The 72,089-nt window shown below is 38.6% G+C and overlaps 1 protein-coding gene and 1 long non-coding RNA gene across 11 annotated transcripts; one reads left to right on the top strand and one right to left on the bottom strand.

The window, feature by feature from the left end:
* Positions 1-3,284: 3,284 nt before the first annotated feature.
* Positions 3,285-6,941, bottom strand: LOC127411795 (uncharacterized). The gene is made up of 3 exons (XR_007892344.1): positions 6,615-6,941; positions 3,772-3,836; positions 3,285-3,501 (listed from the first exon to the last, which is right to left on the bottom strand). It is a non-coding gene; the product is annotated as an uncharacterized LOC127411795 (long non-coding RNA).
* Positions 6,942-27,511: 20,570 nt separating this feature from the next.
* Positions 27,512-56,858, top strand: LOC127411791 (paired box protein Pax-2a). Of its 10 annotated transcripts, none has more exons than XM_051647558.1 (12): positions 27,512-28,073; positions 29,618-29,795; positions 30,060-30,080; positions 30,547-30,744; positions 34,247-34,329; positions 34,476-34,595; positions 35,457-35,501; positions 41,553-41,728; positions 44,606-44,726; positions 51,830-51,931; positions 54,560-54,646; positions 55,086-56,858. In XM_051647558.1, exons 1-12 carry the CDS (start codon positions 28,031-28,033, stop codon positions 55,205-55,207), a joined length of 1,296 nt encoding a protein of 431 aa, XP_051503518.1. In that variant the 5' UTR covers positions 27,512-28,030; the 3' UTR covers positions 55,208-56,858. The 10 variants fall into 10 exon arrangements, with proteins under 10 accessions (XP_051503518.1, XP_051503519.1, XP_051503521.1 ...); XM_051647559.1 differs by having other exon boundaries at positions 27,513-28,073; positions 29,630-29,795; XM_051647561.1 differs by lacking the exon at positions 30,060-30,080 and having other exon boundaries at positions 27,513-28,073; positions 29,630-29,795.
* The last annotated feature ends 15,231 nt before the right edge of the window (positions 56,859-72,089 follow it).

Here is a 72,089-nt window from a genome sequence, read left to right as displayed (position 1 = left end):
AGGTTAATAAGCGATTTTATCACACTTAAATCATTTTACCACGTATATTGTTTATTTCTTGTGGCTATAGTTTTGATAAAGTGAGTATTTTAAGGTTTACGGATTGGCTCCATTCACTTCCATTGTAAGTGCCTCACTGTAACTTGTATTGAATCCGGAATATCCCTTAAAGATCCTGTATTAGAGATAGAATTTTAGCTGCAATTTTAAAACATGGACAAGGACGTCACAAACTGTGTCTGACATTTACTATATATTAGCTTCAGTTGCATATGAAAACCACCCCAGTCAGTTTTTAATTTTTCCACTGGGTTATTTGACACTGTGAAATGGATATCATTACATATAACACTGCTTCCATACAAATAACAAGTAATGTCCTTGAAGACTAAATAAAAAATGGTTCATCATTGGTGAACAAATGGCAAGAGAAATTTATGGCCGCTGATCTCCCTCATCATTATTGCAAAGTACTCACTAAAATTTCATCATAACTTTCAGGGAAATAAATAAATTTGGCCCCCTGACCTTGAGGAAAAACGCCAGAGCAGCAATGATGGCCCCTCTCTCTTTCCATCACCATCTCTCATTCGCGCATTGTTTCCAAACATACAGGCAGGCTAAAGATATTCCACCTTGAATCGCTCTACACATGACCCCCAGAGAGTGCCGGTCCCTGTGCTGAGGCGCCCTGTGCGGCCCAATCTCAGGCTCTGGCAGAGGAAATGAAATGACAGCACAGGAATATGCAGTGAGCCTCACTTTAAATCAAGATAAAAGACAGAAATGGAAAATAATGGGACGAACAAACCCCCAGACGGCTCAGTCCCCTAATGGAAACACATGGCTGAAGGCTGAGGTGTTGTCAGCAGCCCACGCCATGACATTCCTTTTTGATAATCTGGCCTGCCATAAAATTAGAATAGCAAATACCTCCTGACAAAGATGCATGTTCCCCCTCCATTGTGCCATCATAAAAAACTCTGCTGGTGACTCAGAACGGCACAAACTTCAATTTAAATTTACAGTGCCGCAAAAGAAGAAGTGATATGCACTCAAAAATTTTAATAACCTATTAAGTTACGACTTCAATTTCATTTTATGAATATTTTCCTTGGGGAGCACAGCTATCACCAGAGAAAGATAGAAATTTAAAAAAGATAAATAGTGCCATTAATCTACAACATTTCTCTTCCATTATCCTTGAGATGAGGAGATATTTTTGCTCAGGTCCTCACATAATTAGCTCCTTAGACTTGATTCACAAGCCAGAAAATGACCATGTTCAAAAAATTACAAATATGTCATTAAGAGGAATTTAACATAATACCATTTATCTTTATATATTCCCCAGCTGACAAGTGTCTGCAATGGAAGTTGATCAGGCTGCAGTGGCAAAGGCTTCTTTGAAACAAATATCTCAAAACAAAAGGGGGAAGAGCAGCTCTCTTATTCAAATGTCAAAAGGATATAATGAGCCTCTACAAAATGTGCACATATATAAGAAAAATATGAAAATATACTAGCTATTTAAATGGGGCTGCATAGCATTCAATTTATATAATTTTTAAGAAGCACAATTCCTAATTATGCACTATATTAAGAAAAAAATCTCAACATGTCACATAAAGTGTTGGGGTTTAATTCTCAGATATTTAGGTGTTTATTTTATTTTTATTGTTTCATTGTTTTTTATTTATTTATTTATTTTTAAGTAGCTTCTCTGAACAACCATATCGATAATATCTAAAAATTAAGTCAAGTCACTCACCACAAAACTTGATAGACTTTCAGATGAGAGATAATGTTGGGAAGTTTTTAAAATCCAGTTATTGTTTGTCTCTTGGGCATTAAACACAAATTTGGTAAGATCATGACTATGGAGCTCACAGCAGGCTACCCCATAATATCTAATGGGTCATCAAAGAGAATTGTTGGTGGAGAGCGACCATTTACTCAAATAGTTATGGAAAGCCCCATGAGGTGTCACATGACTCATTACCGCCAAGCTCTTTACTTAGTTATCAGACTCATATGGCTATTAGAATGGCAGGTTAAAACAGACAGGCATTTGGCACTCTTCTTATTCTATTAAAAAGCTCAAGCTAATGCTGATTGTAATGAACTGCTGTAATGCACATGATCATAACCATAAAATATACTGCCAGCGTAGCTATAAATACAAAGACCTTATTATCCGTGAGTAAATTGGAACCTCTATATTCTTTGCAATTATGATTTATGACTGCCAAGCAAAATCATGGCAATGGAGATTACAACATAAATATAAAAAATAAAAAAATAAGAAAACAGAAGTTTCTGGAACTGGCTTGGTGGTCTACGATTGACCTGCCTGTTTATCTGAGAGAACAACAAGCTGTGACTGCTGCTCATTGAGAGTCCCAAGTGTTCATTCTAAATACAAATCACAAGCTGAAATTCTTCTGTAGTTCAGGCCTGTTTTATTTCCACGGTCACCAGAGCCCTTGCCAAATTAAACAGGTGGTAGTTCCAAAATAAGGCTTTCTTGCCTTTTACACAAAGCCATCATAAAGCCAGGCTCTCTTGATCCACACTTGCCTCCCTGAAAATTGCATGAAAGGTCTAAAACAGTGGTGCATAACCAGTAGATTTAAAGATAATAAACTAATTTCATAATAATATGTGTGACTATGCTGGCAATCAATCATGATGGGAAGTTTGCGCTCTCTTGATGTTGAATTGAGCCGTTGACCCCAATCAGTCCACGTGGCAAATATTTGGATTTACAGCGGGGAATTGATTAATTTTACATAAACTTTGTTTCAAAGGAGGGAAATGTATTGTGGCTACGCAAAAGATCTGACTTCAAAACAGATAATTGCTCAGCCAGATTTAGTGTGGGTGAGCTTTCTGAAGACTGGAGATGGTAGGCTCTCAGTCATATTCCAAGAGCAGTTTTCATGTTTTGTTTCTCAATATGTGGAGCATTTTGTCCACAAATAAAAACAATTCCAGGAGACCACTGCCAACTCCTAAAACCATCATAGAGTTTATTCTGTGATGCAAGAGTAGATGGACCTCTAACCAGCCCTTTTTCTCTAACAATCACAAAGACTGATGGGGTGACATATAAATAAAGACATATAATAAATAATTATAGACAAATAATATAATAAAGACAAATAAATAAATATCTAATAACAATGATTAGTTTATTTATTAGAAGTTAAACCTCTTGTAGAAAAAAAAAACAAAAAAACACACACAACACAAGTAGGAATGGCATGCCTGTAGATTGAGCATCATGGGGTTGTTCATAAGACGTTGTCCCCCAAGCTTTCACACCTGCCTTCACAAGCCTTGCTGCCTGTGGCCTAAGAGTGCTCAGACAGGCTGGAGAGATGAATGGAACATCCACCATTTGGTCCTCATTACATTTGGCCACAGAAAATGGATTTTGATTTTTGTCACAGCTGCGAACCTCCTTGGGCCCATTTCAGGGAGACTTGAGAAAACCTGCTTCATGACAGGAGACATTTGAAAACATACTGTATATCAGATTCATGAAAATAACCAAAAGACGATATTCAAATATGAAATATTCAACAACAAAATTAGGTATTTTGGGGAAATAATTCATATTCGATCATAGAATCATTTTTGTTCAATATGTTGTATTAAAAAACAAATATGTCACAGCCCACTCTCTCTCTCTCTATCACACCTACACACACTAAAATACACCCGCACACACACAAAACAACAGTGCGCTGCTTACATGCTACTCACATCGATTCAGCTCCCGGGGGCCCAAACCAATTTCTCTTGTTTTCAGCCCGTCTCCCTGCCTGAACCTGCAACAGCCATCAGACCCATTAATCCTTCCACCCAAGATGACTATGACTGATTTGGCCGCCAAACAATCCATTTGTATCTCTCTCACTCCTTCACTCATTCCTTCTCTTTTGTGGATGTAAAGAATATCATGAAAAAGTGTCAGCGGTAACAGTTTCACAACAGTGGAGTAATAGAGTAATAAGGCAATCAGCATTTGACCTTGGAAGACAACTATTCATCTGCCCATCTATCTTAATTATTTGACTTTTCAAACCACAGTGAAAGAGAAACTGTATAAATCTGAAGCAGACACATCCCTTGTCCCATGTTGATTTTGTTCTCTATTGTTTTATGTTTTGCAGGACAGACCAAAGAGAGATGTTTAATCGACCTCAGGTACCTCTTAAGTGTAGGAGGTCCAGAAAGAAGTACATAAATGTATATCACGCAATTTGAAAAAGGCTGACATAGTGTCAACTAATCTGGGGACATTTATAGAAAATTCTTATCTTCAGTCTTAAGTTAAAGGGATAGTTCACCCAAAAATGAAAATTCTGTTTATTTTCTCACAATCATGTCGTTCCAAACCCGTATGACTTTCTTATTTCTGTGGAACACACACACACACACACACACACACACACACACACAAAATGTGATTAATTTCCCTTTGGCTGAATTCAATACAATGGCAGTACATAGAGCAAATCAAGTCCATAAACAGCAATCAAAGCATAACATCAAACCTCATTGGTTCTTGCATATATTGTGACCAAACATCATGATATCATGTCGCTATTTATGGACTTTATTAATGATTTGACTTGAGAGTATATAACAACTTAAAATACAGTCTGTTCATCAAACAAAGTGATGGTATGCCTTCAGAAGACTTGGTATATGACACACGAGTTGCATGGACTACTTTAATAACACTTTTGGGTGAGTTACTGTGTACCGTCATTGTATTAAACTCAGACAACAGGACATTTATAAAATCAATTCCTTTTATGTTCTGCAGAAGAAAGCAAGTCATACGGCTATGGAACGAGATTATGGTGAGTAAATGATGACAGAATTTTCATTTTTGGGTGAACTTTTTCTTTAAGATCTGATCAATTCAGCCATGGTTAATAAGACAGGATTAAAGAGTTACAGTAGGATGTTTCTGTAATAAGGCCCCAGAAGCCTATGTTGAATACAACACTTTGTGCACTTCTGCTAATTAGTGGCTCTTGTTTGTTTCATAAGATGACATTTTCTTTTGTTCTCTCTCAATGGCATTCTTAGAGTCTGCTTTGACACACTAGACAAACATTACGCTGTAAACTGACAACATCCCTCCACAATGGTAATGATTCGATCCTTTCACAACACTGTGTATTTAAGTAGCGTTCTCAATGGCTACCATTGCAAATTAGCATGCTCATCTTGAGAGAGGAACATGAGGCCAGAACCCCCCTCTGAATGGCGAGGAGCAGAAGGTAGGGTCGGCTATGTCTGGGAAAAGCTACAGAGGAACATTTGTCAGGAGACAGTGACAAAAAGGGGGTGGGAGGGTGGGGAGGCAGAGCTCCACACTATTCAGAGACAATTTGTAAGCGCGGCTGTTGAAGTCAGGCCAAAGACGGGTGAACAGCTGGAGCGCCACCATGATTGATAAATGTGGGCCCCAAGAACTTCATTTCGATGTGAATGAAGACAAAAGCCCGACAATGTTCAGCGAGTGTGTAATGTTAGCGTCATTAAGTGTCAGCTCTGGACATGCCCTGGCTCTCAGATGGGGGACTGAGAGATGCCATGAGGGAGGTCAGGACCCATGCTAATTACCATTTTTAGGACAAAACACTCTTTTGTAGCTCTGCAATTATTGATTTACCTCTGAAGGGAAGTCATCAAAAAGTAATTTTTGCTGTGCACAACAAAGGTTATAACATGCACACATGCAGAGATTACATTCTGGGAAATGGTCATGTTGTGAAGTAGTGGAGACCGGGGCTAGTTGTCACAAGGGCCAACTATAAGGTCACAAGTCAAATCACACAAATTCTTTATTTTCTGCAGCAGTGGTTTTGTATGTTGGTGTCAAACACATAACAGAATAATTGTTGTGGATTCTACCCTCCTAACTACAGTTACAACATTATCATATTTTTGAATAAACTGTGGAACATAATAAAAAAACACTATTAAGTATATATTAAGACAAGGGTCAACTATATAAGGGTACATCTAAATTGAAAGGTTGAACTATAATCTAAGAACAAGGGTACAGTGTGTTGCATAAATATCTATTCAGAGCAGGTTGTCAAATATTTGTTGAAATCTTATAACTTTATGTAATTCATTTACAGTACTGGAAGTTCTGTTGGCCAAAATAATGGTGCGATATTTTCATACAGTATATTAACTATTTCATTTTTGCTTTTTCATTAATTGTTTTGTGTTTTGAAATTGCTTTACTGTTTAAACTTTCAGCTGAAAAGCCTATAATAAGCTTTTTAATTGCAGGTTCCCACTGTGACCTCATATAGTGTGAGCTACGGTATAGGGGCATGTTGTCACCAAAGGTCACTGTGTGTGTGAATGAACTTTATATTTATTTTCCTGGGTAATAACTGCCGTGTTGATTTATTAATACATATCAAACTGAAAGTAAAGTAATATTCACTTGAGATTGAACTTATATTTTCATTATCATTTGCATACGGCCCAGCAATAATATTATTTTCACAAGAATTACAATCTCTGTGTAAAAGAAACAAATGGAGCAGGAAATTTTTTTAAATGTATACCTCAAGATTTTCTCGCCTTGAGTAGGTATTCCACTAATGGTTCAACAATGTACGTCATAACCATCATCAACATTAGTGTTTGGCTCTTCGTTTGGTTAGAAGTGTTGTCAGAGAGATGTACTGATTGAGATCCACAGCTGCTTGAGATATAAACAAAGAAGCAAATAGTTGATTCATGTTTCTTGAAAAGTGTAGTTCTACTTTCATTATTATTATTATTATTATTTTTTTTTTAATTCTGTGGCAAAACAAAAGGTTAGGTCATGTAAAAAATAGTCCTTATTTTAAAGTTACATTCTTAGCATGCACATTGCAACTGCTAAAAGGTTTCACAAACTTCAGTTTAACAACAATAATTTAAGACTCTCTACTACAGACAAAAGTTTTATTGGCCTATATGGTGTGAGACACCTGAGATATATTCCGTTTTTTTTTTTTTTTTTTTTTTTTTTTTTTTGATTAATGCCTAAATTCTTCAGCAGTAGTTTCCTTCCCCATTTTATTTGAAAACCATTTCCAAGTGTTAAAAAAGCAATAACATTTTGGCAAACTCACAAGTGCTTTTTCTCTCTGAGTCAGAAAGCAGAACAAAGCAGATACATCTATTCTTGACCTATTAAATGGCTGGGTACTCTTATGGACTTACAGAGCAAATTGAAAAGTTTTCTGTCACTGCGTAAAATATATAGATGAGCCTGAAGGCCATAAAAATTGTGTGTTGTTCTGTTTTAATCCTAAAACACAATTGCAGACATCTTTATGGCAACAAAGTGGATCTCTGGGTCATCCATTCAGCAATACTAGGCCAGATTTCAGCTGCCATGGCTCACGATGAATGAGTGAATATTGATGAACATGGAAGATGTACAGCAGCAATCTTTTTTCTCCTTTTTGGCGGAGCGAGGAGGAGAGAGGAGCCTTGGTGGTCCCAAGGGAGGAGTGCACCTCTCTCAATATTCAGAATATTCTGGTTGAAGTTCAGAGAGAGATATCAATCTCACTTTGAAGCGCCAGGCCTTCATTTGTTTGTGAGAGATGTGAGGTGTTCGCCAGATGACTGTGCCAATTCTTCAAAAGCCACTTATAGTAGAGACACTGTAGTGTTTGGTTTTGTTGCCTGGGCTTAGATGACTCTCAAACCCAATAGTGAAGCCTTGATTGAACCAGTGCACCCAATTAAGGAGAATGCACAACTTTTGTATGACAGAGTGATGCTGAATGCATCTGTCTTACTTGCTTCTGTCAAGTAATAATGCAAAAAACACTAGTTTGTGAGGGGTGTAACGTGAATTATTATTTACTCAGAACATTTTGTTTTTAATTCATTCATTAAAAGAAAACAAGTGACAGTTAGCCACTCAAATGCTTTAAGCACTTTAATTGTTTGTTCTTTTAAACAATTAGACTTCCTTTTTTATTAGACTTACAGGAATGCTAATACACATTTGTGCAAATATTTTAAGTGTCATCAAAATAGCAAGAAATAGGAAACTATAAGCCATTTTGAGGAGGATATGTAGGTGAATCACACTATTCAGGTATTCTAATGTGAGATATGTTATTCATCTAGCTGTAAACATATTCCATTGCTGTCCATGTCCAAACCACCGGCTTCTTACTGCTCCACAGTAATACCACCCACCAGTATTTATAAACCCATTCACATGGCTGTCAATTTGCATCTATTTTTGTCACTTTAGAGAAGATTTCATCACCTGAAGGCTCTCAACTTACCACAGAGGTGCTGTTATTTTTCTTTTTCATCAACACTTGTTTTCAGAGTGGTGGCATGTGTTGAGTGTGTGTGTTAGGTTGCATTTTAGCAAAGCAATGGGCCATGCCGTCCTCTCTGTGAGTGTGTTTATAAGGGGAGTCTTCATGGCCACTCAGTTGAGCCTGGTTTACCAACACTATTGATTGCAGGTGATGTTCTGGACAGAGTCCATCTGACCTCTTAGGGGACTTAAATACATCATTGTCCAAGAGTGGTACCTCTAGAGAACTCATGATCATACCCGAACACACACACACATGCAACCACAGTGATATTGTTGGGGAAATAAAATCATCTTCACTTAGAGAATATACAGATTTTCATGATATTGATTCAAATTTAGAAAACTTGGGAGAAAGGTCTAATGACATGTGCTCTTTGGGACAAAAGATGGTACTCAAACAATGGGTAAATACATTTTTTTTTTTTTTTTTTTTTTTTTAAACAGACATTATAGGATCTTTCCTCTTAGATGCATTATCTTAACGACATTCTGCTCTTTTCTTTTCATTCCCTTGAATACTAAATAGATTTCTTAATATGCAATCATGTTAACATTCAGGCTAATTTGCGTATCATGCATCTTTGTTTTCAAAACACACCTTTGAGCAATTGATGGAAATCCAATGAGACGTAGGCTTACCTGCCATGAAACAACCACGTCTGCTGCCGACACAAAGCAGGGACTGGGGGAAGTACGTTTTAAATTAATTACCATCAGGCCCCTTGTAACTGTTCACTTACATAAACAAACATTCTAATATGCTGTAATTAATTAAATCTGCCAGTCTTTCCCTCTCCTCTCACTAATCTTTCTTGGTTTTAGTTTCTAAATCGAGTCAAGGTGTTTTTCATTGGTTATCAAGTGCCAGGTGGTAGTCTCATTTAAAAATATGGTCTTCCTTTTCCTTCCAAACGTTAATGTCCAAATTCTTTCCAAGGACCTTCTAGCATTTCACAGTGGTATGTTGGAGATATGTGCTGCACCCAGCATCTTCATTAAAGCTTCAGGAACTTCCTTTGCCATGGTGTAGAACTGGTCTTTAAGGCTTTGGAGAATAGAGCCTGTTGGTTTTGACAGGATCTGAGAGCTTAGGGGCCTCCACTGCTTTTGACCAAATCACCAGGAGCCCTGGGCAGGCATGACTGCTTCTCATCATGAAGAATAATGTTTGGCCTGGCAGACCATTAGGGATGCTAATTTTTGTTGGCTTTGTGATGTCACTTCTGATATCCTGGCAATCTGGCTGGGATTACCCGACGCGGACGTATAAATTGGTTTGCCAGGTTCTATTCCTTGTCCCGGCCCCAGCCGAAGCACTAACACCACCTGCCTGCTAATGAGCACTGGCGTTGGGGATGCCCATGTGGACTCTGTGGCAGGAATAAATACACCACCATTACCTAAAGCTCTATGTGAGCGATTATTGCACACGGCGTGACAGATGTTGTGGAGTGAAGGGACTATCATAGGGAGATCAAAGGCACAGATCCAAACAAACCCCTGTATGATTCACCTCTGGCTCAGAAGCATCCATTCAGAACAGAAATTATCAGAAGTCTTCTCACTCCTTCCTAAAATAGCTTGTACAAATAGAAATAGTTTTACAGAACATCCTAATTGAGACTTTCTTTATTTCAGAGAGAATTAATTTAGGACATTCTCCAATCTACTCATACAGGAAAGGACTTTCTATCAGGAAGCCTCTCAGACTTGAGTTAAATTTAAGATGACATTTATTTGATGAATATAAAACAGAAATGTAATGTCTCTCTTTGGTGTAAGCCCCGTCTAGCGGTCCGAAGAAGTTGTACTCGGAACCGTCATGTCCTGCCGGAGATAGGAGGCAGGGGCGAGGAGCCTACCCCTGTGCAGGACGGGACTCAACTGGTGGTGGTGGGGTGGAGGTTGCCATGTTAGCACACTGAAACAACAATGTGATAGATTGTGAGCAGACTTATAAAGCAATGGCTTACATGTGATTGGCTAAGAGTTACCTAGCTAATGGTGCGATGATGTACAACTGCTAGTCTTCCTGTTAGAACTACGCTGTGCTTACATTTCTTGCTTAAGTTTAACAGCTCAAGAATGCTATTCAACTACTATTGAAACATTTTCATTTACTTAATTGGAAAAGCATGGATTTAAGAGAGCTTGAAATCTCATTTACCCCAAATATGCATCTGCTAGCAGTTTTGGTGATTGCTTGCTTGTCTAAGTGAACATGTTTAAGAGCAGTGTTTTACAAAGTATCCAGTATTCATACTTGAGCAAAAGTGAAGGTAACTTTATGGCATGTGACTCAAGTAAAAGTAACCCAAGAGAAAAATACTCATGTAAATGTACTAAAGAGATTTATTTGAGTTACATTGACACACCTAGTAAACCTTTAAATATTACTGAAACTAAAAGGAAAAGATCCCACAAACTTTTTCTCAGCCTCAGATTCGCTTGAAGATCAGAAATTGCGTGCTTTTATCACCACGTAATTTAAAACATGATTTAATATAGTCAATTTTGACTTTCCGTAGTTCAGCTGTGCTTTGAGTTCGTTTAGATTTTTAGAATATAGATTTTTAGAATGGCTGTAAATAGGCTAAATGCAAGGTTTATTGCATTGTGTAAAAAAAATGTGACATGTCCTGGCTCTTGACTTAAAGTTTGCAAATTCCTCATACACATCTGTATATATTACTCTGTTTTCAGTTTTAGATATCTAAATATTTGGTACTTACTGCATATGAATGGACCAACTCAACACAGTTTCCAATATCTCACCAAGACAGGAATATTGACCAGACACACAGCCGCAATCGCATGTCGCGAGCCCTCTTCTTGCATGTTCACACATACATGAGTGCTGGAAATTAGCCACCATCAAGACAGCACGTGTACTGAATTGAGTCTGTATTCGGTGTTATCTATACTTTTAAAAGACAGGTATCGTTAATTTATACATATTACGTAATATTAAAATATATTGTTAAAATATAATATTTTTTTAAATGAACTTGAAGCACTGGTACTTCTGGCATCACTACAAGATGCTAAAAAACATTTGGTACCTTACGGAAACATTTGTGGTTTAAGACCCGATAGCCCACCCCTAGCGCTGCCCGTGGTCGAAAGTACAAATGAGTGGCATTAATAATGGCAAATCTGATTAAAGTCATGGCAAGTTGAGTGGCATGGGTGCTAGATGGTATGCCTATGTTTGTAATAAAATATGAGTGTACTGCTTATGGTGCATTACATTGCATACTTTCTATTATTTTAAATAATTAATATGTGAAACAGTACGCATTATGCACATTTCAAACAGTAGTATGCTATATTGTTGTCACATGTCCTTATTACATGCATATTTAATTCCATGAGTGGTGTCTACCTACAGTATCACCTCAGAAAATGTTTTATTTTCTTTTATATATATATATATACAATCTTGTGTAAAAGTGTCTGAACACTTGGCATTTCAAACAAGGAAAATATGTAGTACGTACAGTAGTCATACAGGTATTCTAAGCAAACAGAAAATGTGCATACAGTATGCATACAGCAGAAATTCGGAACATAGTCTAAAATAGAATATGTAAAAACAAAAAAACAAATAAAAATAGCAAAGCAAAAAATAAATAAAAACATTTGAAAACACAATGGAATTAAGCCACAACACAGCAGATCTACCAGAAAAATAAAAATATTTGGGAAAAAAGCTGCATATGAAGTCACTCTCCCCAGAAGTGAATCAATTTTGATGATGTCCTATACACTGCAAAAAATGGGCTGTTAGAATCAAATATAAAATAAAATAATACATATATATAATATACATAATACATACATACAACACTTTTAAAAAAGTGAAAAACAATCTGCCAATAAAACAAGACAAAATACATTTTATATACAAGATTGTCTGAAAAAAATCTTAATAACTTATGCTTTTTAGATAAATCGATCTTGTTTTAAGGATCTTTAGATACCTTAATCAAAACATTCTTAAATAGACAGTCTTTTCTTTGCAGAATTCCCAGTTGAAAACTGTTACATGTTGCCATAAACAGAAACATTGTTACTTAAAGGTGCAATATGTAATATATTTACTGTACTAAAGCATAAAATTATCATAATATGTTATCAGAAACTTAGGAAACATGCTAAGTTGAAATACTGGCTTCTCCGAAAACAATACTACAGCCAGTATATTCTACTTTGAAATGTCCATTACGGGCCGGAATTTCTGTTTGTGTTTTGGCCTGTGTGATCCCGCCCACTGCCATTTCCCTATAGTATTTCGACACCCCGGGTTGCCAGATTAGAAACAAGTTAGCGGGCAAACACAGGGTGCTGTAGCCATGGAAGCCAGCAATACATCTAGCTAACATTGACATAGTTGACAAATCCAAATGAGCTGGATTATAATTTGCAAACAATAAAAACTTTGCAAACGTATACATTAGCTGATCAAATTACAGTGTAAGACTCGTCGCATGCCATTGTCAGTTTGCTTGTTCCTGTTGCGTGTCCTCAACCTGGTGAGCTTCGAGTCTGTGGAGGAGGGGGTGGGGGAGACAACTCTCTCCAATATTTTGAATTTAGACTGCAGTACCAATTTTAAATGCTTGATGTCAATGTTACTGTAGAGCCGAGAAGGGCGGGGCCGGGCTGGAATGACGCACGCCCGGTCCCCAGTCAGCCTGATGGGGCGCGCGAGGGATAAAGGTGGCCGTGGACGACAGTTCGAGAGAGAGAGAATAACAGGCAGCTGCCCTGTGTGTGTTTATGGTTGTGTGTTTTTGGATAAGTTGTTCATTAAATTATTATTTAAGTTGTCAAGCCTGTTCTTGCCTCCTCCTTTCCCTCTAAGCCCCCTTACACTGGTGCCGAAACCCGGGAGGGAGGAGGGATTCCCGTCGCAGAGTCCTCGACACTGCTGTCCACCCAGGGGAGCGCTGCTGCCATCCGACGGGGGACAGAGTAGCCCGACCACCTGGACGCAGGGAATGGCCGCCGTCCACGAGGCGAGTGGGGACTGGACTCCCCGACCGCCTGGAGCGAGGGATCCACTGCCGGGGGCAGAGGAGTGCCCTGCTGTCCCCCGGGAATGCGGAGGGGTCGAGAGAAGACCGCCGTCCACGGGGGGAGGAGGGAAGCGACTCCCCGACCGCCTGGAGTGGTAGGGCCGCTGCCAGGGGTGGAGGAGTGTCCCCACGGGACGCCGGGAACGCGGAGGGGCGTTCTGTCCGCTGGGGGTCGGAGGTCTGACACTGGTCCACCCGGGGAGGTGCGGCTGCCATCCGCCTGAGAGGGTGGAGGAGTGATCGAGGACCACGCGATGGCGCATCAGAGAACCGGTGAGTTTTCCCCTCCTGTCTCCTCCCAGGTCGAGGAAGGCGGGGATGACCCGCCAGCAGTCGGGGCACAAGGCACACCCCCCGGAGAGGAAGGGGGATGTACGTCATGCCGGGGGCTCCCCGGCCTGAGGCAACGCCGGGAGGAGTGTAGAGCCGAGGAGGGCGGGGCCGGGCTGGAATGATACACGCCCGGTCCCCAATCAGCCTGATGGAGCACGCGAGGGATAAAGGCGGCCAGGGACGACAGTTTGAGAGAGAGAGAATTACAGGCAGCTGCCCTATGTGTGTTTATGGTTGTGTGTTTTTGGTTAAGTTGTTCATTAAATTATTATTCAAGTTGTCAAGCCTGTTCTCGCCTCCTCCTTTCCCTCTAACCCCCCTTACACTTACATATTGCTCCTTTAAGTAAAGTTAAAATACTCAATAAAATCACTTTCGTAACCTCCGTTCCCTGATGGAGGGTACGAGAAGTTGTGTCGATGTAGTGACACTAGGGGTCACTCTTGGGAGCCCCAAACACCTCTGCTTTTTTGAAAAAAGGCCAATGGGAATTGGCAAGTGGAATTTGCATGCCACTCCCCCGGACATATGGGTATAAAAGGAGCTGGTATGCAACCACTCATTCAGGTTTTGTGCTGAGGAGCCGAGACCAGGTCCCGGCCATTTCAGCGGGTAGTTCAGCGTTGTGGCAGGAGGGACACAATGTCTCATTCCCTCCATCAGGGAACGGAGGGTACGAAAGTAACCATGACGTTCCCTATCTGCCACTCACTCGACGTTGTGTCGATGTAGTGACACTAGGGGTCCCTATAGAAAATGCCACAACTAGCTGAACTGTGTTACGTGAACTGGTGGTGCGAGCGGGCAGACTGCTGTGTGCCTTGTAGCCAGCGCACCAGGCCATCACTTAACCTCCCCCAATGCTCTTATGAGCGTCGAACGGTCCTTCAGGAACAAGTCGACTGCCCAACAACAGGGATAAGCTAGCCCAGCCTAGGCCTCTTTTCCTCTCTATTCTCCCCAAAAAGAGTGATATTTGTTAACCGACTGGGAGCCATAAGTGTCTACGTCGGGGGGTGTCCCTCCCAAGGGGAAGACACCGCGGAGACCACACCCCGCCCAAAAAGGGGGGGGGTATTTTGAGTGGAATACATCACATGGTCTTACCGAGTCTTGTCGGAAGTATGTCATGAGGAGAGGTCCCATGGTATGTCCTACCTGAAGGGGGAAGAGTTTCAACAAAGCATAGCGTCAGGGGGCAGAGGAGCCTCTGCCCAAGGAAGACGCAGTTTACCGACAGGGAAACGATTTTGCGGAAGATATCACATGGGGTCGCCTTCGGGGAACCAGCACATGTGGAGCACCTACCTCAGTACAGGGCCTCATTAGTGCACATACTGGGCTGGCAGCGAATTTCTCTGCAAACTCAACTGCCAGAGGGCTAAGGAGGAATGTCATACAGGGATCACAGTCTGTGAACATGACTGGGAGTCAAGAGCACATGTCTTCACCTCAAGGGAGGGGGCTGTCACGAGGAGCGTGAGATCCGAGAACCACGTTTAGGTGGGCCAGTAGGGTGCTACTAGAACGATCTGCTCCTTGTCCTCCCTGACCTGGCACAGGGTCTGTGCAAGTAGGCTCACTGGGGGAAATGCGTATTTACGTAGTCCAGGGGGCCAGCTGTGTGCCAGCACATCTATACCGAGGGGTGCCTCTCGCATCTCAACCAAGTTGAGCCAAAGGTGGCGCTCCTGGACCACCAGTGTGGACATTGCCTGCCCGAAAGACCGCGCCGTGACCTTCGTCACCCGGAGAGCGAGGTTGGTCGCCGAGTGCAGTTCCTGCATCAATCCTGGGTCAGAACTACCCTCGTGCAGTTCTTTTAGCACCTTGGCTTGGTGTACTTGCAGGAGAGCCATGGCGTGCAGGGCGGAGGCGGCTTGTCCAGCGGCACTGTAGGCGATGTAAACCTACAGGCCCTGGACGGGAGCCTCAGGCGCCCACACCAGGTGGCGGCGCTCTGCGGACACAAGTGTACCACGAGCGCCTTATCCACCTGGGGGATCACAAATACCCCCTGGCCGCTCCTCCATCGAGGGTAGTGAGAGCAGGGGAGCTGAAAGACTGGGACCGGGCAGTAAAAGGTGCCTCCCACGATCTTGTCAGCTCCTCATGCACTTCCGGAAAGAAAGGAATGGGGGAGGGGCATGGCCGTGGGCGGCCGCGAGGGTTCAGGGGAGAGTGGAGGGTTCCACTCTAGCCTGATGCTCGCGGCCGCCTGGGAAAGCATGTCCGTCATTTCCACATCGGCCTGAGACTGGGCGACCATTCCCGAAGGAGGAAGCCCAGTCGAAGCCTCTGCGTCCGACTGGACGATCCCACTCTCCGATGCTGCACTCGATAACTCATTGTCTTCCCGGGCTCCGAACAAGAGGTCGAACTCACCCTGGGATGAGCCGGCGGTCTCGTCCGAGCGCCCGACCGGGGCAAGCGAGCGTGCTGGGGAATGGGAGGTCCGTGGGGGGATACCCGGTGGAGGTGGTCCCATTGATGTCCCCAAATCGCCCCCATTGCTAACCGGCATGGCCTCATACCCGTAGGTAGAAGGACCAAGGCGGGGAGCCGCTGGGGTGGCTTGCTTTCTTATGAATGCAAGCCGCGACCGCAGCGTTACCATGGTCATGTTCTCGCAATGAGGACAAGACCCATCCATGAACGATGTGTCTGTGTGGGCAGCGCCCAGACAAGTAAGACAGCGATCGTGGCCGTCAGAAGCGGAGAGATAACGACCGCAACCAGGAATAACACACAAATGGAAAGGCATCTTTAAAATGACGTTCCAAGTGTGCCACTCTTTTAGAGTGAAAATATACTCTTTTTAGAATATACTCTTTTGTTATTCTGCCGAAGCGCCCAGGGGTGTTTTCTGCACTCCACGGGCGCAGAGGGGGAGAAGCCGCTGAAATGCACCATAAAATCCAGAAGATGAGGTGAATGAACTCGCGGATGAATTCAGCTTCAATTAATAGAACCACTCGGCTCCGAAGAGAAAATCTGAACGAGTGGTTGCATACCAGCTCCTTTTATACCAGTATGTCCGGGGGACTGGCATGCAAATTCCACTCGCCAATTCCCATTGGCCTTTTTTCAAAAAAGCAAAGGTGTTTGGGGCTCCCAAGAGTGACCCCTAGTGTCACTACATCGACACAATGTCGAGTGAGTGACAGATAGGGAACTACTATCTCTATTTCTAAAAGCCTGAGCTGACTTAGAATTTAGACAGTATATGAGAAGCTGTGGTTAGTGGAGAATGCTTATTAATTGTGATATAAAACACCACTACTCTTATTTTGGGGCAGAGCAATGCTTGCCAGGTGAAAGACTTGTGGAGAGTCCATGCAAATCCGAAAAAAGTAAAAAAAAGTTAATTACACAAGCAGCTCAAGCATGCACCATTGAAAGCTGGTGATGTTTTATTGAAGAGGTCTTTTAAGACAGCGTCGCTGGTGCTCACATAAAATTCAGTGGTGTGCACCCATTCCAGAGCACTGGTGTCAGGTGACCTCCCAGAGTCCAGAAAGCAACTCTCAGGTGGTCTCCCAAGCTCCAATAGGCTGCCCATTACCCCAATACAACCAAATGCATCAAATTAACCTCTGAGCTTAGCAAACTAGGGTAGTCTTGGGTCAACTTCACAGTGAAAGCATATCTAGCAATAATTTCCTTTATAATGTGTTATTAATTGTTTCAGGTATTGTCTCTCATTCTCCACTGGGCACTGCAAACTAATTAAGGCACAGCAAGACAAACAAAACACTAATTCATTACAATTACAAAAAGATCAGGTGTAATTGGCCTCTTCAATCACCCACAGAGGGAGAGCTGAGATACTAAAATATGTGTTGAGTATGTCCATATAAGGAGGCATAGAAAATACTAATAGTTCACATTTTATAGACACTGGTCAACCAAACACAGTGAATTTGAGCAATACCTACTGTAGGTAGTTTTACTGATGGCAGCATTCAGGGCATGGCATCTTACAGGCATTAGCTAAAAGATTATCTCTGTACTTGTACCAAACTATATACCAAGCTGTTACAGAGGGCAACATGCTGTCACCACAAATCGATCTGAAAATAGGAGCATCTGCATCTGGAGATGGGGCTAATGGAGGCATTGCCTTGGGTGCGTGATGGAGACAGCTTATTTTTTTTCCATGTGATTATCCTAACAGTGCTGCTTATATAGAAATGTAAATGGGCTGCTTAGAAGCTCCCCCTCCCTCCATGTTTCTCTCTCTCTCTCTCTCTCTCTCTCTCTCTCTCTCTCTCTCTCTCTCTTCCATCTGCTAGACAATAGTTTTTAATCTTTAATCCATGAGCAACCACTGAACACCAGTGAATTGCAAATTACAGATGTTTTACTGTCTCAGCTATTTTTTTCTCCCCCGTTTTGCTTTCCAGCTTCCCACTGTCAGTCAGTGTCTCGCACATATCCTGTGCCATCATGGCACCATATGACACTGTCATCATTTGGTAATTAAACCCGCACTGGCTTTAAATATGAAAAGCTGGCAAGGGGAGATGGGAAGTTGATGGGGCTCGCTGTTGTGGGGACCAGATTTCACAAATGTGTCCAGATTTCAGCAGGGAAAATGTTATACTTTTCCTCCATTATTTATAGTCTCTTACTGCTGCTTATGGTGGCCTTCGCCAGTGTGCCATGTTACTATTTACTGACCTACCCATTTTGCAGTTACCTTATCTGATTTTGAGTCATTTAGTTTGTTTGTGATATGGTAACAAATTATGCTCATGTTGACTGTATTTCTCATAGGGTGTTTAAAGACCAACAAGTAAATTCCACATATGGTATAGCTACAGATGCACATATAGTTTCCAGAACTTTCCTTAGGTATCATAGAGAAGTCAGTGACACAACATTTTACATCCTTTCCAAAAAGAGTGGAATGATAAATGATGAGTGCTGAACTCATAGGGAGTTTGAACTCACTGCACCCTTCTTTGAAGAAGAAGGGAGGGTGAAACTTATTTAAAGCTAAATGTGGCAAGAACTGGGACATATTCAGAAAGCCATGCTGAGAGAAAGGAAAGGTGGGTATGTCCGAAGGGGCTGGAGAGAACAGAAGAGCTGCCCCATTAATCCACCACAGCTTTTGCTTTGAGAAACAGTGTGTAGTGTTGACCGGTGTAATGGACTATGCAATAAAACCATAATCAGCCACTCCCTGAGTTTTCAATCTGGAATCGCATAGCCTTCAGTCGATGCCCTACCCAAATGGATGATAACAGGAGAGATCTCACATCCATTACAGACACTCCAACAACGTTTATTGCCAATCAAACGGCCCTGTTCAAAACCCTCCTTTGGCATCTCCTGTATTCTCTGTTTCACTGTTATATCTGAATGCCGAGTGTGGGAGAGGCTCTCTTCTGTGTTATGGCTTGCCATAGATCAAGGTCACCATTTCTGTGATCATTACACCACTGAAGGTGACAGGATGTATTTACAGGGAGATGATCAGAGGCCAGTGTGGAAGCTGAGCAGCTCTGTGTTTCTCAGAAGAATAATATATATGCACTCACACAGATGAGCACACATTTACAGTTATCCAAACATCTCTATAGAGCACAGGGAAATCCAAGTCTCTCTCTATCACACTTCAGGCATATTGCTCATGAGCTACTGCCGAAACAGGTCAAGGTTCGATGAATGATCTCCAGAATATGAAAGCTCAAAAAAAAAGTAGCCTGTTATATCTTTTACAAATATGGGTAAAAAATTTAAGAAAATTCCTGTTACATTTAACAAAAGTGTGTGTGTGTGTGTGTGTGGGCAGGTTTAGGTGGTTTACCAGGACTTTTTTTTAGGTTACAAACTGGTAATTACAAGGGTATTATGCTATAAATGTGCTTTATGAGGACATTTCTAGTGTCCCCATAATTCAAATCACTTAAAAAACCTACTAAATGATGTTTTTTGAAAATGTAAAAATGCAGAAAGTTTTTTGTGAGGGTTAGGTTTAGGGGTAGGGTTAGGGTTAGGGGATAGAATCTATAGTTTGTACAATATAAAAATAATTATGTCTATGTAGAGTCCTCATGAGGATAGCCACACCAACACTGTGTGTGTGTGTGTGTGTGTGTGTGTGTGTGTGTGTGTGTGTGTGTGTGTGTGTGTGTGTGTGTGTGTGTGTGTTGAATCATGCCATGGGGTGCATTGAGGAGGTCGCTACTTTCCATATTGCAGTCATGTTAGTGGAAGCTGTTTCCTGTCTGTTTTAAACAGTGGCAGCTGGCTTGAGAGCACCCTGGGCTGCCTCAGGGTCCAACACACACACACACACACACACACACACTAATGGCAATTGGAAATTCATTATACCTAATATTAGAAATATTAAACTACATTGACCTACACAATGTGTTTTTGACTTAATAACAAATAAAATATATGTAAATGTTGCACAAAAGGTCTCTAAACGTAGTAATGAATTATAGTTCAGGTAAATATTTGTCTCTTTTGGGTCACTTAATGTTGGCTTTAATTTATGTTAAGAATTAATTAATGAAACATATAAATTTGACCATTAATTTACTGATTAATTTTCTTAGTTCTATAAACTTCTAACATCATTTAGATTTTTTCTCTATAAAAAGAAAAATCTATATATAATCCATAATTAATAGGAGGAATCAACCCTTTTGAAATATATTTATAGCCTACACATAAAAATAAATAATTATAAAAAATGTAAAGCTTTTGTATCTATGGGGAAACATTAGTCTAAAAGCAGTACTTTTTTGAAAAATATTTATTTAATTTGTGCGTTAAAACATAGCTTCTCACTCTTACAACGAATAAAACGTGTGTTCATCTGATTCGACATAAAAACCCATAGCTGTGGTTTATTGCAAAACGCCAACAAGGAGAACAGTCACGGGTTCACTCAAGTCTTCGGTACATTAAAGTCGCAAAATGGCATGGAATTATGTTGTGAGCAATATGGTTCAAATGTGCAATGCGGATGCATGTATAGCCCTTTCACAAATGCACATACATAAGTAGAGCGGATGAATGAAAACGTCAGCCAGAATTTAACAGCGCGAACGATCGCGGGGAAAAAAGAGGAAAGGGATGATAAAGTCTGCTAACTGGAACATTAACAGAAGAGTAACTTGCAAAAATGCCGTATTACACTATCCAAAAGAACGACAGAGCGTGGTAAAGCCATAAAATTGTACATTAAATTATTATTGCCTCTATTTCGCCTAGTTAACAAACATTTTCTGTGAATACACTTTTGTCAGAATTGTGGTTACTGAGGCCAGAGAGGGTCAAAGAAATCGATTGCATTGAAACATTGGTGGACGCTTTGTTACATGTGCAAAGCTCTAATTTAGGATAATTTGTTTGGCCTGAATAATTGCTATGTGACAGAGACTTGCAACTGTTATCATATTTTTTAAGAAAAAAAGGCCAGTGATAAAAGCCGGCCTAATTGCGGCTTCATGGAACTTTCATTCCACTAGTGCAGAATGACTTAATATTCTCAATATTTTTAGGTCTATGTATTCCCTAAGTGACCAACTTTACAGTTATCCCCAGCTGTTGTTATTTTAAGACGATTTTATTTTTTTTAATTTATTTTTTTTACTTAAAAAGTTGCAGTTGATCAGCATTTTTGAATCCAAAATTATCCCTTATGCATATTCACAACTAATACAATATTTACAATTAACAACATTAACTGCAGATTATGTAGGCTATACGGAATGTAATGCTATTATTGTTCAAAACAGGAAACGTTACATTGGTTTAATATAAAACCAACTATGCCCCCCCCCCCCCAAAAAAAAAACAAACAAAAAAAACAAATGAGCATATGCTTGTTTCTCCGTGACAGGGGGAGAACCTTTGACTGCTCAACTGAAAAGTTTGGCTTTTTTTTTTTTTTTTTTTTCTTTTTTTTTTTCGGCCTGCAGTCTGGTGTAAAGTGGCCATAGTCTCTTAGCACGCTTAAAGGCTTTAATAAATATGTACTGATGTGGCGTATTTATGAATTCTGGGCAATTGCATGAACAGTAATAATTGTATATGTCAACAGCTGTTAATTGCATTGGCCTGGAAATTAAATAAGCTTTTGGTAGGCACCGAAAAGGTAACCATTCAACAGCATAGTATGATCAATGTTATACAATTTTAGGAACATATTTAACACATTTTAATATTATTCACGAGTATGTTTATAAATTATAATCGTTATATAGTCCGATTTCATTGGTAGAAGTTGTAAGGGAACGTGCAAACTCAGCTAAGTTGCTGTTTCTTTAAATTAATAAGGTATGTGCAGAAAAGAATTTAACCTTTCACGGGTGTATATCTACTGTATACCTTGTTTCACAGCTGGTGGCATCAGCGATGTGCGGTGTGTGCCTACGTGTAAGAGTGCTTGTAAAATGTCAATAAATTATGCCCAAAGGCCTTAACTTTAGGAACTCTAGAAAAAACATTTAGCATTACTGGTTAATTAAATACGCCAACGAATTAAAAACAAACAAACAAAAAAACAAACAAACAACAAAAACAAAAGCAAAGAAAGGAGTAAGGCTATGTCTTACTCGCTTAGTATCTATATCCAGTTTCATTACTTCATGGACCTTTAGTCAGAGTTAAAGTGATTTAAAGTATCGAGATGACAACCTGTCTTAGTCCTATTCTTTATTATTATATTATAACAATTATGATAATCATTATTACTATTTATATAGGCTATAGGAACTAAAAACTTGGAAATAGTATATTTAGTAAGAATATATAGTAAGAATAGTTATAGACTCTCTCTCTCTCTCTCTCTCTCTCTCTCTCTCTCTCTCTCTCTCTCTCTATATATATATATATATATATACAGTAACAAAAAGGTAACAATATATGTCAAAACTACTTTATATAATAAGCTAACATTCAATTCATCTGACATTGCAATACAATAACATGGATTCAAATTCCATGTTAGCTCTTTTATTTAGTTAGACCCTCCTACCGAGAACAGGTTCACCTAAAATTTCAGCCAATGAGCAGTAGATACGAATCCGTTCTCATCACAACTATTCACGCAGCCTTAAAGCGAACTTTCTGACTCAAGCTTCATAGAAGTCAACGATCAGAACATTTGAACACACACCGAAAGGTGCACACATAAGCATATAGATATGTTTTCAAATAATCATGAATATTCATCGGTATGTCCTACCTTTGAGTGTCCTATAAACGCAAAAGCCTGCGTGCGGATCTTAGCATATCTCCATACTCTTAGTCCCCTCTTTACTTCCAGCAGACAAGTTTTATTCTTTCTTTTTATATAACACCTGCAACGCTTTATTTGCTTTGATTGCTATTTCTCCTCCTTTGTCAATCTAGTTCACTGGAGCAGAGGTTGCTCTCCTTTTTTGTTGTCGTCTAAACCGTTTAGTTTTGGATGATCGGTCAAAGGTTGTGAAAAGCAGCGGGGAGAGGCAGGACGCCCAGCCGAGGAGGGAACGCAGGAGGCCGGACAGATCTAGTGGGCTGCATCGACGAAACGGACCATTAGACAGGGAAAAGCCATGGCTCACAGCTCTGGTCGATCAGGTAAGCGCAGGGCTCTCTTTTCGTCTCGCCAAACAGTGCCAGTGTTTATTTTCTAATGGTAGGGGTGAGTCGCCGTCAGCTCATGTAAGAACATACTGTAGTTGTGGGCTTTACAAATGCAAACTAGTAGGCTACTTGACCACCGACTAACCTTTATAGACCGCCCTATAATGTTGCGATCTCAGTCTATTTACTGTAGTAATTTACGTGGTGGAAAGTCTGATATTTGCCTTGCCAATCTGTAAATTTAAAGAGCCAACTGATTCAGCCTGCGATTATGATATTATGCGAAGATGTTATTAGCCCATGTGTTACAGCGGGATCCCCCAGTGCACCAGCCTGGTTGTAATCACATATAGTAAGTAAATAAATAAATATTATTATTATTATTATTATTATTATTATTATTATTATTGTTATTAAATGTCTTTCGGTTAATTGAAAACATTGATTGTATGCTAATTCGCCTTCTATTTTGGGTGCAAATGAGAAGATCAATAAAACTGTTGTAATAATCTAATTAATTATGGTAAAAATTAAAAGTAAGTACAAAATCAATCTCTGATGGTGTGGACAGAACTGAATTGATGGTCCATCTGTTCACTCTGTAGACAACATGAATGGGTAATCTAAAAGACAGCTGATATCATGACTGCGTTATTGTGAATAAAGTTTTGTTGTTTTGGTTAGAGCGGTCAAATATTTATGGTCACATATTTGTGTGAACTGAGACTCTTACGTGAGAAAACTTCTCAGTATTTTTTATTTTGTATTTTTGTCATTCATATGGATAGATCATTTATTTTGGGATCAATCTATTTTTACAGATAATATTTTAGATACTGTTGGTAAACAGAATTCATTTGTTTAAATGTTAAACAGAAAACAACAATAATAATAAATAACGATAGTCTAATAATAAAAATAGCTACTAATAGTAATAATAATCAAATAAAAATAATAACTATTATTTGTTAGATTCGGCCAACTATTTACATATGTGATAATTCCTTTGTAACAGCCATGAAACGTTCTACCTTTTTCAAGGAAACACTGTAAGGTACATTAGGCAAAATATGTTTTCCCCGTGATTTTTTCAGGGCCTGTGCAGCTAGCTATTGAAAAACACGACTAAACACGCTATTTTAAAACAATCAGGCTACTGAAATTCGCAGTAAGCCTTTCTTAAAATTCCAATATGTGTTATTCTTGCTGTAAGCGCTAAGGATAGTCTGCATTCAGCTATAGCACACTAAAAATGACGTGGACAGTAAGGTCTGTTGGAGTGGAAAGTATCGATTGGAGACGTTGACAATATTACATTGAATCAGAAGAAACCCATAGGCTCTTGAAAAATGGAATGGAAATTATTTTCTGCGTTTTCATTGGAAGTTCATTGCTGATCACGTTGCCCGAAAAACTTATGTGGCGTGTACGAAATATTGTAAAAAAAAAAAAAAGCACTTTAGAACGACTGCACTTTCTTTTGCAATTATCATCTCTCTCTCTCTCTCTCTCTCTCTCTCTCTCTCTCTCTCTCTCTCTCTCTCTCTCTCTCTCTCTCTCTCTCTCTCTACACACACACACACACACACACACGTTCGATCCCTTTTTCTCAATCTTTCTCTAAAGACTCAAGCCCCCTGTCTGTTCAATAAGGGTTGATCAGAATAATAATTAAAATAATAATAATAGACTGATTTTGCCAGTCTACCTGTACCTGTACTCGAAAAGGTACGTTAAACTTTATAACACATTCTTATTTGACCAGCTGTGACAGGATTCTAATATCACCCAGAAATAAAACAAAATATTTATAACAAAACGTTGACAGGTCACATAAAACATAATGCTACTTTGTAGCAATAGCCCGCCTTTAGTATTCAAAGGCCACTATGATCAGTTGCAATTAGTTTTCCTATCATCTAACAGAGGAAGTAACTAATATACTAAAGGGGTGTGGAGGCAAAAAGCTGGGGTCTTGCGGGGAAATAAAAGCAGCTTTAGGGGAAATGTGTAGTCAAGTGTGAAATTACAGCCCATGGTGTTACATATTGTACCAGAAGCTCCCTCCCAAAATACTAACAAAAAGAAGAATCGTCCCCAAATTTGCCCCGGAGTCATAACATAACATGGCCTCCTGTTCTTTTAGTCGAAACTATAACGGTCACGGTGCGAACACTTTATAAGTGCATTCTTCAATGAAGTCAGGGAATACAATTTTTGCCAATTAGTATACATTTTTGTTTTAAACAGATTTTTGGGTGCTTACGTTTAAATCTATTTAAAAATACATACCAAAGCAATACTATATTGCAAAACAACAATATATGTATTAATAATAAGAAGAAGAATAATAGAAATATTCAAATAATATGCAAAATGAAAAATTGCAAAAAATGCATGGAAGTTTTGTCGGTTTAAAATGTATATATATTTTAATTTTATTATATTATTAATAAAAAAAGACATTTAAGACACTTTCGTAGGACTTTATATGCTTCCGCTGTAGTGATGATGTGTAACATTTCATATAATATAACTTACATTTTACACAGATGTATTATTACAGCCTTCCAAGCTGTGGGATGGATGGATGGATGGATGGATGGACAGATAGATAGATAGATAGATAGATAGATAGATAGATAGATAGATAGATAGATAGATAGATAGATAGATAGATAGATAGATAGATAGATAGACAGATATTTTATCAAGTGGTAAAATGTTATACACTGACTTAGCACAAACTATAGCCTCACATTAAGTCGTTATTAACTGGTTTAAAATCGGAAAAAAAATGTGAAGAGTGTGGTGAAGCAACTAAACTCTCTGATCAACTATAAACAAATCAATCAAACCACGAATCAACGACAAACAACTGACGTTCTCACTTCTACAAAATATTTATCTTATAGGCTACAGGCTACTATATCTTTGTTATAAAAAAATACTACTTATAAATCATTGATAAACATTTCCATGAAGAGCTATTCATTTTGCAGACGCTTTAATCCAAAGTCACTTACAAATGAGAAAAATACAAGAAAAAACAATTAGAGAGAACACAATACTAGTAAGTTTATCACTTGTCACCAACAATCAAGAATTTTGTTGGATATGTTAAAATAATAATAATAATAATAATAATAATAATAATAATAATAATAATAATAATAATAATAAAAAAATAAATAAATAAATAAAAAAAACATCTTCAAAAGCCTCCCAGTCAAATAAAGCAAACTAAGCAGCGCCATCTACAGTGCTACCTGGAAAAAAAACAGTTGAAACTGCGTGGTCAAGACGCAACCCCTTTCTATAATATACGGTATATAACTTAGTAAGTTTGTTAGCAATTTTGAAAGTAATACAGTAATCCCCGGTTGTCAGCTATAGCTGGCAGATGCACTAGAAATTATCTGAAATAAATTGTGATTAAATCGTTAGTATTATCTTTCCACTGTTTTATGGTCTTGATTCCGTATTTTGTATTTCCTATTATAGCCAGTTCTTTAAAATGCCAAACAGGAGTTGGCTATATAACGACTAAACATAACCGGTTTAACCATTCGAATAAAATGAGAAAAACATCCGACAAGACCTAATTGAGAAAACTGCAACACAGAGAGGATGCAAAACAGTAATAAGCAGATCTGGATTTCCTCCACGCAAACAACTTTAAAACTGCAATGAACTTGGGCAACATTGTGCCCATCCATCTGCACTATACAAAATTTGACATTCAGCCTCTACGTTTAGGTCACCAAGTATGATTCACACATGATTCACGTACTTCGACAACAGACAGTTTTAAAATACCACGATGCTTGGCCGCTGGTGTTACCGCTTCCTTTCCACTCGTCTTTTAATTTCCTCGATTTTTTTTTTTAACCCATCTCTTCTCATTTCCCTGTTTGCATCCCTCCCCTTCCGAGTGTCAGATGAAGAGACCTCCTCATTTGATGCTCCAGCTTTTTGCGTTGGCGAATCACAAAGTGTTGGAATCTATTGCCTTTGTCTGACATGTCATCCATCTCTATGCGAGGGGGGTATGGGGAGGAGGGGGGCGGTGGACTGCAGCTTTTAGAAACAGACACACTGAGAAGAGGGGTTTCAGTCTCAGCCCAAAGCTTCTAACAGGCACATCCCATTCTTGAAGAGAGGGGGACCGAGAGACACTTGCCGTGTCCATGTTTTTTCCTGTCATCCCCGCACGAGTCTGACTGTACCCCTCAGACTTGACGCATCTCCATATCGAGGAATTTACACTGCAGTTTCACCAGAGGACACTGGAGGAGACCCAACCGCTAATACTTGAGTTCCCTTAAATATGTAGCTAACAAATATTAACCGAACGACTGATTACGCTAACGTTCCTGCGTAAAAGATTTTTTGAGACTATAGTGCAGGACATGATCTGCACCTGACCAGACTCGTGTCTTCATTTAATGGACTGAACAGCACGAGATAAAGTTCGTCGCGCGCTGAAGAACTTCTTCTGTACACTGGCATCGGAAGCATTCTGCTTTGAACGGATAGCAATCTTTATTAATTCCTATTAAAGCTACATAATCAAGGCGAGACGGCGACCTCAGTCGATTATCTTTCCTTTCTTTGCTATCCCATGGATATCCACTGCAAAGCAGACCCCTTCTCGGCGATGCACCGTGAGTAAAATATCAGTTTTTAATGTAAAAATCTTTACCTGGTTTGGCATAAATAAAGTGAGTGTGTAGAGCGTTTCGATTAAGTTGTTCCTGTAGTAAGGCTACAGCCTGTCCCAGCAAAAGCTTTTAAAAGCTTTTAAAATACATTTATGAATGATGTGTTATACTTCTCGACCAGTAAAGCGAATACGGATAGTAGTCACTGTAAAGGAATATAAGTGATTGTTTGTGTTATATTTAGCGGCCTTTTGGTCGCTAAGTCGTTCTAAAAGTCGATTACAGTATTTTGCGTATAAATGATAATTTAATATTAATTCCTCGGCGTTGTACATACAACGTTTGACAATTATTTCTCATTTTCTTAATCCTAGTCTTGGGTAAAATAACTGGTACATTCTACTGATTGTACTGCACCAAATATAAATAACAAATCTCCAGAAATATCTAACATGAAGCCTACTTACCGCTATAATAGCAGATTAATTGCAAAAGATTATGTTATTTTACTAACCACTGCTTTAAGAACTGGAAGCAAGGAATATCCAATGAAACAAGCATTCTCCACGTTTAAAAATCGGAGGGAAATAATTGCTGTTAATGATAAAAATAAAGAAATAATAATAATTTTAAAAAGGAGCTATTGTAATAAGATGACGGAAGGCCTGGGTCTATTTTAAATAATTAATTCTTAATTATTTTGCAGTAGCCTGCTCCATGGTTGTAATATGAGTTATCAAAGCTCTTTTTAATTATTTACAATAAATGTGCAAGGAAAATTAAACAGGTTGAAACATAATCTATGCGACATGTGTTTGGCTGCAATGGAATAGTAGAGGAAAATACTACCTAAGCGGGTTAGGCAGTATAGTAGCACATGACTTCATCAGTATTGCCATTTTTTTAATTTTATTTATTTAATTATTTATTTTACAATCGTACGTATAAAGAAAAGAAAGAAGAAAAAAAAGGTATGGACGCATTAATAGTAATATTAAATATTATTAATATTGCATTATATAATTATAATAAAACTATTAGCCTACTGTCAAATAATGACAATATATAAATATTATTTCTTGTTCTGTAATAGGACTATTGTGCTGACAAAAATACCATTTAATCTTAAATAAATATTAAATCTATTCATTAAAATGTACTGGCCAAAGTACAACAGCTTTCTCTTTTTTTACTGTATGTGAAAATATTATTAAGTGCCACCCGTGACCCTTCGATCTGATTAATATTCTAGCAGAATGGTAGTACAGATAAAATAAGGGGGTCAAAATCTTCTCATGGATACATTTTTCTTAACTTTTCTCAGTTAGAATACACATTACAACTATCATCTTGTTCGTCGTTAAGCACGCACTACTTGTGCACACACAGGTAGTGTGTATATGTGCGTGCGAGCGCGTTCCCGTGCAAGTGAGAGAGAGAGGGGAGAAAGAGAAAATGATACGCTTCTATGTGGTGGCCATGTTAATTAACAATGCAGCCTATCTTCTATATGTATGTAATGTTATGTTTTTGGGTCTGTGTTGTTGTATCCCATATAGGGCACGGCGGTGTGAACCAGCTAGGGGGGGTGTTTGTGAATGGCAGACCCCTACCTGACGTGGTCAGGCAAAGAATCGTTGAGCTCGCGCACCAAGGAGTCAGACCTTGTGACATCTCAAGACAGCTACGGGTCAGCCATGGCTGTGTCAGCAAAATTCTCGGAAGGTACGGAAAAAGCGCAAAACACATATGAACCAAATTTGTGCAGTTATAGGCTACCCCTTTAAAAAAGAATAATAAAAGTCAATGGCTAATGCTTTATGTAAATAAAATATGCTTGTACTGTTATGTCTCATATAAGAAAGTCTTTCTCTTTTAGTGAAAAGGTCTAATATGAAATTTAATTGACCTTAAATTAATTGTAAAGGGGGAAGAAGATGTTTTCTAGGAACTGTTATAGATTTTTGAATTTTTTGAAATATTTTTCAGCTATCAAAAGGATCTTATAAGGTATTCTGCACTTTAACTGTTCCTTAGAAAATATGAGATATGTGTTGGTGGCATGTATTAATCGTGGGGTGCATGGAACATAGTCGCTGAGAAAACCTTTTGATAAATGGATAGGATTTTTTTTTTTTTTTTTTTTTTTTTTTTTTTTTTTGAGCGCAGCCTACGAATGTTAATGATTAAAGACACAAAACCAATCAAATCTACGTGTTAAAATAGAAATTAGCACATGTTTTCCCTGAAGTCTCCTTAGACTTGGGGGGAAAAAAATCACAGTTAATAATATGAACCTCCAAAATATAATTAGATCACAAATTTTCAGTTAAAATAGGCTGTTTATAGACCGCTTTCATAACTCATTGTTTATAAATATAAATATATATATATTATATAATGCCACACGCTAGCAAAAAAAACGCTGCATGCCAGAAAAATGTATAATAACGAATTATCGTTCATCTTTTTCCAGATATTATGAAACCGGCAGTATTAAACCCGGAGTTATTGGCGGGTCCAAACCAAAAGTGGCGACGCCCAAAGTTGTGGATAAAATCGCAGAATACAAGCGGCAGAATCCCACAATGTTTGCCTGGGAGATCAGAGACCGACTTCTCGCCGAGGGCGTATGTGACAACGACACTGTACCAAGTGTTTCATCTATAAACAGGTAAAGGCGATTTGGAATTCGGAATCCTATTTGAAACTACAAATTAACGTGAAAAGCGTGATGTCATAATGACAGAACAAGATATCTGCCCATATGGGTCATAGGTGCTGAGCCCATAAAATCCTATTTTGTAATGAAAATTAGTTTTGTTCATGATTATAAAAAAATAAATAAAAAAATAAAAAATAAAAATAAAAAACGCCGATTCCTAACACTAATAACGGTCAAATTATCCTCAGCTAATGTGAAATCTTTTAGTCCTGTACTGTACTAAAAAAAAACATGTATAAAACATGGCTTATGCATTGCATCGTTTCCATTTTACGGTGTTTATTTCATGGGTGATTTTTTATTTTTTTTATTTTATTCATTCTCTCGTGGTGGTCTCAAATGTGCAATTCAATCCCAAATCTGTCCACAGCCTGCAGATGATCTATAGTTGAGGCCGCGAAAATCACATCTGTCTCGATGAAAGCCAATCAATACTCTGTAACCAGATCCAGTGGCACTGGGAAATACTCGACCAGACCTCACTGCCTTACCCGGAATCTCATCGCAGTAGTTCTAAAAAATATCCCACGCAATAAAAAATAAAAAAAGTTCGTGTATTTTTAACAAATGTCCTGTTGATAAAAAAAGAGATATTTTATTATTAGTAGTATTAATTATTATTTTTATTATTATTATTATAAAGTAATTAATACGTTTTATTGTTATATTTATTAATTATTATTATTTCAATATTAGTGTTCCTGTAATTATTATGATTATTATTACAGAACAAAAAAATAGGAGTATTGAATAAAATTATGTAGCCTATTATTTGAAATGCAGTGGGCATTAGATCTCAGTAATCATTTTAGTGAGCTCTGAAACTTACGGGTCCTTAGACTATCCTAAGTAATGTATTCGTATAAACATCATATGAAGTCCCACATTACCTACATACATCCATGCATACATTAATCCAAAATAAATAGCATTATAAATAGTGTTACAATTAGTTATCATTCTCTACTTATTAACTTATTTCTTATTAAAATACAAAGGCTAGCAAGACTATACCAAGTGAGATGGAGTGGTGGTGGTAGTAGTGAAGGGGTATTGAGAAGAGTGGAAGAACAAGGTGAAAAAGGCCTACCTGCAAGCAGGAGTAATGAACTTTGGTTAGGAGGCAGTGTTCCATAGAGCTGGCCAGCAGCATTACATTTTAATGAGCTGAAGAGAGATTATGGGCCAACCCGCACAAGACATTTCCTAGAAAAGCTGGGGGAGAGAGGGGCTGAAAAATATTCATTTCATGCACTATGGCTGCTTAAAAAGGGCAATTTGAACAGGTCTCAACACATGTATGCGGTAAATTTAAAATTTGCATTAATGACATGTAAAGAGCCAATAAACCTTAATTTCCAATGATGTTCAAGTCATCACCTCGGAAGAGGGCATTGTAAGGACCTTTGTTTATGTGGAAATTTAATATGTATAGGGATGTAGTTGAAATATATTTTATTGTCTATTATTATGAATCATTGAAAATTGGGTCTTCTGTGCACAAGCAACACATATATGTGGATTAAAAAAACAAACAAAAAAACATGTCTATATTTGCGAGTCAGGCTGTGCTTTAAGTGAACTTGATTGTGCCTGCACCAGATATTAACTGATATGAACTTTAAGGCTGTTAAAAGTGGGCACTTTAATATATATATATATATATATATATATATATATATATATATATATATATATATATATATATATATGTATAATAATTTTTTAATTAATTAATTAATTAATTATTAATAATAATGCAATAACTTAATTATATACTTCTATAATTATAACAGAATAAAATGTGTCATGCATAGCCAACACAGGCTGTAGTTGTCTGGTTAAACTCTAACTGTTTTAAATAGGTGTTCTTATATCCTGTCTAGAAGTTTTGCCTCTCCACTGAGTAGACGTCAGAGGCAGGACCCTCGTGCACTGAGTGGTTAAGAGGTTGACCTCTGCTCTGTTGACATTAGATGTCCGGGCTTTAAGCACATTTTCTCTGCATGAATTATTAAAGATTACACACTGTCTGGGGTGTTCTCTGTGTCCTCCTCACAGCATGAAGTCACTGGCACACAACCAGTTTTAAGTCCTTCTATCGCCTAGATCCTAAATGTCCTTTCAATAGCATTGATTCATATTTTTATATTTCTACAGGGAATTCTCAGCACCCTGGCAAGTCATTAATTCACACCTACCAAATATTCAATAGTGAGAATATGGATCCAAGCTTTTGAATTTGTGTGGCCAGCACAAGCACAGGGTCAAAACATTGTTGTGGTTAGATGTTAAAAATTCAGATAAAATTCTACTAATATGTGTTTGTCAGGGAGGGCCCTTTTGTATTTTGCCATTTTGGTTGCAGGACAAACCAAATAAGCATATAAAACAAAGAAATAAAAAAGGTCTCAGTGTACTTTGGCCAATAAAAGGAATAACTAGCCTGTGTGCAAGGTTAGCCATAGCACAATATATATTAAATAATAGTTGTTGTTTTTTAATTCCACATTTAGTCAGTTTATTAAAATCGAATCTTATCTGTGAGGACTGACTTCTTGCAAGCATGACTGAATCAACACATACCGCATGAGGATTTCTTTACTAATGAAATTTACAGCCATATTATAGTTTATACAAATGTGAAAAATGTGTAGCCAACGAGTATAAATGTGTTCCTAGAATAAGGTGACAGCTTCTTCTCTCAAAAGCGTGTCCCAGATTAAAGACATCAGATGCTGTAGTGGGCTTTTGTGAAGCAATAAGACACTATTGCTTTCCTGTCACATATAATTTATAGCTCTCCATTTGCATCTGTTCTTCTCTGCCTCTAATTCCCAACTTTTTTATCCCCAACTCTCGATCAGTAGGGTCTCATCCGCACTGGTACCCCTGAATGTTTGTGCTAGAAAAAAATGTCGGATCTGGAAAGTCAGTATCCACACTCTACAAGCAATCTTCACTTGTTTCAGTGAGGAGGAGGTTAGAGATAGAGATTGAGATAGATAAAGTAGGAGAGGGGGAGAGAAAGATTATTAAAGCTGAGGCCAGTTCGAGGCAGTGAAGCTCATCATTGAGGTGAATTGATGTGATTTCATGCTTTGTTTGCAAGATCATTCAGACCAAAGTGCAATGAAGACTTTTCCCCATTTCACATCTTCGAGGTAGTGGGACTTTATCATATTTCTAAAGATGGGATCCCATTTGATTGAATCCACACTCTCTGTGGTAGCTCCCACTCTACTCCATGATTGGCCATAATACCCTAAGATTGGTTATTTGTGACAGAATCAGTGTATCTAAATAGGAAGGCCCCAAAACAAGACTAGAGTTTTGCACACACATTGGTTACATAAGGCTATCTTAAAGCTCACCATCAAATGATCCCACATGTCCTGGCAATCCAATTGCATGTTCAGAGCAACTATTCATGTTCTTTTAATTTTTTTAGGATAATTCGAACCAAAGTTCAGCAGCCTTTCCATCCATCTTCTGATGGCACAGGAACGCCTCTCACCACAGGACACACTATAGGTGAGACAGTATCTTTGCATATACACATAAAAATAATCATATCAATGGCATCAATTATGCCCACGACCTAAAGTTAATTCATTTTCTTTTAAAGTGATCCTGAGAGCAATCCATGTATGTTAACCTACTCCTTTGCTCTTTTTCAGTGCCCAGCACAGCTTCCCCACCTGTGTCAAGTGCTTCCAATGACCCCGTGGGGTCCTACTCTATTAATGGCATCCTCGGAATCCCTCGCTCCAATGGTGAAAAGAGAAAACGTGATGATGGTAAGAGACTGGATTTCTCTCCATTGCTTTTATTCCCCTCTCACTCCTTTTCTAGGCCTCTCTATAGCCCCCTGTAACTTCCCATTTGTGTGGGGAGATGAAGATGGCATTTTGATAGCATTGGACAAAGCATTTTGTAAAAAAGCGCTCTCAAGTGACTTGTTATGTAGTAAAGCAGATTGCACTATTTCAACTGGTTGATACTGTACTGTTTGCTAGGCTGTAGCACATTTTATTTGATGATACAGTACCTGCACAAACAAGAATATGCCTACATAGCATGAGGTACTATTACTCGGTCAGAATCATAACAGTATTGTGCTTAGGTAGTGTGTCAGGGTTACAGCTTTATGTGTTTGTAAATAATACAGACTTGAAGACAACTAAATCAGCAATGTGATGCATTTGGTAATTGCAAAAAAATGTGCTATAATATATATAGCAAAAACTACCTGACTTAGGACTAAATAATTGTATGGATTATAAGTGACTTTAAAAACAATTAAATCTAAAGGATTTTCTATAACAGGCATTTCCTCACAAGATTTTCTGGCTGTGTATTTTTGCGTTTGAAGAACTGAAAGAGTGGAAAAAAGGGAGCTGCCAACCTGTTCATGCCAACATTCTCTTTTTCTTTCTAAATAAGAGGACGCATACTGCCTGAGGCCTAATGGCTGATCGGCTCTTCATACAATCACCTTTTGAATGCTAGTGAATAAACATCCATGTGGCACTGGGCCAAACAGGAACACAGAAAGTGCTGTAGTCAAAAGGGAGGGAGGTTAAAGTGGTTGGAAATGATCTCTTAAAACATTTATCAAAGCAGGGTTACTTGCTTCTTTTATGTTTCCATCTCTTTAGTTCTCTGGAGTGGCAACCACTTGGATGGGAGGAAAATAGGATATTGTAAGTTCTGTTAGCCCACCTTCTCTTTGCTTGCTCAATCACGAGCCACTCGAGTCTGATCAAGTGCTCTGTGAGGATGTGTGTGTGTGTGTATGTGTCGAGGGGAGGGGGATGAGACCAAGCACATTGACGCTTAATGATATCTTTCTGGAGAGAGCTCTAGATCATATAGTATATAGACTGCGAGAAAGTAACTATGGCAAATCACATTTGCAACAGCATGGCATGCTCTTATTGAAAATGTAGTGGCATTTATCTGCTGTCACTGTCATAGACTGTTTGTTTCTAAAAACAGAGAAGGGGCATAAAGTGAGTGAGAGGGGATTTATCCAGCCAAATGCTGGTGTTAGTAGTTAATCCTAGTTTGATTATAACTGACAGGATGTGAAGAGTGGATGACGGGGTTTGAGTGTAATTGCATCATGAAACACATGGCGGGAAAACACGATTTTATTGTGTGTGCAATATCAAATTTAATACTGCTTCAGTTAGGATTATTTTCTGTTTGACTATCATTATAATGACTGGAGTAAATATTCCTGTTGTTGTCAGCGTGTTGCCTTCTTCTGCTTGGCATCATTCAACCTTATGCAGATCTCTCCAGGTGTAGCAACATATTTGTAGGGCAGTAATCCTGGGTGCACATGTCATGCCGTGTCCCTAATGAAGACCTCATGGCTGGTTATTTGATACAGTGCCAAATGTCCAAAAGCTTTGTGTTATTTAAACTTAGCCCTTATTTCACACTGAGACATCAGGGAGGCAGAGCAGCAGCCAGTGTATGGTTTCAATTTCATAGCAGCCCAGCAGCCTTGGGCTACCTGAGTCTTATTTTGCTGGGTGCAGCCAATCTTCCCTTCATTAGATGATGACATAACAGAAAATATGCTAATTCGACTTTAGGTGAAGGAAGAGCAGCGCAAATTCACTTTGGAACACACACACACACATGTAACACATGTAATATGTAAATTAGATTAAAACCAGACAATTCTCTGGAAAAAAGTCACCAGGATCATTTTGAAATGTAATGAGCAGTTGTTACTTCTTGCAGCCATCAGTGCTTGATTTAAGGGACATAGGTAAGGTTTCTGCAGCCTTTTTATTTGATGATAATAGTGCCCTTTAAAAAAAGCTCCCAATTACTAAAGTGATATAGAGATAAAGTAGTGCGACATGTGTTATGTACACCAGGTCTTTATGAGAGGAGCTTCAGGGACATAGGTGTCATAAGAGTCATTAATCTGTCATTTTCATGTGTTACTGAAATTAAAAGTAGCGTGTTGCTCACCAGCTCCGGGTGACGTTCAGTGTGGCGCAGACCATTGGAGGGAGGGAGGCGGGGGGGGGGGGGGGGTGTTGCTCCCAAGATTAGTTCTTTGGTGGCAATAGCTTCCCGCAAGTTGAACATAGTGACATTTAAGAGAATTTGCAATTCTGCAGAGAAAAGCTATTAATTCACAAATTAGCACCCCCCATTCTCTATCATGGATGTGCAAGCTATTGAAGAGACAAAAGAAATAGCCTAAAGGGGAAGAAAGAGACACAGCCCTATCTGTGTAAAGATTGGTTTATATGTCTGCAAGCAGTGATACCAATTATGCCAGCACACAGAGAATGCGCCTCAACCTTATTGCTGCCTTCACAGGCCCTTCAATCCATTGCCAGATTTATTTGTTTATCTCATTATGGAAAATAGAATGCCTCTCTTGCCAAATGCATTAATGGCAAAAGAGGGAAATTAAGCCTGTTTGGGATTTCTCATTTGTCAAAGTTAATACTTTGTTACAAAATGACACAAATGAATGAACTGAGTTAATTACTATACAGGCATGCTTTGTGTATAGAGAATGCATTTCTGCACGGTTTTGTTCTTACCTGTGCTTGTGCTGGCTGCTTAGCAGGTTGTTGTGACCCAGCTCTCTTCTCTGTCTCTTCTATCAGTATAAATCCAGACCAACAAACACAAGCTAGAAGGGAGTTTTAGGTTTGAAGGCCAGTTGCAATAAATTATATACAAAAAAACACAACTTGACACTTGAATTAGCTGTGGGAGTGGACAAGTGTGTTGATATGAGAACGAAATTAAAGTTGGATGATTTAACAGGCCTAGCAGTGTATTTATTTGACGTTACTGCAATAAAGAGATTACATCTGTGCAGTCTGTGCCATCATGGTACAAGAACGCAAAAAAGTTTTACTTTGTAGCTTCTGAAAGTATTGCTTTGAGCCCAGCACACATCAAATCCCCATGCTAAAATAGTTTGTCCCACAGCAAGAATGGTTTAACCTGTGCTTCCATTTCATGGCTAGTGAGATTCTATTGTGTCAATATGGATTCTACTTTAAAAAAGAATAGAAATGAAATACATCCAAACCAAGAAATGGATTGGCCTCAGTCTAAATCGAATAAGAACATCCCACCGATCTCATCATGATCATGGCCTCTGTATGAAAGAGAAAGCCCAGATTTGAGCGAGGCTGCAGAGCGGAACCGGCAGAGAAGAAGGTGCCGGGCTCCTTATCAAAGGACACAAAAGGTCTGTGCCCTCGCTCTGCTGATACATCTGCATTCAAGCAGACCCGCCACCCAGCCAGCCGACTGATGCCTCGAAAATCTGCAGCATGAAAACATCTAAGGACAGGGTGGTTCACTCGAAGAGGAATCGTGTCAGAGAAAAGTCAATTATGAACGCTGATGCTGAGAATTAATGGTGCGCTGCATTACGCAGATCTTAAAAGGAAAGAGAGCGAGAGTGAGGGAGAGATGCGTTCATTAATTGCGTTCCAGAACGCTGCGTCACATGAGGCTGATGTACTAAATGACGGACTGGGTGTGAGTACAGTAAAGGATGTCTGTTATGGGTGAGAGGAGAAACCCACGTTGACAGCGGTAGCCTGAGAAAGAAAAAAGGAAAAGGGGAGAATGCGCATCTCCTACTGCCTGCCTGCAGACTGTTCAGCACAGCTAAATTGAATTAATAAAGCCTTTAAACACCGCTGTAACATAACAGGAAATTAACAGCTCCGGTTTTGCTGCTGCTGCTGCCGCCACCTCAATCTCATTCTCTTTCTTTCTTTCTCTCTCTCCTTCTCTTGCTCTTTCTGCTATTGTCTTGTCTTCTTCTGATTTAGTTACTTGCTGTGCAACCTTGCTGCACCATAGATTTTATATTTAGGAGATTTTCTCTTAGAAAACTAAATGTAGCATATTCAAAAGGTGCACCACACAAATTCCTAGTGTTAAAGCAAGCATACAAAATCAAATTTGTCAACAGATTGTAATCAGATCCATAAGATTAAAAGAATACATAAAAATAGAGATGGGTGGTATAAGGTCATGGGTTATAGGGATCATGAAACTTTCATTTCTTTCAAAAAGCTCTCTCTTCCAGGCAGTCTTATCTGTTGAGATCAAGGCAGGAAACTCTGTGTTGTGCTCTTAAAAGAATGTCACACCTGACCAGGCAACCCTAAACACATACATATCCTAAAACTCCTTAAATTTAAAGGTAATTAATTTAATGCATGAGTTCATCTCATGCTAAATTCAGAATTATAAATGATTACTTTGAAATAATCGAGAGGACTTAAAAAATACAGATGAATGAGTATGTACAGGGAATCTATTAAAATTACAAGTTCGCCATGAGAAGCCCTTGATTGTCTCTTGTTCTTAGTTTTATTTGAACTGGGCTCTCCAGAGGGGGAAGCCCAGGGGAGGCATGTTTTATGGACTTTGGTTATCTGATCTGACAGAGCTCTAGTCCCATAGCACCAGAGTGCTAATGCAATGGGATGTCAAAACAAACACACTCAAGTGTTCCAATGAAATCAATATAGCGCAAGCATAGGGAAAGCACTGATGTAAACAGGAGCTAAGCCATATACATAGTCCAGATGAAATAACTGCATTAACAGTGGATCCCTCTGAAAGGAAGCAGCATTAAATTGAATATTCAATATACAAAACAATTGTACAAAAATTCCATTTGGACCACAGTTGTCAAATGTGTGCGTGAAAAGCTGATATAACCTTGGTCTAACCTAAATCTCCTCTAACTGTAATGTAACGTGGAGCAGCTCAACCTAGCCCAGCCCCCCACAGCTCAAACTGCAGCTTTGTCCCCTGTGTCAACTTGCGGCCCTGTGCGCTTTCGGCTTTTGAGTATGGGAAACATGCTGCACCGAAGCAAATGACAAACGCCTGCTTATTGATCGCAGTTTGCACTTAGACCAGCTGATAGAACGTAATTAATGACTCTATTTTCTTCTATACCAAAGAGAACAATTGAGGTTTATACGGCAACAACATGCAGCCTTATAGAAGGCCCCCAAGGGAGCTGTCTGTAAAAAATGCCTGCACTCAGATATGGAATACATGGAATGACTCAGATAATGCTAGAAGAAAAAAACAAAACAACCACAACAGGAATTAATAGGAAGAGAAAAAAATTGCCCCTCTGTAGCTTAAACACACACACACACACACACACACACACACACACACACACACACTCCTGTTGGTACTCCTATCATTACAAGGACTCTCCATAGACATATTGATTTTTATACTGTACAAACTATATATCCTATCCCCTAATCCTACTCCTACCCTAAACCTAACCCTCACAGAAACCTTTTGGCATTTTTACATTTTCAAAAAAACATTGTTTAGTATGTTTTTAAAGCCATTTGAAATACAGGGACACTAGGCGTGTCCTCATAAACCACATTTATAGCATAATACCCTCGTAATTACTAGTTTATAACCTAAATATATGTCCTTGTAAACCACACAAACCAACTCACACACACACACACACACACACACACAATATCTCCCAATCTCCTATCACAGCTCTCCGTGGATCTATTTCACCTGAAAGTCAGTTCATCCTGTGGCCTCAGCCACTGAAAAAAGGTCAAGCTGGCAGGTAGAATGGCAATAAAGCCCCTGAAATGGTACTATCAGTGGAACATGATTGATCAATTGAATTCCATACCACAGAAAATGTGGGATTAAGTAGAGTATTATACGCACAATGAGTTGAGGCATGATGTTCATTTCAAGTTCATTTCGCTTCTCTCCTGCCACCAGATCAGGCAATCAATAGGGGCCTTGCATATCATATATCACTATGCTCTCGCAGAGGAGAGAACATAATCTGCTGCAAATTTAGAATGACAGATTTGTAAGGAAGCAAAAAAAGGCCCTCCACAACTAGAGCCTGGAAGCTGCAGGCACGGCTGCCGAGGTTGCACGGACATTTGCTTACATTTTGCAGAGGGGTTTCCAGGAGCAAAATGAGGCACTGCGGAAGGAAGTCTACCTGCTTTGGCAGGGTGATGGGGGAAAGGTCACGGTCTGGGGGAAAACTGTTCATTTGTTTATAGAGAAGGAAATGCATAAGCTGGCAGTCAAGCTGTGTAATTGTATTCAAGCTGGGAATGGCCTCCCATTTTTCTAGGGAAAAGCAATCTGAACATGAAAGCAGCATTACATTCTAAAGGAAATTGTGCCTTTTAAATAATAGCTCTTCATTTTCTGCCAGCCACTGACAGGGAAAAGAGAACCCCCCCCCACCCCCAGTTTGCTACTGCTCATGCTAAAACACATGGCATTCTCAACAACAAGTATATGTTTGCTCTGAAGGTAATCCATCAATTACTGCAGGCCTATCAGATGATGACGGCACTGATGCTGAGCTGGGATGGGGGAGGTGTGGGTCTTCTCTCTCCCACTTACTCTCTTTGCACTGTCCACATCTCTCTCTCTCTCTCTCTCTCTCTCTCTCTCTCTCCCAGCCTCATGTGCTCCGTCTTTCTACAGCTATTAGGATCAGTTTGAGGCTAGTGCTGGCTGAATTTGAGCTGATATACTCCAATCTTTCATCCCTGCTCTCTCCGCTTGTGCTGAGAGGTGCACTACAGCACTAAACTGAGCTGTGGTGAGGTGTGGGGGACAGGGTGGGGGTGCCTGCCCTGGGGAGAAATGGGACCATAAAGACTGGTACTAGTATGTGGCCTTGTCCCTCTCTCCTCTTATAGATGGTTCAGATGGCTCTGGCCCAAACAGTGATTCTCAGGGTAGTGTGGAGAGTTTACGGAAGCACCTGAGGGCTGATGCTTTCACTCAACAGCAGCTGGAGGCTCTGGACCGGGTGTTTGAGCGGCCGTCATACCCCGACGTCTTCCCCACGTCAGAGCACATCAAGCCAGAGCAGGTCAGTAATATTAAGGCTAATGGACAAATACTAACAAGTAAGCCAAAATAGCCTACTTCCTGCCAGTGACAAAAACATGTTAACTTAAAACCAGGAGGTTGTTAGACAGTCTGAAGAACTAAATTGAGTGTGATCAATAATTTTAAATACTTATGAGAGAGAGAGAGCAGAGTTTATTCGAATCAACAAAAAAATACTTAATTTTTCTGAATAAAATGTCTTATGTTAAACCAGTAAAAACAGTTAACTTTACAATTTACACCCAAACAAATGCATTTTAACTGATGCATCTTGCCCCAAGCATCACTAATATACCTTAGTTTTTATTATTTGCACATCAATATATATATATATATATATATATATATATATATATATATATATATATATATATATATATATATTCACTTGCATAACATGAATCCACAGATATGAACTAAAAACAACTGACAAAACTCCATGTAAACATAATGGCACACAACAAATACCAAAATATGTAGCTGTGTTTCTAGCATAGACTTACATTTTACTGACGTTAAATGTCTACTACACTGGAGTTCTGCTGCAGTCGGAAATAAGGTCTTGCTAAATGTATGTAACCAAATAAAAAAATAAACACAAAAAACCTTGTATATACAACCTCTTATTTAAAGCTTTTGGCTTATTAAAATAGATAACCTTTATTTACTTTCATTATACTATTAAACAACCAGTAACCATTAATTGTCCCTTGAAACTCCAAGTAGAGGCCCATAAAGCAAAAGCAGTGGCCTAATTGAGTTCATTTTAATTTCTTTCCGATCGGGGAGAATTACACTTGTGATAAATCAGGGGGACAGTCCTCACCCCTAGTAGAGGGCCTAATTTGCAGCTAATTACAAAACTGATTTCTACTGGAAGATCAATACCAAAACGAATTGGAAATGACTTACAATCAAAAAGAGAAGCCAAGAAGGTACTAAAAAAGGCAAGGAAAGATGCTAAACATGGGGAAAAACAGCCCTGGAACAGTCCAGAAAAATCACTTTTAATTTAATGTAATATTAATCAGACTACATTCCCATTTATTGGTCCGTTTTTTGTGCCCCTTTTTAACTCTTGAAAGAGCAGACCTATTAGCCATGTCTGGTGTGTGAGGCTGGGAATTAAATTGCCATTTTGGAAATGCTAAACTCAATGGGCTCACCCCTCCCACACTTCTGCCAGCCATTTGGTCATCCTTTTCAGATGGCTCTTCAGTTGCCCCACGCCCAACTTGCCCCTATCTGCATGATAAAATAGCTGTTGTGCATCTGAGGCCAGACCAAATAGAGAGGAACATCCGCTACTGGCCAACTGAACATTTGTAGCAGACAATTAGAGTTTATCTGGAATAGAAACAGACAAGTCTGAGGTCACAGCATTTCCCATTGGGACACTGGCCTATTGTGGTGCACAGATGCACACACACAGAGACATATACTCATAGGAGTGGACATATGTATGCTCACTCTTCAATACATAAGGAACATAGTAACCGGAAATTGTTGCATTTGTTACAAGAAAACCGTTCTCAATCTAAAATTCAAACTAGAGCAAAAAACTTGATTTATTAACTTAATTCAGTTACCTTAATAATACATTTTATTCTTAAAACATAATCCAGCGTACAAATTCAGAAAACAGCAATGTGTTATTATTTCAAAACAGCAGTTTTATTTTAGTCTTTACTTCATTTTAAAGAAAACAATTACAAATGGTTGATTCTGTTTCTCGAAACGAGGCCATGTTGGTAATCTAACAAAGCGGACTAGTCTCCTCCCTTGGCTGGTCAGGGGAATGACTGCAGTCAAGCACAAAGAGACAGCTGACACCCCTTCCTTTCAGTCTGTTCCAAATCCTACTCTCACTCCCGCTCACAACCTTAATGTATGCACACAGTTCACATTTATTCTCCCCAAAACCCACATGCACATTACAGACTCTCTCGCTTACTCTCACTATGGGAAATAAAAACAATCTAAAACTTTAGTAAAATGGATTTTAGTTGCCCAATAATAAAGTCAAAGTAACTGAGCAGCCATTCTAAAAAATAAAAATTAATTTGTCAACATTTACTCTCCCTCATGTTGTTCCTATCCCATTTGACTTTCTTCCTTCAGTGGAACACACACACACACACACACACACACACACAAACACACACACACAAACATGTTGGTGCAGCTATCACTATGAGGACTCTTCATAGACATAATTATTTTTATACTGTACGAACTATAGATTCTATCCCCTAACCCTAATCCTAACCCTACCCCTAAACCCAACACTCACAAAAACATTTTCAATATAACATCGTTTAGTATGTTTTTTAAGCGATTTGAATTATGGGGACACTAGAAATGTCCTCATAAACCACATTTATAGCATAACACCCTTGTAATTACCAGTTTGTAACCTAAAAAAAGTCCTCGTAAACCACTTAAACCTGCCCACACACACACACGCACACAATTAGGCAGAATGTTTGCCTCAATGACTTTCATTTATGGAAAAACATACACAATAGTGACTGAGGCTAACGTTCTGCCAAACATGCCGAAGAAAGAAAGTCATACGGTTTTAGAACAACAATTTTCATTTTTGGGCAAACTATCCCTTTAACTCGTCTATACCCGGTGCCTTGTTTAAAAATACTTTTCCTTCCAAAGGTCAAAGCTGTAAGCAGAAAAACACCAAAATCACCCCACTAGAGTACTAGTACAATCTTTTTATGAGAATGACATACTGGACTGGCAGCTCAGAGGCAGAAAGCTTTCTAATAGAACACCTCAGTAAAAGTGATGCTTGGATCACAAGGGATATCTACTTAAAGTGTCCCCCTCCCCTCATTGGCAGGCTAATGAATACTCGCTACCAGCACTGAACCCTGGACTCGACGAAGTCAAGCCCAGTCTGTCAACCAGCGCCAGCTCAGATTTGGGCTCCAGCGTGTCACAGAGCTACCCGGTAGTGACAGGTAAGAGCGCTGGATCACGGCTGACCATTAGAAGACTCACTACCGAGCTGGCAGGAGGTTCATATTCAGCATTGTTTTAGACTATGTGACTTTTTTATGTGCGTTGAAAAGTTAAGTGAGCTTTATAAGTCGAGATGACAGATGAGATTGAAATGTGAAATGTTGATCTAAAGTGAATGGATTGGTGCTGCCTGCTCCAAGGGACAGTGTAAGAGAGGGACAATCGAAACAGACAGGTGTTGTTGCTTACAAGGAAGGCCCAAAACATTCAAAGTGATGAGATAGAGAGTTGACAGCCAATACCGGGGAAGCACAATGTGAATAATTTTAACACTTTACCGTTCTAAAGCAAGGCAAGAATTATTTTGTAAACATGGGTGTGTAAATATAAGTCTTCAGCTCATATGGATCATATGGAGAGAAATATTCTAGCACGGTTTGGCTTACAATGCTGCAGTGTTTTTTCTCTCTCCTTGTCTTCTCTTGGTATGCAATAGTTAATGTCAGCCTGGCTAACTGAAATATTGTTTCTTTGTTGCAGCTTTTATTACCTCAGAGAAGGTTAAGTTTACTGATAGCCAACTGACGGGCTGAGATTAATACGCTGAGCTTTTAATAAAATTCACATAATTATGCAGGCACCATCAAAGCCAATGAGTTCTGTGTAGGTGGAGGACAGGATGATTTAAAATTGCTGTGCCCCCTTCTCAAATGATAGCTGGATAATGTTATGTGAAAAGAAAGGGCTTTTTCCCCCCTCTGTAACATGTGGGAGGTAGAGTTCCCGGCAGAAAGTTGGCCCTCTGGAGAAGAAAGGTGTGTTTTTGTCCTTTGTATTAAAGCAGTCTCGGTCTGGGAAGCACCCTCGTGGCAGGTGGCCTTTGTTGCACCTGGGACGGGACACACTGGGGGTCTTAGTGCAGACCACCTCTTGCTTCTGATAGAGGATAGGAAACTTCCCTCGCAGAAAGATTTTCAAATGGTTGTTTAAGTTTGTATTGTTGTTGTTGATTTTAAAGTTCTTAAGTTATAATCATAAGATGAAGTTGTATAAAAAAAAAATAAAAAATCAAATATAGTTGTGATCATTTTTAAATCTGTTTCAGAATGTGCTAGGCCCAAATAGCCTTTCTTGAGATACTTAAATATTAACTGTTACATGTTGTATTCTAAATGAGTTTTGGCTGTAATAACTTCATTTATATATATACGTATATTAAAAAAACCGTTGAGGACGTGAGGCAGTTTGACTGTGCAATAACTGAATGTTATGGTGTACTAGCATGTGATGAACTGGAAATAGAAATAAGAACAGAGTTAAAGGAGGTGCTAAATTACCTTACGCATTTACACTGAGAGCCAATTCTAAATAAATTACTCCCTCTCATTGGATAGAGCTGGAGATTATGCTCATTCCCAGCAATGTTTTCCTGAGCCAATTAAAATTCATGCCGCCATTGATCTTGTTGATTTTATGTTGTGAGATTTGCATAATCTATTAAAGATGAATGATTAATGAACTCTTCATTACAAAACAGAAATTGGAATTTTAAGGGCACTATGAGGCATTTTTTTTTTTTTTTTTGTGTGTGTTCACTATTTACCCAATTACTTTTAGGGGTTACTGCTCTGTACCTAAATTTATATATATATATATATATATATATATATATATATATATATATATATATATATATATATATATATATATAAATAATAAAAAAAAGCATTTGAAGAACACCTTATCTAATTCTTTGAAATTTAGAACAGACACTGGATGATATCTACTTTATTAAAAAGTCAGTTACGTTGAGGAAATTCAAAATCTTGTATGAGGTTGCATTAGCATTTGTTAATAACAGAATTTTATGCACACATTTTAAAAACATATATTACAGATAGTACAGATATTTCTACCTTAGAAACTTATGATGTTTCTTTAAAATAGAATAATGCCAGAATGGACAAGGCTAGGCAGAGTTGTATGAGTGGCTATTCTGCTGCTCTGTTTTTAGACTTATCAGAGGCAAAACTTGCCCTTATGAGTCATAAACATTCCATACTTTCATGTATTAACCACAGAGGGAAAAACAATGGCATGATTTATTCAAACTGCAGTAAAAAGTCTGGATGCTGTCCAGATATGGCTTGCCTTTTAAAAAGGCCGCTTGCACATACCTTTACAATGAATGACTAGTGCAGATTCTTAAGCGCCGTCCCTGCCGAGCAGTATAATGGAAGTCTTCGTGGTGCCAGTAGGATGGTACCGTGTAAATGGGCACCCCTCCGATCCGCTGAAAACCTGAGCAGGTGCTGAAGGGATCCCCCTTGTTCCAAATCTCTTCGGAGTTGTGGGTGGAAGAGAAATAGAGCAACAGAGCTCCATGTCTGGAACCTCTGCAAAAAAAAAAACAAAAAAAAAAAAACACAAGAAGCAAGAAAAGTAAGAAAGAAAAGCAGCGTACACGGGCAGAGTGAAAGAAAAGACTGCTTTGTGTCAGCCTATGCTGCTGATGAACTCCGGCTGAAATATATCCACCAGAGAGTCATTTTTTAAGTGTGGCCCGCTATTCTCCAGTGAGCAGCAAACAACACGCTGCCGGCTAGGCTGAGGTACCTGATGTGTGGCCTGGTGACAAACTGCCTCTGTCTTGAGCCCCGGCAGGCCCTAGTGCCCAAATTAATGTTTATTGCATCCTCACAATAGCACACTAACCTTTGAGCACACATTTGATAATGAATGACTTTTAGAACTTGTATTAAGCAGTTTGGCTGTCTAAAAATTACATTGTTGTAATTGATTGGGATGAAGCAGTCAATTACTTGTTTTTTTCTTCTTCTGTGGGCTTGTGATAAATTGCCAAAAAAAGGAATGTCGAAAACTGAGGTCAAAGATTTCAGTGCTTGTTATTGTTGCAAACACAGAGCTGTCAGTGAATACAGTATTTTTAATCTCTAAAGACTAAAAGGCAGGTGACTTTGCTGGAGCTGTTGAGTTCAAAAAAGGAAGTCATCCCTCTTTCTCTCCTGCTTCTCTTTCTCTCTTGCTTCTCCTTCTCTCTGCACCCATGTGAAACCATGCATTTGCAAGAGACAGGCATGGAGAACTCTATAGCTCTGGTTCATGTTGAGATGTGATGCGCCTCCACATAGACCATTGTTTATCTTCCATCTCAGTAATCAGGAGGTTGACAGACTTCCTTTCGCAGGTCTTGCTTGTCTCCAGGACAATAAGCAACACCACCTCTGATTAGTTTCAGAGTTCAGTGATCTTGAACACTGGCCCTCGGTCAGTGTAGCATATGCCCTTGTCTGCTTTACAACGGCCTAATTCCTCCGACAACCTCTCTTCCTTTCTCCTTTATTGGCCTCTAAGGTTTTTATTTCTGAAGTTAGGCTTTATGGCCTTCATCGTCCTCTCTGAAATATAGTTATCCGAGCTGTTCCCTTTACAGCTTAGATGTTCAGTTTGCCTCTTAACCCCCTTGTGTGGACAACCGCAACAAAACGTTACCTTCACCATGTATCTCACGATTAAAAAGTCATATTTATCTTGCTTCCGCTGTACCAAGATTCAGCTGTTAGTCCCAGACCTACACTGGAAAGGAAATTCTGCCATTGATTTGTGTGGGAAAGAGACCAGTTAAGTTGCCTGAATTCCTGGCATTTGGTCAGAAAGGGTTGTCAGGGTTGCGTCTGACAACAAGGAGGCCTTATCTTAATGAGGGACTCTTCGTTCATAGCTTGGTTGTAAAACAACAATAGTTGGGAAGCAACTAATGAGGCTATCATGAAGCTCTGAGAGCCCTCCCCACAGACTACGTTAACAGTACAGGATGTTAAAGAGGATGAGTGGAGACAGAGAGAGAGAGGGAGAGAGAGAGAGAGAGAGAGAGAGAGAGATGAAGACAGAGCATACATTGATTGATTGAGCTGCAGTGGCAAACCATGGAGATGAAAAATGCCAAACCTCATCAGCCAAATGATATTAAGGTTGGGGTTTCAAAGGGGCGGTATTGCCATTTGTAGGATTTTTTTGTTTTCAGATGTGATTTTGAGTCTCCAAACCTTAGGGAAATTTCACTATTTAGGCATGATTGATCTGCTAGTATTGCTGCTGTTTGCTGATGTTATTTTAGAGATATTGTATAAAAATGGTTTACCCCTTTATAGAGAGATACATTCATTAATTTATTTCTGAATAGATTACCTAACAAGTGAGGGTTTTTTTTTTTTTTAGCTCATTTGAAGGATAATTTCAATCAGGTTGGAAAAAAATTTACCTTTATTTAGATTAAGACAGAAAGCTGATGATATGATAGACGACTACTGTTATGGAGAACATTTTCTGTTGCTTTGCATTCAGAGTTTTACTTTGAGAAAAACTAGATGGAAAAGACCAAAGTAATGAACAATGGTTCGTCTGATCTGTTTACAATAAAGGTCATATTTTCACTCTTGGATTTTATACATGTTTTAGATATCTTTACAGCAATTATAAGTGGATTGGTCCACCTGAGCTCTGTGTGATTTCATGGCAAACCCTTCACATACCCTTTCACCCCATTTCACTTCTCAGTTTATGCACACAAAAACCCACATTGCACAAGCACACACTAACATTTGCTGGCTTTCACCACGTCTAAATCCTTTCGAGCATGTAGAAATATATTTATGTTGTTGTTGTTGTTGTAAACGTATGCCTCAGAAGATTGTGTTAAAACTCCTGAACACACCCGAGGAACTGGGTCATAACTTCGTGCAAATCCTTCTTTTCCCCTAAATGCAACGTAGCATTATGACAACACCAAACACTGTCAGCCAAATTTCATTTTCCCTTTCTTTTACTGCTTCCATTCACTACTTCCATCTGTCATGATTCATTTTTGTTTTTTGCTGAGTGCGAGCGATTGTGCATTGTCTGATTGTGTGTGTGTGGCTTTTTTGTTGTTTTTCTCCACCTGGCAGAGTCACATTCATCGTCCATGTGTGTTAAGCAGGAGCCACACGAGGCTTCCCTGGCTCCTTTCACCCCTTCCTCACTGGCAGTCTCGGGTCTAGCGGAACTGTTGCCCCTCCAGCCCAGCTTGTCAGTAGATGCCTCCACCCCCTGCTACGGCACATATGCCCATCATGCCCCCAGCTACGGCCAGTATGCAAGCCAGTCTATTATAGCAGGTACAGCCCTACTAAAAAGAAGAAGGAAAAAAAAACATCGTAACCTGCGCTGGTTGGGGGGAGACAGCTACTGTCCTATTGTAGGCCAGTGCGACTTTGTGATTAAAAAGATTGTTCACCCAAAAATGTAAACTCTGTTGTCATTTATAACACCTTAATGTTGTTCCAAACCAATATGACTTTATTTGCTTTATGGAATACAAAAGAGATTTTAGGCAGAATGACAGCTTCAGTCACTATTCACTTTTCTCCATACAATGGAAGTGGATGGTGACTGAGGATAACATTTTACCTAAATCTAATTTAGTGTTTCACAAAAGTCAAACAGGTTTTGAAACATATGAGAGTGAGTAAATGATGACAGAATTATCATTTTTGGAAGAAGTAGTCCTTTAATACTTTTGTCTCTATTCTACTGTGATGTTTTGTAATGGTTTAGTTACACATCTACAAAGTCCTTATTGTTTCGGATGTGCAATAGTATTGCCAACAAGCTCATTAATATGTGAGTGTGTGATTGTGTGTCTGTCACATACACTGTAAGTGCAATTTTGTTAATATATTTTTTAGATATTGTTCAAAAAAAAAAAAAAAAAATGGCTACAAAATTTTAGCTCCTCGTAATTAAAATATATATATATATATATATATATATATATTTCTATTTTGTAGAGTTCATTAGTTAATAATACATTTTAGACTAAGGTGCACAATAAGGCACAGGTTTTCACATAGTGTCCTGTTGTGTTATGTGTACTTATATACAGGAAGTTCATATACTTTTGGAAAGCATATTAAACTATTTTAAATAGTGAAAGCAAAAAGGTAATTAATAACGTAGAAGAACTGGTGACCAGTCACAGCACCCAAAATATACACTTTCCCTTATACATTAATCTATTTTTTAACCTAAAATCTTAATGATGATTAAAAAAAAGTCCTTGGACACATTATATGTCAACCACCAATACACAGTAAGCGACTTTGACTGGTGTCTACTTGTTAATCGCTGGACTGGGGGAGGACTGACCCTCACTGGTCCTCTTTCAAACAATGATGCGGGACCTTGCGAGGGCCCAGTTGGGACTGATGAAGGCCTACGTGCTCTAATGTTTGAGCCAGCAAATCCAGCAGGACTGCTAGCCGTCACCTCCAATTACAGAACTGAATATGGAGCGCTTTTCACTTTCAGTGATATTCTAGGCTTTTGAGTAGCAGTGATGCCACCAGCAGGCCGAGGGCATTCTGTGCCTCTCTCTCTGTCGAGCGTTTTAAAACACACAGGCCAGCAGCGCCACTCTGTGTAATGAAGGAAGTTTAAAGGCTGAGTGGCAAAAGCTGTTGAGGTGTTTTCCCATTTTGCAGGGTCATCAGTTTTTGAAATTGTGAATTTAAGAAAAGGTGATCTTTATCCACTGCTTGTTTGGCAGATGTGAGTTTTTTAGTTATTTGTCTTTAAAGTCAGCTGTTGCTTTTTGTTTGTGCTCAGAAGTTCTCAGATTTTCAGGGAAAGTATTGAATAGGGTTACAGGACTGACAAAAACATGTTTGAGTATGTTTATTATGGATGTGGCTGGTGTTAAAGGTGATTTTAGGGTGTCACTTTCAAGTAGTTCAATGCTTAGGGCACTTTTTCCACTTTGTTCAATGTATCATAAACTTTAATGTGTCAAAATATGTGGTGTTCACTGTATAATTTTTTTGTTTTTGTTTCTCACAACATACCAAAAAGAAACTGTATTTGAAGAATAAGGTACCATACTGTATGATGGTATTAATGTTAAAATCAAAAATTCTGCCTGTCTTTTTTTACTTTACTGCTGTAGAGATAATAAATAATTATTATATAACATATATTATAAAATGCATAATATATATAAAATTGGGCTGTGGATTTGCTCTTACAGTTTCTACTTTCTTTACAGGTCGAGACATGGCAAGCACAACCCTACCAGGGTACCCACCTCACGTTCCCCCGACTGGGCAGGGCAGCTACCCCACCTCTACACTTGCTGGAATGGTCCCTGGTAAGTGTAACTGCTGCTTTTATGAGGACGTTAATTTTAGGAGAGCTCGTAATATTTTCAGTGAACAATCTTCAACAATTGATCATCTTCTGGAAACCTGAGGTCATCCAACCTGAAGTTGTTTTTCTTTTTTTTTTTTTTTTTCAGAATTACTTAATCTGGCAAATAAAATATATAGTGATTTGTTAACAATCTTGGATTAATATTACATTTTATTTTAATCCTTATTTGGTTTCACTGGCACAAATCTTCCTTTCTTGTTGTTTTATACATTTAAATATGTTAGTGTAGAAAGTCAGTGAACATTCTAAAAGTGAGAGTTAAAAGGATAGTTCACCTATAAAATGAAAATTATCTCAACATTTACTCACCCTCATGCCATCCCAGGTGTAAATGACTTTCTTTTTTCTGCTGAACACAAATGATGATTTTTAGAAGAAGATCTCAGCTCTGTTGGCCCTCACAATGCAAGTGAATGGTGACCATAATTTTGAATCTCCAGTCGTTAAATCTATATCTTCAGAACTGATATGATAGGTGTGGGTGATAAAAGGATCAATATTTAAGTCCATTTTTACTTTACATTCTCCTCCCTGCCCATTAGGTGGTGATATGCACGAAGAATGCAAATTGCCAATAGCAAAAGAAGAATGAGAAAGTGAAATTGGAGATTTATAATAAAAAAGGACTTAAATATTGATCTGTTTCTCACCCACACTTATATCGCTTCTGAAGATATGTATTTAACCACTATGGAGTACTTTGAGCTTTTTTTGTACCATTCGCATTGTATGAGCTTTTTTGTACCATTCGCACTGTATGGCCCTACAGAGCTGAGATATTATTCTAAAACGTTTAGATTGCGTTCATCAGAAGGCAGAAATTCATACACATCTAGACTGTCATGAGGGTGAGTAAATGATGTGAGAATTTCCATTTTTGGGTGAACTATCCCATTAAGGAGAAGTGACACAAAAGCTACAAACATATTGCCCATGACATTTCTTGTGATGCTAATGTTTATAAAACAGGATAATATTAATGAGGAACACAATATTAATAAGGATAAGATTAATGAGGAGGCCGAATTGCAGGATGGCTGCAGTCTAACTAAGGACGGTGATGGTCAGAGTGAATCTTGAGCTTGCTCAGAATCATTAATAACCTGAGAAGGAGCCTCAGTTTATTGACTCTTGAGGAGAAAATTAGCACCTCTCAATAAGTGATCAGGGACATAAGTGTGGGATATAGGACAGTTCCTCTCAGTTCCACTCAGGTACCAGCATTCATAAAGCCCCTCCCTCCCTCCCCAACCACCATTCGATGCACTCACAGTCCATCGATAAACACAGCTTTCTCCACCCCTGCATCCAGTGCTGTAGAGCATATCTCTTTTCCCCTCTACTTAACCTGCAGTTCAGGTTCACAGCTAACAGTTAAGGGTCACAAAACAGCGGGCGTGAAGGCCTGTAAATATTTAAATCACTATCTCTCAGAGGGACTTGACTTGAGTTTCACTGCCAGGACAGGATGCAATTTGGCAGCAGACTGGTGCCCTCTCCCCAAACAGCACAAATACACACACAAACATACATACAAGTGCCCATACACACTGCTTAAGAGCTGTATACCGTATAGTACAACAAGATGCTATAGAGCAGTTATCATTGGTTTGAAAGGGGATAACATTGGTCAAGTTGGCCTCGTAGTGCTTGAGCACAAACATACAGTGTGCGAAAATTGGAAAACAAATATTTTACATCAGGCACAGAGAGGGATTCTTCTCTCGGTCACTGTTGAGTGCCTCAGATAGATTCAAGTCTGTCTCGGGCTTCTATGGTCCACAAACATGAATACTTTGCAGTAGCAAATTTAATTCAGTGACAGGATTCATTTGCTGGACAAACATATCTTTACAGGTACATCAAATATGTTTTCATCAAAGATTCATTTTCATTGGTCACACAGGCTGAGAAATCCTCTTAAAACCTAGAGCCATGGGTTTTGTGTGCACTTCCATTCATCTGGCCCTCGAACGACTAAGATTTAGTGACAGACCCCAAACACTGTTAAAGAAAAAGCCATTTCTCACCAGCTTCATATAAAACCCTGCCTTTATTGTCTCGTAAAAAAAAAAAAAAGAAAAAAAAAAGAAACGTGGGGGACCAACAGTATTGCTCACTGACATGGACAGCGCTGCTTCCTGAAAGTCGAATTCGGCTGTATAAAAAGGGGCGAGAGTGTGTGCGAGAATGAATCCGTTAGGGAGTTTTTTGAAGCCAGGCTTTGGTGCGGGCAGAGAATAGAAAATCTTAAGGGCACAACAGCAGAATCAAAGGAAGAAACTTCAAAACCCTGCTTGGGATTAATGTAACAAATTCAGCCAAAATGGCCGAGCACCAGGGCGTAGGAAAGGGCAGGGCAAGCCATCTGCTAGCTAGGGCAGCAAAACAATACCATTTCCTAATGCAAGTTCACCATGGCTTCAGTTTTGATGTGTCACCCTAAAAAAAAATAAACACCATACTTGATTATCCAATATGCCATTACTTTATGTTACAGATATTGCAATGTATTGTCACACGATTTATTTATTGCTAACCTGTGATTTGTGTTCTTTTATTTTAGGAAGTGACTTTTCAGGAAATCCCTACTCTCACCCACAGTACACAACCTACAATGATGCTTGGCGGTTCAGCAACCCCGCATTATTAAGTGAGTATTAACCCTTTTTGCATATCCCTTATGGGATTAGTCACTTTAAAGTGGGATTAATATAATCACATTTTACAATGACATTATTTGCATACAGCTTTACTAAACTGGGTAAAATTGTATTTCTTTTTTGATTACTGAGGTCATAATACACTGCATCTCTAAATTAAGCTGAGACATGCATAAGCCCTTTGCAAGTATGAGGTTAAAGAATGTAATCAGATGTTTTGTTTCATCTTATTTTGTGTAAACAAAATTATTTTAAGCGAAAAAGGAACATAAAACAATTACTCTTTAGTACTCTTGCTTAATGCAATCAAATTAAGATTGAACTCCTCCTGTTTTGGAGTGGGCGTAAGTGGTCTCTTGCTGTGGTGCACTCTGTGGTTTCAAACGCTCCGCTCTTCTGTTAACTTCCAGGTTCCCCTTATTATTATAGTGCCGCATCCCGGGGCTCCGCCCCTCCCACTGCTGCCACTGCCTATGACCGCCACTAGTTACCATGGCAACCCAATCAAACTGCAGGACCATGGCCGCGGCCTCCATATCGTACCAGTCTGAATTCCGTTAAGGTCAGAGGGATTGAAGATGGCTACACGATCGTCAGTTTCATGGGGCTGAGATTTGATTAGAAGGGTCAAGCAACAGCAGGATCCCCCCCCCCCCCCCAGACATCAACTATACCCCCCCCCATGCAACATCAACATTAAGGCCCTCATTCTCTGAATCACTGAACAATGACTGAACTATTTCCTGAAAGACTTTGAAAGATTCTACAAAAATATATATATATTATACAAGCTATAAAAAAAGACAAACCGTGTGAAGAATACAAAGTAACAATTGATGTGTTGTTGTTTTTTTTTTCTCTCTCTCTCTTTAAATCAATCAGTACATTCCTTTACATACTGTATTTAGAATCGCTTACAGATCACACACAAGGTTGCCTGAGGCCTTTAAAGTAATTTGCCCATGTCCTACCATTTCACTAGTGTCTTACCTCTCACAGACAGAACAGCAATTTGTACGACTCAGTTATAGAGCATAAAGAGAACACTGCAGTATGGAATTTGCTCAAGTTTCTGTCAAACAGACAAGTCTTGGAGAAGCCATCTCTGACTCATGATTTAATGTTTTCTGTGATACACAATCAAAATGGGGAAAAAGCAAAATAGAAAAAAGAAAAATCAGGTCATAGACACTAAAAAAGTTAACTGTACATGACCTGAAAAGAAATCAGTTTATTAAATTATTGTTTTGGTTTAGCTGATGGTTTGTGTGCGTGTGTGCATTTGTGTGTGTCATACATTTTCAGGATATTCCATTATATCATGTGTAATCTCCAATATCATGATTGGTGACGCTCTTTTCTCGTTTGCACTATTTTGCATCACTGGATTTTTAAGTACAGTTTAATTACAGTTGTCTTCTAAAGTCTGTCAGATTACATGTTATATTTAAGTATGACGGCCTACTCTAACTCTAGCAGCACTGGACAAAAATACATTTGCTGTTCATTTGTTTTTAAACTCTACATTAGAAACTAGTATCTGTCTTTTTGTCCTTCATTGTGAATCAAAGGATTTCTTTGGAATTGTGTAACTGAGATTACTCTGATTGTCTCAGTCCCAAAATAATCATTAGTAGTCATCAACTGTACAACAACAAGTTCAACAAATGCCTTACAGCTTTTTTAATGTATTATTTTTTAGTTTGGCTATGGTCCTGAGAGGTAGACATACATGTAACCCTTCTGTGGTTGAACAAAAATTTCTCTAAATGCTAAGTGGGACATTGAGGTTAGACATGAAACAGTGCATACATACACTCCTGGAAATGTGAAGTGAATGTAATTTATACCACGTTTGCCAAAGACTTAGTTTGATATTTAATATTTTATTTGCTGTATCTGTCAATAAAACAGTATTATGTTTTAATAGTAGTCAACACTGAATGTATGTGGTAATGCTGAACATAAGGAAAAGATCCATCTTAGCCCTACAGCAATGTACACAAAAAAAGGTGAATTCTGTTACTCAAAGGTATGTCATTTGCAACAAACTGCTGCTTTGTAGAATGATTTGTGTATAATGTGAAAACAATTCTTCTATGTATATAAGATCACTTTTTCACCATTGCAGTATCGTACTAATTTAATGATTCCATTTGTAGATATGAGAACTGAAAGAAAAAAAAAACGATTTACATTACATTTGTGTCTTCAACGTGTTGTGCTTTGCAGAGACGCACAACAACAACAACAAAAAAGTTTGAAACCTGTCCTGCGTCATATGGTGGGTTTCAAATGCTATCACCACATGTGCGGTTGTTTGTATGTTTTGTTTTGGTTCAGTTTTCTTAACTTGTTCATACTGTTTAAGTCTCTATGCAAATTGAGTAAAATGGTATTATGTACTCTCATTTCTTGCTGCGTTCAATTTTACCCATAACTTTAGATTATATAGAGGATAAGCCTGTAGCAGTTAACAAATACACTTCACATGTCTGGTTTTGTGGATTGTTTTTGTACTTTGAACCATAATGTAATTTTCATCATACAACTGAACATAAGTTTTCAGATTTCTGAAGCTCTTTTGCCAACACTAAGTTCAAGTTATTTACTAAAACGTTTGCATGCAAAGGAATATTAAAACAAATATGTACACACACATAAATGTACACACAGGGTAACCAAAAATTCTGATTCAAACAGTACACAAAAAAAATATCTGGGTCTTTTTTTTCTTTTCTTTTTTTTTTTTTAAATGTCATTTTATCTCACTCACTACAATTCAGAAATCATTTTTATTTTATTTATTTATTTATTTATTTTGGCTTTTGGCCTTTGGCTTTTGAAAACTTCATTCTAAAAAAGCAAACAGCAGTACAGCATAAAGGGGAGACAGTGCTCCTCTCCTTTTTTTAAAAAATAATGCAAGATATGTATCACACATACTTTGTTACAAACGTAAAAAACTATTTCTGATTAAACTATGTAACAAAAGCCACATGGCCTCAGCCATCACTTAGTTCCACCTCTGTCCATTTGTTTTTTTTTTTTTTTTTTTTGTGCATATGAGAAATTTTTTATTGTATGTCAGCCTGTGACCGTGGTGATGATTATTAACCCTTCCATGAGGAAGTCATTGAGTGTTCAAGGATACTCTGGGCTTTAAGACATTCAGTTCATTTGAATATATCACATCATTAAATGACACATTGTGAGTGTGTTTAAGATTGTGTGGCAATGATAAAAAAAAGTTTCATCAAAATTGTTTTTTATATACAGCGATGGCCAAAAATATTGGCTCCCTTGGTAAATATGAGCAAAAAAGGCTGTAAAAAAAAAAAAAAAATCGACATTATTTATCCTTTTGATCTTTCATAAAAAGAAAATCACAAAAATCTAACCTTTAATTGAAGTAAAACAATTGAAACAAGGGAAATATCTCATTATTAAATAAATATTTATTCTCCAAAACGCATTTGCCATAATTATTGGCACCCTTTTATTCAATATTTTTTGCAATCTCCCTTTGCCAAGATAACAGCTCTGAGTCTTCTCAGCCCCACAACATTAAAGATCCAACACCACATTTAACCATGGGCATTGGGCACTTCTTCATCTCTGTGTGCGCCAAACCCATCTCTGGTGTTTGCTGCCAAAAAGCTCTTTTTTTGTTTTTTGTTTCATCTGACCATAGAACCCGGTCGCATTTGAAGTTCCAGTAGTGTCTGGCAAATTGAAGACGCTTGAGTTTGCTGTTGGATGAGAGCAGAGGCTTTTTATTAGACTTTCTGACCCCAAGACCCAACTAATTTCTGCAATTCTCCAGCTGTGATCCTTGGAGATTCTTTGGCCACTTGAACCATCCTCCTCACTGGAGACAATATAGACACATGTCCTTTTCCAGGCCGATTCTTAAGATCTCCAGTTGATTGGAAATTGTTAATTATTGCCCTGATGGTGGAAATGGGCATTTGCAATGCTTTTACTATTTTCTTGTAGCCACTTCCCATTTTGTGAAGCTCAACCCGATCTCATGAAAAGTGATTTACATAATTTACAAGTTGGCTATTTCGTATGGTCTCGCACGATGTTGTTTGCATAAACTCGTACAACTTCATCACATGCAAATTCTCGGATGTCTAAGAGCGAGTTCCGCACACGAGGCATTAAGGACATATTTATTCATTTTATGCACTAACCCAAACCCCTTATCTAAACTTAACCAATCAGTAGAGTGTGTAAACATGATAGGAAGCTGTTGTGTGTGACAGAAGCAAGTAATTTTCACGTACTAGATGGAAACGATGTCCAGCGACGTCACTGCAGCCAAAGACGTAAAAAGTGAAAGTCGGAGGAATTCAAATGAGTGCAGTCGCACAATATCATAGGAATTAGCCAAATTTAGAAACGTTGTACGAATCCTGATGATTTTGCCGTGAGAGTGTATTGTGTTACCTCATATTTATACCCCTGTGAAACAGGAAGTCATGGCTGAACAATTTCATGTTCTTAGTCACCCAGGTGCACTAAAAAATGTAAAACATGAATGGGAATATACTTCAGATATATTTTACTCATAAGAATTTCTAGGGGTGCCAGTAATTGTGGCCAACATGTTTTGGAGCAAAATGTTTACTTAATAATGAGATATTCCCCCTCTTTCAATTGTTTTACTTCAATTTAAGGTTAGATTTTTGTGATTTTTTTTTTAATGAAAGATCAAAAGGATAAACAATGCAGATTTTTTTTTCACAGCCTTCTTTGCTCATATTTACCAAGGGTGCCAATATTTTTGGCCACCACTGTAAGCCTTCATATTATTTTATTAACTGAGGGACATTGCCATGAGAAATATTTGTCTGCATTGATTCACATAAAAACAAAATAATGTATTTTATGGAGCTTTTCATTCCAATACAACAGGAAAACAAGAGAAAGAGGGAGTTTTACGCAGAAAGAGAGAGAGAAGTGAAACCTAAAAGTAATAACGAGTATAAAGTGTAATAAAGAGTGAAAAAAGGAAAGGAGAAAATGAGTCACGGTAAGGGTGTAAAACCGAGTGTGGACTATTTAATGATGCATTGGGTTCCCTCTGCAGCTGACTGCCGCCTGCAGCAGCTCTCTTCCTGCCCGAGCACACAGTCCTACCCTGCTGTAATTCAATTTTTCTGCCTATTGTTTATTTCATAGCTCCCCTGTGAAGCATCAAAAGCTGCTGTTCTGTCAGCCTCTTACTGTCGTATATGTTTGTCATTCAGCCCTTGTTAAAATAACGAAAAAAGGTCTGCCTCTGTTCTTCCCCCAGCTGAGAATTCCCAGTGGTAAAATTATTCCATTTAGATGGAAACTTTTTTGTCACTCCACTGTCTAAATTGGCATATCTGCTTCTTTTGCTGGAACCAATAAACTGTGAACCCGGATGCATCTGTCAATCAGGCTCATCTTTACTTTAGCATGCCAGATGACAACAGGGGAGATGGAAAAAAAGGCAGCAGAATGGAATCAGCTGATTGGCTCTTATCAGCAAGGCATTACAAAAAGCACCTGTCATCCTCCCAGCTCCTCAAACACTGTGAGGGGCCCAAGCACTGTGCTACTGGAGACAACTGTACAAACCATTGCATGATGGTTTAGTCTAATTCTCAACTGAGTTTTGAGTCAAAATTTTGAACTAAAAGAATGTTCCTTGTTCAATACAAGTTAAGCGTAATCAACATAATTTGTAGCATAATGTTGATTTGCATCTATTAAAAAAAAGCAAAAATTGCAGTTACAGTAAGACACTTATAATGGAAGTGAATGGGGCCAGTCCATAAACATTAAAATACACTCTGTTTAGTATAGCCACGAGATGTAAACATTACATGTGTTAACATGATTTTTGTGTGATAAAATCTCACATGATTCTGTGACGTTGTTTTTTTCATGTTTTCATTGCGATAAAATCGCTTACATGGTTTACTGGTGTTTTGTCATCATGACAATGGATATAACTTTACAATGGTATGGTTAGTAAGTGATTTTATTTTTAGGTGCCAGAAAATAGTATTTTTGAAATTAACCTCTTATTTTCCCTTCAAATTCTTTTAATATGTTCATCTGACCTAATCAAAACCAAGTAGGTATCCACTTTTCATAAATGTAACTATTCTCTATCCAATCTAGAAACATCATCAGAGAGTCTTTGCATGTGGAAATTAATTTACATTTTCTCATGTTTAATATCTTGGTTCCATGAGACCCCAAACAAGTAGCATTTTTCAAAGAGGATGGTTGAAGTGTCTTTTCAAGTTTTTTGTTTATAATAAGTTCCCAAAATATTAGGATAAGTAATCAATCATGTTAAGTGTTTTACAAGCTATTAAAAGTGCCATTGGGTCTCTCAGACCCCAAACAGAACATGAGGGATAAAACATAAAATGTATTTACATTTAAATTAATTGTTAATTAATTCAAATTTGTATTAATTAATTTAATTAAAGAAATTATAAGAAAGGTATGTATATATTGTGCAGCCGGTTGAAAAGGTAAATCCTTGCGAATTTCCACAATATTAAAAACATTGATTAGCAATCGCAAATCTCAGTCCTAAATAACAAACCAATAATTGTTATTGTACTTAAAAGAACTCCATTTGCTATGGGATCACTCTGTCAGCACTATGCCAATTATCTGAGAATCTAGATCTGCAAATCTATGACTACTGGTTTTACAACCTGAAAACCTGATCACTGACATACATAAATGTATGTTACTAAGAAACAGGACAGTTTGACTCCGCCTGCATCTCATCAAGCATTAGTCACATTGGTAATAGCACGGAAAATGTGTCCATGTAGTTCTATGTACATTTTTCTACATGCGATAAAGATTTGTAGACACATTATTCATAAGAAATGGAAAAATATCTGGTGTTTTCAGAGGCTTAAATGAGGAGAAAACAGCATCATCTGACATGGGGTGTCACACTGAAGAAAGAAGGAGCTCCAGAGGAGTTGCACTGGACAGAGTTCACTGTTAAGTCCTGTCAGCCATCTACATGCTTGTCATCATCATAGCTGTCACATTTGATGCTAGGGAGGGGAAAGGCCAACCTGGGGCTGTCAATCAAATCCACCTCATTAGGGGCACAGCTAATTATGAAATTTTCTATGATTTCTGGGAATGGAATCATGTAGTTTTTCCTAGGAAGGGGAGACCAGGAACAACTGTAACATTTTTGAATGTTTACATGGGGTGTTCAATATGACAATGTATCATTGTGTGTTTTATTTGTTTAAGCAGACTGTGTTTGTCTATTGTTGTGACTTACTTTATGATTTTATGAATTTTTATGAGAACTTCATAAAAAGTGTCTTTAACAAGATACTGTTACGATTTTAAATATTTAACTATTATTCAGCCATACAATTTTTATTTCATAACTCATGTTATTTGCCTCCAACCGCAAAATAATAAAAAAAAAATCTTGCATGGTAGCTTCCAACAACAATAGAATATTTGTCATTTATGCTAACTTTTAACTAACCACCTAAAGATAAACTAGATCAAACAAGTAATTTCAAAGGCATCACTTTGACAGCAGACTTTAGACAGTAGAAGCAAAATAACAAAACCTTTTTTTAATTATTTTTATTAAATTATATATATATATATATATATATATATATATATATATATATATATATATATATTTGTGTTTGTTCTTGTTTTAAAACAGTAACACTTTTTTTCTCAGGAAAATAAACCTAACTTGTTCAACAGGAAAATAAACCTAACTTGTTCAATCTAAATTGTTTGTGGTTGAAGAAATTTAGCGCATTACAATTGTACTTTGATACAGCTGTCCCTGGTCTCAACTAAAAATGAAATTTGTAAGACCATATTTTGTTTAAACATTATACGGGACATTAATGATTTTGTAAAAACAATATTATGACTGAATTTCATTACTGGAAGTGGCAATATCAGATTCCAATTCACTTTTCCTAGCACTGTCACTGTTAAGAGTACAGTAGCAGTGGAGCATAGACATTCTCTTGATGGCTGCACTGTGATTATGAGGTCATTTTTGCCCAAGCTGTGTGAGCCCATCCAAGAGACGGTTACATAAGTTGGTGAGCGTCCTAATGAGCAAGCACTGATTGACTTTGCCTTGTGAAAAGCACTGTGTGGGTGCTGCCGAGAGCCACCAGGTTCAGCCTTTGGGCCAAACAATGGGGTAGTTTTATTAGCTGTATTATTAGCACAGGAATCTTATGGAAGACTGTGCCATCAGAGACCCTGTGCCTCCTCTTCACCAAATTTGGCCACTTCCATTGCCAGCCAAACTAATTTTCTTTCAGTGGTTAAATGATTGCTTCTAATGGTCATTTTGTGACACATTTTGTAATTAAGAGCTAATGCAATCTGCCTCTCCATGTGATCATGTCTCCTAACCCCTAAGGAAACTGCTGGAGAAATCAGACTGTCTACAGCAGAGAGCTTTCCTTTGACCTGACTGCCCAATCAATTGGAGATCTTCTGAAAGCTGACAAAGGCCCTACCTAAGGGGGTTTGTTTGTTTGCAACCCCGGGGCACCCTTAACATCCGGGAGAAAGGCTAAAACAACACACAATCCCCCATTTGCAGTCCTCAAGACTCCACACAGGCTCATCTTGCCCGTTAAGTGTCTGAGCGAAGAAAGACAGAAAAAAGGAGAGAAAGTGAAGAAGTGCCAACCCCCATCGTCCCTCCTAACCCCAACCTTCGCCTGGCTCACTGTTCCTCTCTACACCCCAACCCCTCCCCAACACCCAGTCACTGTCAGGCCAAACACATGATGAATTGCCCTGTCAACAGAATTCATTCAGGGACCAATTAATTCAGCAGAAATGAACTAGAGCCATCAGTTGCTGAAAAACTCAGTGCAAAGAAAGCAAAGTAGCTTACTTTGGAAAAAAGAGAGAGAGAGCGGGAGGAGGAAAGAGAGATGGGAGAAAAAGAGCGAGTGAGCAAAAGAGAGAGAGAAAGAACGAGAGAGAGCATGGTGGAAGTTAGTCTGACAGAAATTGGTCATTTAATGCTTTAGCGCACTGGAGACAGCCCCTGTCATAGAGAAAGGCATGGCAGGGCTCCCCTGGTGCTTTATTTATTAATTATCCAAAGCATCGAGGGGCATTTAACTGTCTCACTCCAGGCCTGTCAACCCGATTTCTTGTCATTTCCTCTCCATAAACAGATCCTTTAACACTGCACTCAGGTTAATAGAATAGAATCCCACCCCATAATTTCAAAAAACTATAAAACATGCTCTTTTTACAGGAAAATACAGATATATTTAAGTCACGTCCATTAGGACTGAAAATGTTTCATAATGCTTTAAAGTCTTTCAAAGTCTTTATGGAGGATGAGGAACCTTTTACTCAGCATGCTTATTTCAATAATCTCATGATTAATAACAGGCCTAGTAGAAATAAAACCTGTACAGTATATAGCAGTATGAAAATTATAATTGGAAGCAAATTTATTTGTATATGTTATGGCTGAATAAACTGTTAAATAATTACAAACATACTTCAAGACAAGAGACTTGTCAGTTACAGCGTATATGTAAAGTACATGACAATCAAAATTCAAAGCAGATCACAGCTTGATATTCCAGCTCAAATTTTCCCATTCTGATTTTCTCTCTGTTCTTTTTCGTTGTGCACATTTCCAAAATTATAGAAAGCTTAATTACAGCACCAGATTAGGCCAGGATGGGCTCTCAAGCAGCCCAAACTAATTAAGGTTGTTGTGTGATTTTTGGCCTGCTGATCAAGAGACTGTTGCCTCATCCCATTGGTAATTATCATGTCCATATGGTCAATGCAAAGCTATCTAAGCATGGGAAATACTATCAGTGTGACGTTGTTGCCGTCAAGCCAAAAGTTTGTTCCTCGCCATTGTGGAGGGCCTGATCAGAGGCTGAATTATTGATAGGGCCCTTTCTCTAGCCGGGGCTCTGGGACTGCTATAACGGACTCGGGCATCTGTGGAACACCGAGTCTCAACCAGCAGGAAGTGAAACCTGAGGCTTTTTCCACTGCCAGAGTAAAGGCCCAGGTAGCTTGGAGGAGTACATGCCATATGACATATGGCCAACCACTGATATATGTACAGTATTTACACTCACTGAGCACTATATTAGGAACACTGTGGTCCTAATAAAGTGCCCGTCATGGTCTTCTGCTCTTGTAGCCCATCTGCCTCAAGGTTCAACGTGTTGAGCATTCTGAGATGTTATTCTGCTCACTACAATTGTACAGAGTGGTTATCTGAGTTACAGTAGCCTTTCTGTCAGCTCGAACCAGTCTGGCCATTCTCCATTGACCTCTCTCATTAACAAGGCATTTCCATAGAGACTGTTGTGTGTGAAAATCCCAGGAGATCAGCAGTTACAGAAATCCTCAAACCAGCTTGCCTGGCACCAACAATCATGCCACGGTCTAAATCACTGAGATCAAATTTTTTCCCCATTCTTATGGTCGATGTGAACATAAACTGAAGCTCCTGACCCATATCTACTTTATTTTATGCATTGCACTGCTGCCACTTGATTGGCAGATTAGATAATTGCATGAATAAGTAGCTGTACAGTTGTTCCTAATAAATTTCTCAGTATATATATATATATATATATATATATATATATATATATATATATATATATATATATATATATATATACACTATATTGCCAAAAGTATTCGCTCATCTGCCTTTAGACGCATATGAATTAAGTGACATCCCATTCTTAATCCATAGGGTTTAATATGACGTCGGCCCACCCTTTGCAGCTATAACAGCTTCAACTCTTCTGGGAAGGCTTTCCACAAGGTTTAGGAGTGTGTTTATGGGAATTTTTGACCATTCTTCCAGAAGCGCATTTGTGAGGTCAGACACTGATGTTGGACGAGAAGGCCTGGCTCGCAGTCTTCGCTCTAATTCATCCCAAAGGTGCTCTGTCGGGTTGAGGTCAGGACTCTGTGCAGGCCAGTCAAGTTCTTCCACACCAAACTCGCTCATCCATGTCTTTATGGACCTTGCTTTGTGCACTGGTGCACAGTCATGTTGGAACAGGAAGGGGCCATCCCCAAACTGTTCCCACAAAGTTGGGAGCATGGAATTGTCCAAAATCTCTTGGTTTGCTGAAGCATTCAGAGTTCCTTTCACTGGAACTAAGGGGCCAAGCCCAGCTCCTGAAAAACAACCCCACACCATAATCCCCCCTCCACCAAACTTCACAGTTGGCACAATGCAGTCAGACAAGTACCGTTCTCCTGGCAACCACCAAACCCAGACTTGTCCATCAGATTGCCAGATGGAGAAGCGTGATTCGTCACTCCAGAGAACGCGTCTCCACTGCTCTAGAGTCCAGTGGCAGCGTGCTTTACACCACCGCATCCAACGCTTTGCATTGCACTTGGTGATGTATGGCTTGGATGCAGCTGCTCGGCCATGGAAACCCATTCCATGAAGCTCTCTACGCACTGTTCTTGAGCTAATCTGAAGGCCACATGAACTTTGGAGGTCTGTAGCGATTGACTGCAGAAAGTTGGCGACCTCTGCGCACTATGCGCCTCAGCATCCGCTGACCCCACTCTGTCATTTTACGTGGCCTACCACTTCGTGGCTGAGTTGCTGTCATTCCCAATCGCTTCCACTTTGTTATAATACCACTGACAGTTGACTGTGGAATATTTAGTTGCGAGGAAATTTCACGACTGGACTTGCACAGGTGGCATCCTATCACAGTACCACGCTGGAATTCACTGAGCTCCTGAGAGCGGCCCATTCTTTCACAAATGTTTGTAGAAGCAGTCTGCATGCCTAGGTGCTTCATTTTATACACCTGTGGCCATGGAAGTGACTGGAACACCTGAATTCAATTATTTGGATGGGTGAGCGAATACTTTTGGCAATATAGTGTATATATATATATATATATATATATATATATATATATATATATATATATATATATATATACAGTAAATATACAAATACATAAATTTGTGTATATACGTGTGTGTGTGTGTGTGTGTGTGTGTGTGTGTGTGTGTGTGTGTGTAGTAATTTATGAATTTAATGCAGGAATTTGAATGACTGTTTTCCCAACAGAGTATTCTATCACTGATCTTTAGAGATCTGACTGATATCTCCCATACAGGAAACTCTAAATCCACTGGAACTGTACCAAAATCCCTTATCACCGATCAAATGATGAGTGATCACCCATGAGCTCTCCAATCTGAGTCTAAAGTCAGCACACTAGGTCCAATCAAATCCTGGCTCCTCCATCGGGCTCCTTCAGTCCACACTCTGCTGAAAAACCACTATTTATTACAGCACCAGTAAACCTGATAGACAACAGCGGCATGCACGCTGAGTGAATCTGACAAATGAAATAGAGAAACTAACGGAGAAGAAAGAAGGTGCTTAGGTAAACTGTCTTTGTTGAAGTGTGCTCTTGACTGCGGCTCACTTGCCATGTTTAAAGGTGACTTGTTTTCTTAGGTAAGGTAAAGAGCCGGCGGATGAGTGTGTCAGTAACTAAATGCGAAGCACTGAGGCCTTGAGTGTGCGGATTGTTGACGAAGGGCACAGATCAGATTGACTCAAAGTGACTGGTGAATGGATGAATGAATAAACTGGCAGGGGATACTTGAAGGGGACCAAACATATAGAAGTACACAACAATACTTTGTATAATTCAGCCTAGAAGTCATTCATTGCTAAACTATTTATTAATTTTCATTCATCTAACAAGTAATATTTAGCTTAAAGCTCATCCTCATCAAACACACAAGAAAACTAGATGTATAAAACTGCTTAGTGTTAATGCTAAGTTGAAAAGTGACCATAGCCTCTACATTTCCTACTACTATTTTAAGTGGGGCTACATTTTTATTTTATTTTTTTCAAATTCACTACACAGAAGCTCATTTCTCAATCTACTGTAAGTGCAAAAAAAAAAAAAAAAAACTTAACGGAGAAGAAGATAAGGAGATGCGCAGCAGAATATAATTAATTAAATGAGACTAATTAGGAACATGAGAGCAGGTGCCAGGCTATGGGCTGACAGCACAGACAGCGAGATAACATGAGAGACAGAGAGAGAAAGAGAGAGAGAGAGAAAGAGAGAGAGGAGAGAGGGGGAAAAAAACACTCCGGTTAAGGGGTGTAACATGACAGGAAGAGGGACAAAACAACTTTCTGCATTTTGTCATGTGAAACCCCACAGGAATAGGTATGACAGAAACCATAGACCCCAGCACCATAGGGGTCTTTCCTTTGTTTGAGACAGATAATTTTTTTGGCAATTGGAAGTTTGCATAAGCGCAAGTTTTTTCCCCCTAATTATTCCAGCATATGCTCAGCACCGGTGGCGGATAAATTGTTCTTGCTCTTGCTCTCTCTCTCTACTGCTGTAGCACAGAATGGGTGAAGCGTGTTTCCCCTCTGGGGAACTTAAGTGAGATTTCATATTTAAAATCAAGATGACAAGACTTTCTGCCTTCCTTACATGCTCACCTGTACTCACTGAGACAGTGTGCTTCCAGCGCACCAGAATATAGAGAAAATTAATGTACAATATTTAGGTATGATGCTTTTATTCTATTCTATTCTATTCTATATTAGTGGTTCTCAAGTGTCCAACAAAATTGTCAAAATTAAAACTAAAAAAATGTCTTTTAGCATAAAACATTGATATTTATATTTATTCATGTTAAATTATTTATATTGCAATTAAACACTTTTGAAAAACTCAACAGGCTTATATTTATAGTTTGAGTGGATTTTTATATATATATATATATATATAATTTGCTTTCAATATGTCTTTTGAATTTCAATGGCTTCATGCTTTCAGAAGCCAATAATTTTCCACACAAAAAACACTGTTATCTGCAAAACTTTTTTTCCCCCTCATTTTAACCTGTACTTAATTCCATATATATATATATATATAGACCCAGATTCTACATTGGACATCAAGTGGCAACCCAACAAATATGTCAAAATTGAATTGGCATCAAGCAGTAAAATGTATTTATAAATATTTAAGTGTATTTCAATAGTTTCCTGCTCTCAGCAGCCAATAATTTACCACTCAAAATACACTATTAGCAAGACAGATATTTTTCCTTGTTTCAACCTATATTTAATATAGTTCCAAGTTATCAAGTGACCAAGTGACAGATAATGTGCACCATATATTGTATAGAGTTTGACTAGACACACAGCCTTTGTATGCTATTTATTTTGTTGTCCTAATTTTGCATGATTATATAGTTATTTGCAGTTTATGATTTGCATTTAGCATTGTCCACCATGTTATCAGAACAGACCTGAGACCCAGTTATAGGCTGCATCATTCTATTCTATTCTATTCTATTCTATTCTATTATTTCATGTTTTACATGTATAGTATTTATGAATATAACAACAAGAATATAGTCTATTTCACCTAGATATGTAATTATGGCCTTTATTTTTCTTGACACAAAGACTATTTACAGTACGGCACAATATGCTATAGGTTAAAACAACAAGAGGAGATGCAATAGCAATGGGTGTATCTCTCATTCAGAGTAACTCTACAGAATGTAGGTTAAAAATTCATTTCTGCCGGAAACCAAATGAGTTCATTAAACAGACTCATTCACTGATGTTATCTGTTTACTACAGATGAGGTTCAGTACCTCCGACCACACTCTCCAAATAAATATGTTATATTCCTCATTTTGCTTTAGAGGAGATCAGTGAACAATAAATTCTTGTGTCAGGATTTGAAATCTGTTATATATGGCATCATGGCAGAAACGGCAGAGAATATAACAGGGCCAAAGCCACCCAATTAACCCTGTGCTGCTCTTCTCTGAGCTGAGAACATCTACCGTGTGAGAGTGGGGATGGGAGTGGGGCATCAGCTGATTTTAGCACAATTTACTCCCCTAACAGGTTACAAATGTGGCATGTGATGAATATAATGAGGCTTGATGTCACTTAGCCTGTGGTCATGTGTGGAATAGCAAAACACTTGCTGAGACAGAGAGAGAGAAAGAGACGGAGAGATAGAAACAGAGATAGATAACAGGAAAATCTGCAGGAAAGCAAAAAGGTAGCTGGTTGAAACATGTTTAGGGGAGACTGGAGCTAGTTGTCACACAGGGAAGTTGTCAAAGGGGCTACATCTCAGGAGTCAAAAGTTCAATTACACAAAGGTGTGTTGTCTCTAACAGGGGTTTTGAATGTTGATTTTAAACACCTTGAATATTTTTGTGAATTTTATCCTCTAAATTAAACTAAAATTTCAATATCATTATATTTTTGTAATAGCTGCTGGGTAAACAAGTAAACACCATATAACCACACTGGCATACATTTAAGCAAGGGTCAAATATACTGTATAACAAAGGTAGATTTTATCCAAAATGTTGAACTGTTCTCAGGACAACAGTATTTTTCATAAATGTCAGGTCGGGTAAGTTGTCACCTGTTTAAATGTTAAGTATGTATACAGTTTAATAAAGGCAATATTTGTTGGTCACAACAATGTTTTGATATTTAATTATTAACTTTTACACTTTTGCTGTTTTACAGATTGTTTTGTTATTGTTTTACTGTTTAAATTTTGAAAAGAAAGAAGAGATCAAGAATTTTGAAAAGCCTATAATAGGCTGGTTCCATTGTGACAACTTAGTATATAGTATGAAGACAATGAATGCCATTATTGTGTCATAACTTCACCGAAAAAAAAAAAAATGTGTTCAATTAACTTCAATCTTCCAGGGCAATAAAAGTGGGAATGTTCAATAGCTTTTTTTGTAGTGAAGACTTTATGTGCCTTTACCTATTTTGAATAAGCGTACCCTGAGCAGCACTATATGGACAGAAAAGCTAATGTTGTGTGGGACAAAAAGCACCGAAGAAATGAATAAGAAAAAAACAAAAAAAACAAATCCTACTCCAAACTCTGCAAAACTTTGTAACTGATTTACAGTGAGAGGCACCTAGCCTAACACAAGAGTACATTTTAAAAAAAATCTGTTATTCATGAGAACAAGACCAGCGACCAATAAAAGTTTTTTTTTTTTTTTTAGCTCTTGAAAGATCACGAGAGACTGTTTGAAGAACTCGATGCTGGCACTCAGGATTCTGCCAAGAGAACAGCTCAATATTTCGTTTGTGCTCAGCTGTCAATGAGCCAAAAGTAAAGGCTGAGAGAGAAAGGCCGAAGGTTTTTTTTTTTTTTTTTTTTTTTTAATTATCTCCGACCCCAGCCCACTGTGCATCATCATTAGAGAAACTAAATAGCATTGGTCACTTACTCAGGTAGTGGTAAACGGCACAATTAATGGGCTGAGAGGAGAAAACTGTATTCAATTTGAAAGCCTTCTCTCCTAATCCATCTCCACTGATCATGGCCTGTGCTGAGCTACACGCTTTTACATTCAATTACAATAATCAGGTTAATTCTGAGTAAAAAGTCAACGTTTTAATCAAGGACTGACAATCTATAGTTATCCAGTGCCGAGACAAAGAAGATAATAGTACATGAAGAAACTGAGTAATGAGTTATGTTTGAATGTGGAATGAAAGCACAACAACCACAACATATACACCAATCAGCCACAACATTATAACCACCTACCTAATATTGTGTAGGTCCCCCTCGTGCTGCCAAAACAGCGCCAACCCGCAATCAGAATACAGAATACAGAATACAGTTACAGAAATACTCAAACCAGCCTGTCTGGCACCAAAAATCATCCATGCGATTATCTAATCAGCCAATCGTATGGCAGCAGTGCAGTGCATAAAATCACGCAGATATGGGTCAGGAGCTTCAGTTAATGTTCACATCAACCATCAAAATGGGGAGAAAATCTGATCTCAGTGATTTGGACCATGGCATGATTGTTGTTGCCAGATGGACTGGTTAAAGTATTTCTGTAACAGTTGATCTCTTAGGATTTTCACACACAACAGTCTCTAGAATTTACTCAGAATGGTGCCAAAAACAAAAATCATCCAGTGAGCGGCAGTTCTGTGGACGGAAATGCCTTGTTGATGAGAGAGGTCAACAGAGAATGGCGAGACTAGTTCGAACTCACAAAGTCTACGGTTACTCAGATAACCGCTCTGTACAATTGTGGTGAGAACAACGTGCGGGTTGGTGCTGTTTTGGCGGCACGAGGGGGACCTACACAATATTAGGCAGGTGGTTTTAATGTTGTGGCTGATCGGTGTACATACTATATACATTCTGATGTATTTATACAACAGTTAGTTCTGGTCCTCTAATCTTACTGGATAAGCTGTGTAACAAGAGTGCTGATATTTAGTATAACAGCACTGGGACGCTTCACTGTTTGAATCTATTTGCCTTTCTGTGTCAAGTG

Source organism: Myxocyprinus asiaticus, chromosome 21 (assembly GCF_019703515.2).
Source record: "Myxocyprinus asiaticus isolate MX2 ecotype Aquarium Trade chromosome 21, UBuf_Myxa_2, whole genome shotgun sequence".
Classification (NCBI taxonomy): Eukaryota; Metazoa; Chordata; class Actinopteri; order Cypriniformes; family Catostomidae; genus Myxocyprinus; species Myxocyprinus asiaticus.
The sequence above is the reverse complement of the archived record's forward strand: the minus strand, read 5'-3'. Positions and strand labels throughout refer to the sequence as shown.

Coding starts and splice junctions, on each gene's coding strand:
- LOC127411791 (XM_051647558.1), top strand. CDS start 28,031: ATGGATATCCACTGCAAAGCAGACCCCTTCTCGGCGATGCACC. Junction 34,596..35,456: donor AAAGAGAAAACGTGATGATG/GTAAGAGACTGG, acceptor CCATCTCTTTAG/TTCTCTGGAGTGGCAACCAC. Junction 51,932..54,559: donor ACTTGCTGGAATGGTCCCTG/GTAAGTGTAACT, acceptor CTTTTATTTTAG/GAAGTGACTTTTCAGGAAAT.